The 71,710-nt window shown below is 44.8% G+C and overlaps 1 protein-coding gene and 2 long non-coding RNA genes across 4 annotated transcripts; 1 reads left to right on the top strand and 2 right to left on the bottom strand.

Annotated features, from left to right (window-relative positions):
• Nucleotides 1-39,967: 39,967 nt before the first annotated feature.
• On the bottom strand, nt 39,968-51,006 carry LOC139042100 (putative NBPF family member NBPF5). Its single transcript, XM_070498055.1, has 7 exons — nt 46,656-51,006; nt 46,346-46,555; nt 44,285-44,387; nt 43,266-43,480; nt 42,146-42,197; nt 40,198-40,654; nt 39,968-40,111 (listed from the first exon to the last, which is right to left on the bottom strand). Exons 2-7 carry the CDS (start codon nt 46,521-46,523, stop codon nt 39,968-39,970), a joined length of 1,149 nt encoding a protein of 382 aa, XP_070354156.1. The 5' UTR covers nt 46,524-46,555; nt 46,656-51,006.
• Nucleotides 51,007-55,511: 4,505 nt separating this feature from the next.
• On the bottom strand, nt 55,512-60,343 carry LOC123280656 (uncharacterized). The gene is made up of 7 exons (XR_006519754.2): nt 60,001-60,343; nt 59,774-59,922; nt 58,689-58,879; nt 58,542-58,600; nt 57,607-57,784; nt 56,796-56,932; nt 55,512-55,678 (listed from the first exon to the last, which is right to left on the bottom strand). It is a non-coding gene; the product is annotated as an uncharacterized lncRNA (long non-coding RNA).
• A 1,885-nt stretch (nt 60,344-62,228) lies between these two features.
• On the top strand, nt 62,229-69,070 carry LOC123280661 (uncharacterized). Of its 2 annotated transcripts, XR_011498102.1 has the most exons (5): nt 62,244-62,497; nt 62,716-62,811; nt 64,045-64,212; nt 64,316-64,456; nt 65,541-69,070. It is a non-coding gene; the product is annotated as an uncharacterized lncRNA (long non-coding RNA). The 2 variants fall into 2 exon arrangements; XR_006519771.2 differs by lacking the exon at nt 62,716-62,811 and having other exon boundaries at nt 62,229-62,497.
• Nucleotides 69,071-71,710: the final 2,640 nt, after the last annotated feature.

The following is a 71,710-nucleotide window of genomic DNA, read 5'->3' as shown; positions in this document are numbered from 1 at the left end:
CAGAACCATTTCTGGTACTATTTTTCTTAGCCTGAGTCCTCTACAAATGAAAGCCTGAGACAAAGACTAAAGTGCTAACGCTTGACTTGGAAGGTGGAAATTCAGGGAGGTAAAGATTAGGAAAAATGGAATAGATGCAAGGAAATATGTTAATTTCAGCATTATTCAGAATAGCCAAGGCTTTGAAGCATCCTAAGCACCATCGATGGATGAATGAAGAAGATGTGGTATGTATATACAATAGAATAGGGGCCGGCTCCATGGCCGAGTGGTTAAGCTCGTGTGCTCTGCTGTGGTGGCCCAGGATTCGGGTCCTGGGTGTGGACATGGCACCACTCGTCAGGCCACGTTGAGGTGGTGTCCCACATCCCACAACCAGAAGGACCTGCAACTAAGATATACAACTGCGTACAGGGGGTTTTGGGCAGATAAAGCAGAAAAAAATAAAAAGATTGGCAACAGTTGTTAGCCCAGGTGCCAATCTTTAAAAAAAAAAAAAACAATAGAATACTAGTCAGTGATAAGAAAGATGAAATTGTGCCATTTGCTACAACATGAATGGACCTAGAAGGTATTATGCTAAGTGAGATAAGCTGGACCCAGAAAGATGAATACTGTGTGATTTCACTCACATGAGAAGATGAATGAACAAACTCATAGATACGGAAAATAGATTGGTGGTTACCAGAGGGGAAGTGTGTAGGAAGGGAGAAAGGGGTAAAGGGGCACATTTGTGTGGTGACAGATGCAAACCAGACATCACAATACAGTTTATAAAAAAGCCAAAATATAATGCTTTACATCTGAAATTTACACAATGATGTAAACCAATGTGACTTCTACAAAATAATTTTTATAAAAGATAAGATCAGAAACTACATGATTTGTGATTATCCTGCCTATCACTTTGCAATGATTCCCTAAGTGACCGGGAGGAGGCAGAGACCTGAACAGAAATCTGTCCCGGGTCCCATGGCGCTTTCTGCAGTGTGGGAGGGAGCATGGCTGAAGGACAGCTGTTGCAGTATGAGGAACGTGGAAAAGGGTGGGCAGAGAGAGGGTGGGAGAACAGAGGAACGGGTCAGGAGGCAAAGCAAGTGCAGAGCAAAAGATGAAGGGAGAGGAGGGGGAGAGAAGGCAAACTGGGCGTGCTGAGGGGAGAGGGGTCATTGAGGAAGGAGAGAAGTTAGAAGGGATTGAAGAAGAGAGACGGCATTCAATGTCCCTGCTGACGGCATGTGCAGAGACCAAGCCATCCCCACTAAGCTCTGCTCAAATGGAAGACTCATGAGCAAAGTAAATGATTGTTGTAGTTTTAATCAGTAAGTTTTAGAGTAGTTTGTAATGCCCACAGACAACTGATGCAACCTCTATGATGTGGAGTTTGAGCTTGGTGTTCTAGCTGAAGACACGAACCTTTTCAGTGGGATTATGGGTGGTTTGTGTTTTATCAGGAGCCCTTTGGGCAGCAGTATGGAGAAGGGATTGGAGCAGGCTAGTACTGGACACAGAAGAGGATTAGGAATGGGCAGGAGGCCATTTTTTCTATATTTATTCTGATTCGATCAAGTTCAAATTGTGCTGTTAAAATTCCCTTTTTCTATCAACTGATGATATGGTAGATGTTCAATCAAAAATTTTTTTTGCTTTGCTAGAAATAATGACACAAACAGGGCCCAGCCCCGTGGCCAAGTGGTTCAGTTCGCACGCTCTGCTTCAGCGGCCCAGGGTTTTTGTTTGTTCTGATCCTGGGCAAGGACATGGCAGGGCTCATCAGGCCATGCTGAGGGGGTGTCCCACATGCCACAACCTGAAGGGCCGACAACTAGAATATACAACTATGGACTGGGGGGTGTGGGGAGAAGAAGAAGAAGAAGGAGCGGGAGGGGGGGAAGGGGAGGAGGATGGGTAGGAGGAGGAGAAGAAGGAAAAGAAGGAAAAGAAGAAGAAGGAGAAGAAGAAGAAGAAGGAGAAAGATCGGCAACAGGTGTTAGCTCAGGTGCCAGACTTCAAAAAAAACAAAAAACAAAAAACAAAAACCAACATCAACACATACCAGTCTTGTCCTCAACTATTTTTTTTTTTTGAAAAAAAAAAACGCAGGTCCATGAAATCCCCAAATCCAGAAACAATGCTGGGAAATGGTGTTTCAGATTTGTATTTAGAGCCTGTTAACTCCATGAATTATCCCTGTAGAAAGACCCTGCCCCTAGATACCTGGAGCCCTCACCTCACTGGGCATCCTGCCATGAAAGCCTGCTCTGGGTCCCACTGGTCTTTCTCCATCAATGGCTCAGGGCCCTCAACCCACACCAGGAGCCTCTGCAGAGCAACTTCCCAGCTCCGGCCAGCTGGCAGCTCTCAGCTCCTGGCCCCAGTATGGAGGGAAGGAGGGAGCTCTGTGTGATGGAGGAGAGTGCCGCTGAACTCAGACTGGGTCTGTGAGTGGGGGGAGCCCTGATTCCAGCTCAGAGATGTGTGGGGTTTAGCGCAAGGGGTCCTTGGCCTTTGAGTTTTTGTAGGACTAAACCGGGGTTGAGGGTGTGGCAGGGTTGGAGAGAAAAAGGATGCTAGTGACGTTAACCATCTTGTTTTTCCTCAGGTTACAATGACCCAACTCGGCTTCCTGCTGTTTCACTTTACGACCACCAGAGGGAGCAGTGCAGGGGAGTAACTCCCAGGAGGAGCAGTTCCTCAAGCTCACCTCTAGGGGTCAGTAACAGAACTGGGCTGTGCTGCTCCCAGGGTCTGGTCTCTCCTGGCCAGAGGGGATGTCTTTGAGTTGCACAGAGGCCACATCTTGCTGCAGACTTGAGATGTAGGCTGGATGCTGATTTCTGGCCTCTGCTGGGATCTGGCCTGTAGCAGTTAGGGTGTAGGCTGAGGCGTGTCCTGGGCCCAAGCTCTGTGCCCCTGTGTGGTCCAGAGGAGCCTCTGGTAAGAACTCTGCCCTCTCTGAGCCATGCCCTACTCCTGTAGCCTCGGCCTTGGGAGGTCCAGAGGGAGTTGCATGGTCTGTTTTGTGCCCAGGAATGCTCTCTTCACAGTCTTCCTCTCCACAACAAAAATAACAATGGCATTTTAAAATTTGTATTTGTCTTCTTTGTTATTTATCTATTTTTTTAAAAAAAGAAAGAAAACCATATTCCTAAACACAGTCTCACTTGATCTTGACAAAATCTGTTTCCTAGCATCCTGTTAGGCGTGAGGAAGCCGAGAGAGTCTCAGATATGTGAGGTCTAATTCCAAGGACGCTCAACCAATAAGTGTTGAGCTACTTGTAACTGAAGACATCTGACCTCAAAGCTTGGGATTCTTCATTCTTGTAGACTTTTAGAATTGCCTGCAAACTCTTTAAAGTTTGGACTAGTATACAAGGTTCTTCATTTGATGCCTCGGTTAGCTTCTTGGTCACAGTCTCACCACCCCCTACCTCACACAGTAGGTTTCAGCCACATTAAACTACTTACGTTTCCTCAAGAGGTTGGGCTGGGCTTTGTCTCTCCCTCCATGCCTTTGGGCTGTTCTCCCTAGCCAGTATTGTCTTTTCTTCCTACTGATGAGTAATGTTTACTCTCTTGGAATAAGCCAAGGTGTCTCTAGGACTAGGAGGCCACCTCTGACTATCCACTGACCTCCATTCCTGGGACAACCTCCTGCCCCCAGACTGCCCTCTCCATTCCCCAGTCTCACCTCAGAGTCTCTCTTTTGTTCTCCTGGGCTGGTCTTTCATTTATTCTTATGAATATAACTTTTTTTCATAGTTCAGGGTAGATCAACAGACTTTAACGTGATTGAGTACAAGGAGTTCATTGACAAAGTTTCACATTCTACATTACAACTACCATTTAAAGAAATAGTGCAGGGGGTCGGCCCCATGCCGAGTGGTTAAGTTCACGCACTCCGCTTTGGCGGCCCAGGGTTTTCCAGGTTTAGATCCTGGGCGCAGACATGGCATGCTTATCAGGCCACGTTGAGGCGGTGTCCCACATGCCACAGCTAGGAGGACCCACAAGTAAAATATACAACTAGCTACTTGGGGCATTTGGGAAGAAAAAGCAGAAGGAAAAAAGATTGGCAACAGTTTTTAGCTCAGGCGCCAATCTTAAAAAAAAAAATTACTGCCTTTTGAACTTTCATATAGCATCAAAGAAAAATACCCATGATGATCTGAAAGGCTATTAAAATTTTTACTGTATTTATTATGATTATTTTTTATCATGAAAATTTCCCAACTACATGTCCGAGTTAGGCTGGATTTCCTTCTTTTTTTTTTTTATTCCACCATACAACTTGTATTTCTAGGCAACCAAATAGCTCTAATTGATATGGAAATTTTCTTTTTCTTTTTTTATTATTTCATTACGCTCATAATAGTTTATAACTGTGAAATTTCAGGTGTACATTATTGTTTCTCAGTCATCATATCTATGTGCCCGTTTACCCCTTTTCCCCTTCCCCCAAACCCCTTCCACTCTGGTGACCACTAATCTGTTCTCCTTGTCCGTGTGTTTGTTTATCTTCCACATATGAGTGAAATCATACAGTGTGTGTCTTTCTCAGCTTAGCTTACTTTGCTTAACATAATACACTCGGCGTCCATCCATGTTGTTGAAAATGGCACTATTTTGTCTCTTTTAATGGCTGAGTAGCATTCCTTTGTATATATAAACCACATCTTCTTTATCCATTCATCAGTCAATGGACACTTAGGTTGCTTCCACATGTTGGCTATGGTGAATAATGCTGCAATGAACACACAGATGCATAACTCTCTTTGCATTATTAATTTCAAGTTCTTTAGATAAATACCCAGTAATGGGATAGTTGGGTCATATGGTATTTCTATTCTTAGTTTTTTGAGGAATCTCCATACTATTTTCCATAGTGGCTGCAGGAGAATGCCTTCCCACCAGCAGTGTATGAGGGTTCCCTTTTCTCCACATCCTCTCCAACATTTGTTATTTGTTGTTTTGATAATTATAGCCATGCTAACAGGTGTAAGGTGATATCTCATTGTGGTTTTGATTTGCATTTCCCTAATGATTAGTGATTCTGAACATCTTTTCATGTGTCTCTGGGCCATCTGTATATCTTCTTTAGAAAAATGTCTGTTCATATCCTCTGCCTATTTTTTGATCAGGTTGTTTGGGTTTTTGTTGTTGAGTTGTATGAGTTCTTTATATATTTTGGTGATTAACCCCTTGTTGGATATATGATTTGCAAATATTTTCTTCTGTGTCATGGGTTTTCTTTTCATTTTGTTCCTGGTTTCCTTTGCCTCGCAGAAACTCTTTAGTCTGATGTAGTCTCATTTGTTTATTTTTCCTTTTGTTTCCCTTGCCTGAGTAGACATGGTATTCCAAAAGATCCTTCTAAGACCTATGTCAAAGAATGTACTGCCTATATTTACTTCTGAGAGTTTTATGGTTTCACATCTTACCTTCAAGTCTTTAATCCATTTTGAGTTCATTTTTGTGTATGGTGAAAGATAATGGATTACTTTCATCCTTTTGCATGTGCCCGTCCAGTTTTCCCAACACCATTTATTGAAGACTTTCCTTTCTCCATTCTATGCTCTTGGCTCCTTTATCAAAGATTAGCAGTCCACAGATGTGTGGGTTTATTTTAAGGCTCTCAATTCTGTTCCATTGATCTGTGTGTCTGTTTTTGTGCCAGTACCATGCTGTTTTGGTAGCATAACTTTGTACTATATTTTGAAGTCAGGCATTTTGATGCCTCTAGCTTTGCTCTTTTTTCTCGGGATTGTTTTAGCTATTTAGGTCTTTTGTTGCCCCATATGAGTTTTAGGATTCTTTGTTCTATTTCCATGAAGAATGTCATTGGGATTCTGATTGGGAATGCATTGAATCTGTAAATTGCTTTAGGTAGTATGGATATTTTAACTATGTTTATTCTTTCAATCCACATGCATGGAATATCCTTCTGTTTCTTTATGTCATCATCAATTTCTTTCAATGTCTTATTGTTTTCATTGTATAGGTCTTTCACCTCCCTGATTAAATTTATTCCTAAATATTTTATTTTTTTTGTTGCAATTGTAAATGGCATTGTATTCTTGAGTTCTCTTTCTGCTAGTTCATTATCAGAGTACCCTGAAACTTTGCTGTGGTTGTTGATTATTTCTGATAGTTTTCCAATGAATTCTTTAGAGTTTACTATATATCAAATCACATCGTTTGCATAGGGCAGGAGTTTCACTTCTTCCTCACCTATTTGGATACCTCTTATTTCTTTTTCTTGCCTGCTTGCTCTGGTGAAAACCTCCAGTACTATGTTGAATAAAAAGTGTTGAGAGTGGACACGTTTGTCTTGTTCCTGTCATCAGAGGGATCACTTTCAATTTTTCCCCATTGAGTATGATGTTGGCTGTGGGTTTGCCATATATGGCCTTTATTATGTTGAGGTACTTTCTTTCTGACCCATTTTATTGGGAATTTTTATGATAAATGGATGTTGGATCTTGCCAAATGCTTTCTCTGCACCTACTGAGATAATCATGTGGTTTTTATTCCTCATTTTGTTACTGCTGTATCACATTGATTGATTTGTGGATGTTGAACCATCCCTGTGTCCCTGGTATAAAACTCACTTCATCATGGTCTATGATCCTCTTACGGTATTGCTGTATTCAGTTTGCCATTTTTTTTTTTTTGAGGAAGATTAGCCCTGAGCTAACTGCTGTCAATCCTCCTTTTTGCTGAGCAAAACTTGCCCTGAGCTAACATCCATGCCCATCTTCCTCTACTTTATATATGTGACGCCTACCACAGTATGGCTTTTGCCAAGCAGTGCCATGTCCGCACATGGGATCCGAACCGGTGAACCCTGGGCCGCCGAGAAGAAGAACATGCGAACTTAACTGCTGTGCCACCTGGCTGGCCCCCCATTTGCCAATATGTTATTGAGTATTTTTGCATCTATGTTCATCAGCAACATTGGCCTGTAATTTTCCTTCTTTGTGTTGTCCTTGTCTGGCTTCGTGATCAGGGTGATGTTGGCCTCATAGAAGGTGTTAGGAAGTGCTCCATCTTCTTCTTTTTTGAATAGTTTGAGGAGGATAGGAATTAAATCTTCTTTGAATGTTTGATAAAATTCTGCAGAGAAGCCACCCGGTTCTGGACTTTCTTCTTTGGGAGGTTTTTGATTACTGTTTCGGTCTCTTTACCTATGATTGGTCTGTCCAGATTCTCTATTTCTTCTTGACTCAGTTTTGGGAGGTTGCATGAGTCTAAGAATTTATCCATTTCTTCTAGGTTTGCCAGTTTTTTAGCGTTCACTTTTCCATTGTATTCTCTTATAATCCTTTGTGTTTCTGTGGTATCCATTGTAATTTCTCGTCTTTCATTTTTAGTTTTATTTATTCGAGCCTTGTCTCTTTTTTTCTTCGTGACTCTGGCTAAAGGATTTTCAATTTTATTTATCCGCTCAAAGAACCAGCTCTTAGTTTCATTAATCCTTTCTACTGTTTTCTTGGTTTCTATTTCCTTTATTTCTGCTCTAATTTCTATTATTTCCCTCCTTCTGCTGACTTTGGGCTTTCTTCTTCTTTTTCTAGTTCTATTAGGTGTAATTTAAGATTACTTATTTGAGATTTTTCTTGTTTGTTAAGGTGGGCTTGTATTGTTATGAATTTTTCTCTTAGGACCACTTTTGCTGCAACCCATATGAGTTCGTATGATGTATTTTCATTTTCACTTGTCTTCAGATATTTTTTGATTTCTCCTTCAATTCTTCATTGATCCATTGGTCATTCAGTAGCATGTTGATTAGTCTCCACATATTTGTCACTTTCCCAGCTTTTTCTTGCAGTTGATTTCTAGTTTCACAGCATTATGGTCAGAAAAGATGCTTGATATAATTTCAATCTTCTTAGATTTGGGGGGCTTGCCCTGTTTCCCAACATATGATCTATCTTTGAGAATGTTGCATGTGCACTCGAGAAGAATGTGTGTTCTGCTGTTTTTGGATGGAGTGTTCTATATATATCTATTAAGTCCATCTGGTCTAGTTTTTCATCATTATTCCCTTGTTGACATTCTGTCTCAATGATCCATCCATTAATATAGGCAGGGCATTGAGTTCCCCTACTACTATCTTGTTCCTGTTCATTTCCCCCTATAGGTCTGTTAATAGTTGCTTTATGTACTTTGGTTCTCCTGTGTTAGGTGCATATATATTCATAAGTGTTCTGTCCTCTGGTGGAATGTCCCTTTTATCATTATATACCGTCCCTTTTTGTGTCCCATTGCCTTTTTTTATCTTGAAGTCTACTTTGTCTGATATAAGTATGGCCACATCTGCTTTCTTTTGTTTGCCATTGGCTTGGAGTATCATATTCCATCCCTTCACTCTGAGCCTGTTCGTCTTTAGAGCCGAGATGTGTTTCCTGGAGGCAACATATTGTTGGGTCTTGTGTTTTAATCCATCCAGCCACTCTGTTTTTTGATTGGAGAATTCAATCCGTTTACATTTAGAGTGGTTGTTGATAAATGAAGGCTTAATGCTGCCACTTTATCTCGTGTTTTTCTGGTTGTTCTGTATTTCCCTTGTTTCTTGTCCCAGGGATTTCTCATTGCCATTTCAGTTTGGTGATTTTCTAGGATGGTTTTCTCAGTTTTCTCTTTATTTATCATTTGTGTCTCTGTTCTGATTTTTTGTTTAGTGGTCACCATGAGGTTTGTACAAAAGATCCCGTAGATGAGATAGCGCATTTTCTGATAGCCTCTTATCTCCACCTAAGCAGGTTCCATCCCTTCCTCTTCCCTAAGTTATTGTTGTCACAACTTATTCCATTTTGTGTTGTGAGTTTGTGATTAAAAAGAAGTGATTATAGTTATCTTTGATGCTTCCCTTCCCTTTATCTTTAGTGTTATAATTAACTGTTTGCTAAACTGTTCTGATAGACAGTTACAATTTTCTGATTTTGTCTGTCTATTTATCTCCTTGCTCAAGGTTTTGAAAACATTTTTTTTTCAGGTATGAGGGCCTTCTTGACCATTTCTTGTAGGCGGCAGATCTTGTGGTCATGAGCTCCCTCAGCTTTTGTGTGTCTGGGAAAGTTTTTATTTCTCTGTCGTATCCGAAGGATATTTTCACTACATAGAGTATTCTTAGCTGAAAGTTTTTGTCTTTCAGTATTTTAAATTTATCCTTCCATTATCTCCTGTTCTGTAAGATTTCTGCTGAGAAATCTGCTGAAAGCCTGACTGGGGTTCTTTGTAGGTTATTTTCTTCTGCCTTGCTGCCATCAGGATTCTTTCTTTGTCATTCACTTTTGCCACTTTCACTACTATATGCCTTACACTAGGTCTTTTTACACTGACATATTTAGGAGATCTGATAGCCTCTTCCACATGGATTTCCATCTCCTTCCCTAGGTTTGGGAAGTTCTCTGCTATTATTTCTTTGAACAAGCATTCTGTGTTTGAATACCTTCTCTTCTCCTTTTTGAATACCTATAATTCTTATGTTGCATTTCCTAACTGAATTGGATATTTCTCAGAGACTTTCTTCACTTATTTTTAGTCTTAGTTCTCTCTCCTCCTCTATCTGGAGCATTTCAACATGTCTATCTTCGATTAAGCTGATACACTTTTCTCTGATGTCCACTCGAGCATTCAGGGAACGCATATTTTGTTTTATTTCTTTCACTGTGTCTTTCATCTCTCATATTTCTGATTGATTCCTCTTTACAGTTTTGATCTCTTTTGTGAAGTAGCTCCTAAACTTGTGGAATTGCTTCTCTACATTCTAACTCGTTGAGTTTTTTGATGATGGCTATTTTGAATTCTTTGTCATTTAGATTACATATTTCAGTGTCCTCAGGACTATTTTCTGGGTACTTGTCATTATCTCTCTGGCCTGGAGAGCTAATATAACCTTTGATATTGCTAGAGGGAGTGACTCTGTTTTTTTATATCTTGGTATTATTTGGTTGCAGTTACTGCCTGTCACCACTAGGTGGGGATCAAGAATCATGTATTCTGAGCCTTAGCTCCTGGTAGGTGACCCTGAATATCCTAACTCTTTTTCCTTCCTCAGCCATCAACTTGTCCTTCTCCCACTGAGGGTGAGGGAGTTTTGCTGTCTAGGAGGACCTGGGATCCTATGGGAGAATGATGAGTATGGGGACACTAAACAAGTGGGTCTCTGTGCATTCATTCTCTTTGTGACAACCTGGCTCTCATGGCTCCTTTCAGCCATGGCCCAAAGCATGTGTAATATAATGTGTGCACGTGCCTGCATGCACCTCAACAAAGCACGCAGTGAGCACCTATGCTGTGCTTGTGTGGGAGACATGAAGATGGCATGTTCCTTGCTCAGTGTTTAGCAGGACAGACATTCACACAAACACACAATTGTAGTCTGATGTATCCAAGGTATATAGAAATATTAATGAGGGGCTATAGGAGCACCTGACTCTGCTGGGGTGTGGGGTAGCAACGGCAGGAAAGGTAACTTCTGAGCTGTGTCTTGAGCAATGTCTAGAAGTTTAGGATGTGTCAGTGCAATTTAGGTAGGGGGCAGAGCACATTAAAAATCAGTGTTAGAGAGAGCATGTCATGTTGTGGGAGCAGCAAGCTGTTTTGTAAATTTCGAGCATGGGATGTATGTCGGGTAGAGGCAGGAGCTGATGGACATGTTAACAGGAGCCAGATCATGGAGGGACTTTTTACATCATGACAATGATTCTGGACTTTATGCTGTCGGTGATGGGAGCATTAAATTATTTCAAGGGAAGATTGACCTGGTCATCTGCATATTTTACAAAGACCATGCTGTTTGCACAGTGGTGACATATTCTAGTAGGGACAAGCAGACCAGTGTTGAGTTAGGTTCAATAATCCAGATAAAGGCCTGAAGTAGAGCAGTGTGCTTGGGGATGAATGGTGGGTAATGATGAATTCTAATGATTTTAAATTTGTGACCAGTTGAATACAGAAGATGGGAAGGGAGGAACTTTAGAATAACCCCATCATCTTCATTTGGTTGACAGACTGTCATTTATCAAGTCAGGATATCTGGTTGATGAACTGGTTTTGGGTAAAGAGGGATATAATTAACTCTCCTTTGGTCATGTAGAGCTTGAGGTACTTGTGTGGACATCCAGGTGGCAGCTGGATTTTTAGGTCTTCAGCACAAGAAATATTTGGTTTGGAAGTAGAGATTTGGGGGCCTTGAGTTAATTCTTAGTAACTGAAGGCAAAGGGGTCGCGCAATCCATAAGGGAGAGAGAGATGTGTCCTTTATTGGGGAACAGCACTTAAGGAATTCATGAAGGAAGAACCCAGTCAAGGAACCTGAGGATGAATGTTCAGAGAAGTTGAAGAAAAGTCATGAGATAATGAAATCACTAGAGCTAAAGGAAGAGAGGTTTTTACGTGAGGAATAGATCAACGCTGCCAATGGAAAGTCTGACGAGGACCAGAGATTCCCACTAAGATGTCATTGGCCTCACTGACAGATCTCTCATTACCATGTCTCCCTCTCCTTATTTCCCAGCACTGCATTGGTGGAGAAGGATTCTCCCCAGAGTCGACCCCTTGCAGTTTTGGGGGGATTTCTGTGGTTTTGATTGGCATAGATACAGAACTCATGCTAGTTTTAGCAACAGGCTGGAGATAACTGAGGCAGCTGTGCTTTTTTTCTCCGGGTGAGAGCTTCATGGCATGGGATCCAGACATCTTCTCCCAACCATGGGATCCCAAGGATGGGGAACAACTTAGCTAGTAAGTAGAATGTTAATGGCAGAGGATAGGAAAATAAATCACATTGATTCAAGGTTGGTGTTTTTGTGAATTCTTTTCCTGCAGAGGATGAAGCAGAGTAGGATAGTTCAAAAAAAGTCTGCTGTTCTGGTTGATTCTACTTTAACCACTTCTGTGATTGGTATGTTAGGGCTCAGGAATCTTGCTAAAGGAGCAGGTCACCCCTCACGCCTTTTTCAAGTAGCTGTTAAAATAGCCAGAGGAATTAAGGGCAGGGGGGAAGCATTTTATCCTAACCCTTCCTAAGTCACCCAGATGGACTGATCAATTTGCATCCTTAACCTGAAGATCCTAAAGGAGAAAGAGCTCTTTTTTGGGGGGGGGGGGGGACTACATAGGGAAAGAGATACTCCCAGTAACCATATCTGGTATATTCTAGCTGTAGCTGTAGGGCAATCTCCCTGGGGATGGATGGGACTGGGAGTCCTGTGATGATGGTGACTTTTCCTGGGCTGTGGTTTGATGGCTCCTTGGCTCCTATCATCAGGTGCTTATACAAAAGGAGCCAAGTAGCCAAATCATCTTCAACGTGTTATCAGTACAGATAGGATGTCAATGACATCAGTCCTGACCTATAACTAAATCTTAGACATTTTATTCTGTTTTCCTCTCGGATGCAAATCTGATGATAACAAGCCCCTGCAATCCTCTCCACCCCAAGTGTCAACTATTTCTCACTGGCGAGAACATGAAGTCCACAGTCCTTAGGCCTTGGGGAAATTAGAAGAAGAGGAGGAACAGGAAGGAACAGTAGGAGGAGCAAGAGAAGAAGGGAAAGAAGAAGAAGGACAGAAATGGGAAGAAGGGGGAGGAAGGGGAGCAAGTTTGCTGTGAAAATATCTGGGAGATTTATCTTGGTTTAAACTTGATTGATGTGGCCCTGGGTCAGAAATTGTTAATAGCTCTCTACCACCTTTCTTCCTCCCTTCTTTTTTCTCTTGTCCCCATTCTCTATTCCCAAAAACAGACATCTCTGCCCCTCATTGCTCTCAGCTGCCCTTCCTCCAAGTGGAGAAGATGTCAGGGAACCTGAATAAGTTTTCAGCTCTGGTTGGTGTTCCCCTGTATGTGACTCACCTCCTGTGTGGGAGTGCACAGACCAGTGGTGGGACAGATGAGGGAGCATTTCTTCTTTTTCATGTATTCTTTTTTCTTAAGATTTTTTAATTTTTTTTCCTTTTTCTCCCCAAAGCCCCCCAGTACATAGTTGTGGGTCCTTCCAGTTGTGGCATGTGGGACACCGCCTCAGCATGGCTTGATGAGCAGTGCCATGTCCACGCCCAGGATTCGAACTGACAAAACACTGGGCCACCTGCAGCAGAGCACGTGAACTTAACCACTCGACCACGGGGCCGGCCCCTTTCTTGTATTCTTCGATGCGTTCATTCAAAAATATTTATTGAATGTGTACTAGGTTTTAGGCTAAGGGCTGGGGGTCCAGTGATAGAGGAGACCCATGAGCCCCATTCTACAGCTGCCGGTGGTGGAATCCACAGGCTATTTTGGTGCAAGGTGATAAGTGCTCAGATGAGGACATCTCGAGGAGCAGCCCAAACTCCAGAAAAGAATGTCAGGAAGGACCTTTCTGAGAAGGTGACTTTGCCTTCATTGTTTTCCCTTCTACCCTGGAGTGACCACAGAGATCTCTGAACTGGGAAAGTTTTCACCTGTCATTGTTTTCATTGTGCCCCACACCTGTGGAGTGAAGTGGTTAAAGATCTAAGCTCTGGAATTAGATGAAACTAGTCCACATCATGGCTCCCTAAAATCACCTGACCCTTGGAAAGCTATTCATATATCAGAGTCTCAGTTTCCTTAACTGATACATATAATACAGGTAATAATAAAATACAGATAATAGTAAAGTCCTCACATGTGGCTTCCATAAGAATAAGATGAAATAACATATAGAGCCATTAAAAGAGTGCCTGAATTATACTAACTGCTTGATACCTGTTAGTCTTTATTACATTTTATTCTTCAGGGTTTTAAAAAGTCTACTTCAATTCCATTTCACACACTCATTAAAAAGAAGCTTTGGGGCACTTTTGCTGAAGGATCACTGCATTGTGGTAAACTCTGAAGCAGATGTAAAGAAAACTAAGACATGTTCCTTGACTCACAGAGTGCAGTGGGAGGGAGGGTGAAGTGAGGAGGATGGCAGGGAAATGTATTACTCAACCCCTGTGAATACATTTTGTTTTCTATTTAAGGGATGAATGCATTACAAAAGTATTAGTTTATGGGCTTGGACACATAATGTATAAAGATGTAATTTTGTGACATCAACAACTGAAAGGGATGGAGACAGAGCTGAAAAGGAGTAGAGTTTTTGTATGATATTGAAATTAACTGGTATAAATTCAAGTACAGTGTTGTAACTTTAGGATGTTAGATGTAGTCCCTTTGGTAACTGCAAAGAAAATAGCTATTGAATATACACAAGAGGAAATAAGCAAGAACTTTAAATTTTCACTACAAAAATCAATTAAATACAAAAGAAGACTGTAATGAAGAAAATGAGAGGCAATAAAACTATAAGGCATATAGAAAACAAAACAAAATGACAGAAGCCCTTCCTTATCAGCAATTACTTTAAGTATAAATGGATTAAATTCTCCAATTGGAAGACAGAGATTGGCAGAATGGATTAAAAAAATGATCCAACTATATGCTGTCTATAAGAGACTCAATTTAGATCCAAGACACAAATAAGTTAAAAGTGAAAGGAGGGAAAATGATATTCCATAACAAAAGTAACCAAAAGAGAGTGGGATTTACTATCCTAATATCAGACAAAATAGACTTTAAATAAAAAATTCTGAGAGAGAAAGGGCATTATATATTAATAAAGGATCCAAGACAGCAAGAATATATAACAATTATAAACATTTATGCAGCTAATAACAGACCATTAAACATATGTGAAGCAAAGAATCAACAATTGAAAGGAGAAATAGTTCTACAGTAATAGTCGGAAACCATTATTTAATAATACTCTACTAGTCTACCTTCAATAATGCAAAGAAGAAACAGAGAGAAGATAAGTTAGGAAATAGAGGACTTAAAAACACCATAAATGGACTTTACCAAATAGATATACACAGAGTACTCTACCCAACAAAAACAGAATCCACATTCTTCTCAAGTGCACATGGGTCATTTTCTAGGAAAGCCATATGTTAGGCCACAAATCAATTCTCAATAGATTTAAAAGATAGATATCATACAAGGTATCTTCTCTTACAACAATGGGATGAAGTTAGAAATCAACAGCAGAAAGAAAACTGGAAAATTAAAAAATGTGTGGAAATTGAACAACACACTCTTAAGCAAACAATTGATCAAGAAGAAATCACCAGGGAAATTAAAAATTACATAGAGACCAATGAAAACTAAACCACAACATACCAGAACACATGGGACACAGCAAGGGCAGTGCGAAGGGGAAATCTATAGCTAAAAATGCTTACATTGAAAAAGAAGAAAGGTCCCAAATCAATAACCTACCTTCACAATTTAAGGGATTAGAAGATGAATAAACTAAACTAAACTCTAGCAGAAGGGAGGAAATAAAGATTAGAGCAGAGATAAATGAAATAGAGAATAGAAAAAGAATAGAGAAAGTTAACGAAATGAAAATTTTTTTCCTTGGAAAGATCAACAACATTGTCAATCTTTCAGCAGGTGGACTAAGAAAAAAGACTGAAATTACTAAAACAAGAAATGAAATGGGAAAAATTACTACAGATTCTACAGAAATAAAAAGGGTATAAGAGTAAAATATGAACAATTTTATGCTAGCAAATTGGATAACTTAGATAAAAGGGACAAATTCCTAGAAGAACAAAATCTCCCAAAACTAAATCACTAAGAAATAGAAAATCTGAATAGACCTACAACTACAGGTCTTACTATAGTCTTACTATAACTAGTAAGGAGATTAAATCAGTAGTCAAAATCTCCTGACAAAGAAAAGGCCTTGATCTGATGACTTCAATACTGAATTCTACCAAATACTTAAAGAAGAACACACACAAATCTTTTTCAAACTTACCAAAAAACTGAAGAGGAGGAAACATTCACTCATTCAATGAGGCCAGCAGTATCCTGATACCAAAGTCAGACAGATACCACAAGAAAAGAAAACTACAGACCAATATCCTTTATGAACATTGATGCAAAAATTCTCAACAGAATATTCACAAGTAGAATTCATCAGTATATTAAAAGAATTATACACCATGTCTAAGTGGGATTTCTTCCTGGAATGCAAAGATGGCTCAATATACGACTATTGATCAATGTAATCACCACATTAACAGAATGAAAGATAAAAACCACATGATCATCTCCAGCAATGCTGGAAAAGCATTTGACAAAAATCAACACCCTTTCATGATAAAAACAAAACAGGAACAGAAGGAAAGTCTTTCAACATAATGAAAGCCATATATGAAAAACTCACAGTGAGTATCATACTCAGTGGCGAAAGACTGAAAGCTTTGCCTCCAAGATCAGAAACAAGGCAGGGATGTGTTTCTACTTCTATTCAACATAGTATGGGAAGTTCCAGCCAGAGAAATTTGTCAAGGAAAAGAAATAAAAGGCACTCAAATTGGAAAGGAAGAAGTAAAATTTCTAAAATTTTCTACATGTAAGATGATATGATCTTATACGTAGAAAACGCCAAAGATTCCACAAAAATATTGTTAGAGCTAATTGATTTCTGCAAGGAAGCAGGATATGAAGTCCACACAGGAAAATCTGTTGCATTTCTATACACTAACGATGAACAATTTGAAAAGGAAATTAAGAAAACAATTCCATTTCCAACAGCATCAAAAAGAATATAATGCTTAGGAATTAACTTAGCCAAGGAGGTGAAAGACTTGTACACTGAAAACTATAAAACATTTCTGAAAGGAATTGAGGAAGACATAAAGAAATAGAAGGACATCTTATGCTCACGGATTGGAAGACTTAATATTGTTAAGAGGTCAATACCGCCAAAGGTGATCTGCAGATTTAATGAGTTCCCTACCAAAATCCCAATGATATTTTTGTCAGAAATAGAAAAACCATCCTGAATTCATATGGAATCTCAAAGAACCCTGGTGAGCCAAAAGAACCTTGAAAAAGAACAAAATAGGAGGACTCACACTTCCTGACTTCAAAACTTAACTACAAAGCTACAGTAATCAAAATAGTGGGATTCTAGCATGAAGACAGACATATAGACAAACAGAATAGAACAGTGAGCCTAGAAATAAACTCCTGCACATGTGGTGAAATGATTTTGACAAGGGCACCAAGACTATTCAATGGAAAAAGGACAGTGTTTTCAGTCAATGGTGCTGGGAAAACTGGATATCCACAAGCAAAAGAATGACATTGGACCCTTACATTACACTATATTCAAAAATTAACTAAAAGTAGATCCATGACCTAAATGTAAGGCCTAAACCATAAAACTCTTAGAAGAAAACATAGGGAAAAATCTTCACAATGTTGGAATTGGCAATAATATCTTGGATATGACACCAAAGGCATAGGCAACAAAAGAAAAAATAGACAAATTGTAATTCATGGAAAAGAAAAAAATTTGTTCATCAAAAGACACAATTAGCAGAGAAAAAGGCAACCTATGGAATGGTAGGAAATATTTGCAAATCACATATCTGATATGGGAATAGGATTCAGAATATATAGAGAACTCCTAAAACTCAGCAACAAAAAACAGCCTAATTAAAAAATGGGCAAAGGACTTGAATAGATATTTCTCCAAAGAAGATATACAAAAGGCCAACAAGCACATGAAAAGATGTCCTACACCGCTAATCACTAGATAAATGCAGATACCACTTCAAACTCATTTGGATGGTCATGATCAAAACATAAATACCAAGTGTTGAGGAGGATGTGGAGAAATTGGAACACTTGTGCACTCTTGGTAGGAATGTAAAATGGTACAGCCCCTGTGGGAAACAGTAAGGCAGTTCCTCAAAAAATTAAAAGTAGAATGACCATATGACCCAGAAATTCCACTTTGGGGTATATACCCAAAAGATTTCAAAGCAGGTCTTGAAGAGATATATTTGTACACCTATGTTCAGAGCAGCATTATTCACAATAGCTAAAAAACGGATGCAACCCAATGTCCATTAATAAATGGATAAGCAAAATATGGTATATACATACAATGGAATATTTCTCAGCCTTAAAAAGCAAGGAAACTCTGACACATGCTACAACATGGATGAACCTTGAGGACATTACGCTAAGTGAAGTAAGCCAGTCACAAATAGACAAATACTGTATAATTCCACTAATATGAGGTACTTAGAGTAATGAAATGATAGAGATAGAAAGTAGAATGGTGGTTGCCGGGGCCTGGGGCGGGGGAGAATGGAGATTCACTGTTTAATAGGTATAGAGTTTCAGTGTTGCAAGATGAAAAGAGTTACAGAGATGGATGATGGTGACGGTTGCATAACAGTAAGAACTTAATACCACTGAATGGTACACTTAAAAATGGTTAAGATGGTAAATTTCATGTCATGTGTATTATACCAGAATGAAAAAAAGTTGACAAAGAGCCCCACTGTGAATAAAGTTATGTCTGGTTCAACAGTTTCGGATTCCCATTTTTCAGAGTCCTTCCAGCTGCCCAGGAATAGGCAATTTCTTCAGACCAGTGGTTCTCAAGCTGTACCGTGCATCAGAATAATCTGGAAGGCTTATTAAAACACATTGCTGGAGCCCACTCCCAGAGTTCCCGATTCAGCAGATATAGAGAGGGACCCAGGAGTGTGCACTTCCAGCAAGTTCCTGGGTGATTCTAATGCTGCTGGTCTGGGAACCACAACTGAGAACCACTGTCCTAGAATTTCTATTTTCCACTTAGGATCTTGTACTAGTTTGCTGGAGCTGCTGTAACAAAATACCACACAGTGGGTGGCTTAAACAACAGAAATTGGTGTCACAGTCCTGGAGGCTGGAAATCCGAGATCCAGGTGTCAGAAGGGCTTATTTCTGAGGGGTGTGAGGGGGAGTCTGTCCTCGGCTCGCCCCCAGCTTCTCATTGTTCACTGGCAATCTTTGGCGTTCCTTCGCTTGTCGATGCAGCACCTGATCTCTGCCTTCATCCTCACATGACGGTCTGTCTCTGGGCCCAAATTTCCCCTTTTCATAAGGAGACCAGTTACACTGGATTAGGGCCCACCCTAATGACATCGTCTGAACTTCTCCTCGCCAGAGACCCTGTTTCCAAATAAGGTCATATTCTGAGGTACTGGGGTTGGCAGTTGAACATCTTTTGGGGCACAATTCAACTGATAACAAGTCCCTTAGATATTTTGGTCTCCACTCGGCTGAACAATTCACTAAGCAGCACACTGAGCATTATCACAGGCAATTCTGTCCTTTCCTTCTCTGCAGTCCTGGCCTGGCCTGGGCCACTTGAATTATCAGATGCCTTTGTTCTCCTTTATACCGTAGGCTTGCAGTGGACTTTGGCTTCTGGTTCCACTTTCTTGTAATTTTAGAGAAGAAACCCTTCCATCCTTGTACATCTGTTCCTGCCCCTTTAGCACCAAGAGCAAACCCATCACAGTGGGCCATGAGACACAGCACATACAGAAATCAATAACTTTCTTATATACGTGAATAACAAGCTAGAAAACAGAATGGAAGAAACGATTCCATTTACAATAACAGAAGATGAAATATTAGGAGATAAATTTAACAAGTAATGTGTGAGATCTAGACGACAACCTGCAAACACTGAAAGATTCTGAGGAGGGCAGTGGCGCAGACCTGGAATAACCAAGATGAAGGTGCCCACGAAGCACGCTGACAGACGTTCTAGGGAGCCAGCCTGTCAGACTCCACAGTTAAAGACCCAGGTCTTCTGAGACTGTTTCCTTTGACAACCAACTCGACCGCACAGAACAATGATAATGCCGTGTGGGATTTTTAGGAGTTCTTTATATGTTCTGGAGACAAGCCTTTTGCTATGTGTTACAAAATCTTTTCCCACTCTGTGGCTTGCTTTTTCACTCTCTTTATGTATCTTTGGTGAACAGAGGTTCTTAATTATAATGAATTGCAACTTATTGTTTCTTTTTCCTTTTGTGTCTTATTGAAGCTTTCCTTATTCTTAGGTCATGAAGATATTCAGCTATGTAATATTCTAGAAGCACTATTGTTTTATGTTTCACATATAAATCTACAATCCACCTGTAATTAAGTTTTGTATTTATTATGAGGTAAGAGTTGTTTAATTTTCTTTCCTATATTGATTTCAAATTGTCCCAGCACCCCTGTGATGGAAAACAGTTATTTTCCCCACTTCTCTGTACTTTTCTGCTAGGTGGTTTGGCGCCCTCTTGCTTTTTCCTCTTATTTCCTCTCCACACCCTCATTTCCTCGGAGGGTCCTATCCTTGGACAGTCAGGCTGGGAAGAAGAGGATGTCACATGACTGGGTGTGAGAGGAGAGACCACTTAAAGGAGTAACAGTAAAAGACTCTACCAGAGGCTCAGAAATGATCTCCCCAGGTCTGAAGCCCGCAGCATGCTGAAGGGTTTCTGCAGCTCAGAGACATCCACTGCGACGCAGGGTAGACCCTGCTGCTGGGAATATCTTAGCACAGCTCTGTTACCTCTTCTCCATTGAACCACTAACAGAAAGGAATTGCTGCTCCTAAGAAAGTGACTCATGGGCACTGACCCCTCTCCTGGCTAGGAAGAAAAATAGCAGAGAACACAATCTGGTCATCGTCATTGAAAAGATAAAACCGAGATGCAGAAAGTCATTGTCCTAATGATCACTTTTTATTCCCCTTCGAGCATTAAACCCCAAAGAGAAAGGGATGGGAGACTTAATCATCGACTTGATCACAGCCCCTGAATTCTCCTTCCACAGGGGTATAGGAGCTTTCTCTTACTCCTCCCTTCTTCCTCGACTGCCTGGAATGAAAAATTCACTGCTATGTGGGGATCCTGGGCTTGTTTTTCAAACTCTCTGAGGATTGCTGCTGAGTCCTTTATGAGGAAAGCCCAGCGGTGTCCTCTGTCCACATTCTTTGCCCAAAGGAGATGAGAACTTCAGTTTTCTCAGGGAGAGCCTAGGCTCAACACAGAATCCTAGACTTAGAACTTATCATCAAGTTCATTTCCTTCCGTGGGAAACAACATAAAGTTACAAAATTTTAAAATTAGCCAACTAGAGGTTAAAAAGCAAAAATCAAACATCTATTATCAATATCATTTCACATGAAAGATATTTCAATGACAACAAAATAGAAAGGACACAATCGCAGACTAATTATAGTTCTTTAGCTTGAATATATCTAGTTTCAAGCAAAAGCCACACTTTCATTCTTCTATTTTTTTGTTGTTGCCAACCACAGGAATGTGTCATGACCTGCTGCAACCTTTGGATGGCAATTTGGGAACCTTCCATTCAGTACAAACCCCTCTGATGATTAAAATCTTTGACATCATTCCTACCCTAGAGTTAACGAGTTCTGTAAGAAATATTTACCTCCCTCTCCCAATAATAGAATCAACCCTTTCTTCCTATGTGTTTTCCTATTGTGGGGGAGAGCTTTTATTATGCAACTGATAGCATTGCATTTCAAAGGTCTGTCTTTTTTAGAAAGTCTTAGGAAAAACTGGGTGACTTCCTAAGTTTCCTAAGCTAATATTTTTTATTTTGAGAACGTCAAGGAGATGCCACCCAAACACTAGCGAGACAGGCTAATGCAGAGAATGACAGCTCATTGGGAACAGAGCTGCTGGAGCCAGCAACTGTTAGGGACACTTAAATGGTAACTGACCAATTGCTGGCTGCTGAGTGTGGAATAGTTGAGAGTTTAAAACTCCTGGGGGCCCAGACTTGGGGGTGAGTCCCCACACTTCTGTGAGTTTTATCTGCAGGTGCTTGAGCAGGTTCTTATGATGGAGATCAGAAAAACCCCCAAAGGACTGACACTAGCAACTTCCAGACCTGCTAGAAAGCTACAGTTATCCACACAGTGTGGAACTGGTGAAAACACAGAAAATAGGTCAATGGAACAAAATCAGAAATAGATCTACATAAATGCAGTCAATTAATGTTTGCAAAGGAGCAAAAGCAATTCACTGGAGAAAGTATAATGGTAGTCTCTTCCACAAATGATGCTGGAGCAACTGGACACCTACACTGAAAAAAAAAAGAATCCAGACAGAGACCTTCTTCCTTTCACAAGGTGGATTATAGTCCTAAACGTAAGGTGTAAAACCCACAAAAATTATAGAAGATAACATGGAAGGATATCTAGGTGACTTTGGGTTTGGTGATGACTTTTTTGATATAATGCTAAAAGCACAATCCATGAAAGAAAAAATTGATAAGTTGGACTTCATTAAAATTAAAAACTTCTGCTCTGTGAAAGACACTGTTAAGCTAATTAAAGGCAAGCCACAGACTGGGAGAAAATCTTTGCAAAACACATATCTGATGAAGGACTGGTATCCTAAACATACAAAGAACTCTTAAAACTCAACAATGAGACAGCTAACTTCCCCATTAAAAAATGGACAAAAGATCTAAAAAGACACTTCACCAAAAACGAAATACAGATGGCAAAGAAACCTCAGAAAGATGCATAAAATCATTTGTCATTAGGGAACTGCAAATTAAAACGACAGTGAGATATCTCTCTATACCCATTAGAATGACTCAAATTCAAAGCACTGATAACACCAAATGTCGGCAAGGATGTGGATCAATAGGACTCTCATTCATTAGTGATGGGAACACAAAAATGGCACAGCCACTTTAGAAGACAGTTTGGCAGTTTCTTACAAAACTAAACATACTCTTTCATTTGATCCGACAATCACAGTCCTTGGTATTTCCCCAAATGAGATGAAAAGTTATGTTCCTACAAAAATCTGCAGATGAGTGCTTATAGCAGCTTTCTTCATAATTGTCAAAAAGTGGAAGGGACCGAGATGTCCTTCCTTAGGTGACTGGATAAACAAGCTGGGGTACATCTGTACAATGGAATGGTGTTCAGCAATAAAAAGAAATGAGCCATCAAGCCGTAAATGACGTGGAGGAACCTTGAACACATAGCGTTGAGTGAACAAAGCCAGTCTGAAAAGTCTACACACTGTATGATGCCAACTGTAGGACATTCCGGAAAAGGCAAAATCACAGAGACAGTGGAAAGGTCTGTGGTTGCCGTGGGTTTGTGAGGAGGAGAGGAGGGGTGGACAAGGGAAGCGCCGGGACTGGTGAGCAGTGAGACTATTCTGTATGACACTGTGCTGGTGGATTCGTGACACGATGCATCTGTCAAACCCCATAGAACTGTGTGACACAAAGAATGAACTCTAATGTAAACTATGGGCTTTAGTTAATAATACAGTATCAATATTGGTTCATCAATTGTAACAAGGGTACCACAATAATGCAAGATGCCATCATAGTGGAAATTGTATGAGGGAGAACAGGGGGTATGTGAGAACTCTATACTATCTGCTCAATTTATCTGTCAACACAAAACTGTTCTAAAAAGTAACGTCTATATAGTAAAGCTGCAGGGTAAAGAGCAACAGACAAAAATCAGTTGTGTTTCTATACACTAACAATGAAATAGCAGAAAGAGAAATTAAGAATACAATCCCATTTACAATTGCAACAAAAAGAACAAAATAGCTAGGAATAAATTTAACCAAAAGGGTGAAAGACCTAGACAGTGAAAACTATAATACATTGCTCAAAGAAATCAAAGAAGACATAAAGAAATGCAAAGAAATTCCATGCTCATGGATTGGAAGAATTAACATAGTTATAATATCCATACTTCCTGAAGCAATCCACAGATTCAATGCAATCCCTATCAAAGTCCCAATGACACTTTTTACAGAAATAGAACAAAGAATACCAAAATTTATAGAGAACAATGTAAAACCCTGAATAGCCAAAAGAATCTTGAGAAAAAAGAATGATGCTGAAGGTGTCCCATGCCCCGCTTTCAAAACATACTACAAAGATATAGTAATCAAAACAGCGTGATACTGACGCAAAAGCAGCACACAGATCAATGGGACAGAACTGAGATCCCAGAAATAAACCTGCACATCTATGGACAGCTACTTTTCAATAAGAGAGCCAAGAAAATACAATGGAGAAAGGAAAGTCTCTTCAATGAATGGTGTTGGGAGAACTGAACAGCCACATGCAAAAGAATGAAAGCAGACCATTATCTTACACCATGCACAAAAATTAACACAAAATGGATTAAAGGCTTGAATGTAAGACCTGAAGCCATAAAACTTCTAGAAGAAAACCTAGGCAGTACACTCTTTGACATCAAACTTAGCAGTATCTTTTTGAATAGCGTGTCTGACCAAGCAAGGGAAACAAAAGAAAAAATGAACAAATGGGACCAAACTAAAAAACTTCTGCACAGCAAAGGAAACCATCAACAAAACAAACAGACAAACCACTCACTGGGAGAGGATATTTGCAAATCCTAGATCTGATATGAGGTTACTATCCAAACTATATAAAGAACTCATACAGCTCAAACACAGAAAAACAAACAACGCAATTAAAAAGTGGGCAAAGGATCGGAACAGACATTTTTCTAAAGAAGAAACACAGACAGTCAAAAGGACTTGACAAGATGTTCAACATTGCTAATTATTAAGGAAATGCAAATCAAAACTGCAATGAGATACCACCTCACACCCGTCAGAACGGCTGTAATTAACGACAAGAAATAACAAGTATTGGAGAGGACGTGGAACAAAGGGAACCCTCATGCACTGCTGGTGGGAATGTAAACTGGTGTAGCCACCATGAAAAAGCATGGAGGTTCCTAAAACAATTAAGAATAGAACTACCATATGATCCAGCCACTCCATTTCTTGGTATTTATCCAAAGAACATGAAAACACAAATGCAAAAAGATATTTATACCCCTATATTCATTGCAGCATTATTCACAATAGCCAAGACGTGGAAACAACCTAAGCACCCATCAATGGATGAATGGGTAAAGATGTGGTATATATATACACAATGGAATACTACTCAGCTGTAAAAAATGATGCAATCTTGCCATTTGTGATAACATGGATGGAACCTGAGGGTATTATACTAAGCGAAATAAGTCAGACAAAGTCAAATACTGTATGATTACCAGAGGGGAGGAGGGAGAAAGGAGTAATAGGCCACATGTGTAGGGTGAAAGATGGTAGTTAGTCTTTGGGTGGTGAATATGATGTAGTGTACACTGAAATCGAAACATAATGATGTATATCTTAAATTATGCAATATTATAAACAGTTACCTCAATAAAAAATGCCTATTAATTAAAAAACAAAAGTAAGGATGCCACACCCACAAATCTACGTGTGGGTGGCATCCTGTAATGGTGTGGTTAATACTAGTGTTGAGTGGCACCAACCTGGAGTCTGAAGAGCTGGTGATTCGATGCTTGTGCCTTCAGCCACTGGCCCTGGTAGTTCCCCTGGAATCCAGATGTTTGCATCAGGCAGGTCAAGTTGGCTTCGGTGCCCCAAATGTTGCAGAGAGACCAATGGCATCTGATAAGGACCAGGAGAAAACACCGCGCAGAGCAGAACTCGGTGACTATTCAGGGCTGAGATCCGGCCGCTGCCCCACCTGCGCCCACGGAGCAAGGGAGAGCGAGGGCAGAAAGTGAGAGACAAAGGATGAGGTTGCTGCCTGAAAGGTCAAAGCACCACCTCTGAAGCCGCCTCGCTTCAGGTGAGACCACAGCCTCTTGCGCCGAAGTCATCCATTTGCCATTCTTCCCTGCACTTCACCTGTCACGCTCACCTGGATTCCCCCCAGGCCCGGGGAAGGGGAAGACACACGTGGGAAGGACACCAGCGGGCTGTGCCGCCAAAGCGCTGTCGCCCTCTCCTGGCCTCCAGAGGACAGCTCCACGGGGCAGGGACTGGAGTTTGCTCACCATGCAGACCCTCGCCTGGAGGAGGGCCTGGTACCCAATACATGCTCAGTTAAGGAAGGCATTCGCCACAGGGTGCCGGGAGGGACCAAACATTTCACTGTGGACTACGTGTTTTTAGTCTTAGAGGAACCCCGGGACAGGAGGATGGGAAAGGCTTTCCAAAGTGGCCGTTGTTTAAAACTTTAATGCTGGCAGCTGAATCATAGAAATGTTCCGATTGCAGAAACATCTAGAGGGCACCACCTGCAACCGCACTGAGCTCCCACCCAGGACCCTGCAGGGCCTCAGTCTGGGGGATGCGGTGGGCGCGAGTGGGGGTGAACCCGGAAATTGAAGAGGAGAAAGAAGGTGAGGGAGGGAAAGTGACGGGGGAGAGAGAGAAACAGAGACAGTGTTGCAGATACAGCCACTACGGAAAGAGCCCAGAAGAAAACGCTGTCACCTGGGTACACCCAACCACACCGCCGCAGGTCGTGGGTGGCGCTGTGCTCACGGCGCGAGGTGTAGGGGCTCTGGCAGCTTCCGTTCGAATCCCGAATCCCATTCACAGTAGAGGAGGCCTGTCTGTCTCAGATAGAAGCCGGCAATTCCGTGTGATTTTGCCCTTTGGACTGGGAGCTCTCCCTTGGGCAAGGCGGCTCTTGGCGCGCCACAGGAGGACGATTCAGCAGTCAGAGGCACTGAGACTCCGCCGGAGGTTCTCGTACCCGGGAGTCGGCAGCGCCCCCGGTCTGGAGACCAAGCTCCCAACACCGCCAGCAGGGCAGTTGGAGACAGTCTCTTGGTGAGCCCCTCTGTCCAAGCGGACCTTCTCCGTCTAAATGGGGCGCTAGGATGGGTTTTCTTTGGACCAGCCCTTGCAGCATCCTGGGCGAGGCGAATCCCAGCACGCCGTCCCTGCGGAGGCCACAAGGAGGCGCCGTGGGCTTTCCACCGGAAAGGCTGGCCGAGGACAAGGTCTCCCACTGGTTTCAATGTCCCTCAGAGGCTGCCTATTTAAATAGGGGTCACCCCAGGCACGGGGTCACCTTGGATCAGCCCGTCCTCCCCAGGCCTCGAGGACTGGCTGTGGACGCTCCGCCACTCAGCTGGGGCCACCTCACTCTGTCTTCCAGCAAGAATCCCCAGAGGGCTCTCACCAAGGAGACATGTATCCCTCATCGCCCTCTCAGTCTGTGGTGGTCTGTGGTGGCCCCTTCCTACCTTGGTTTGGACAGCGTGTGCGGTGGGGGCGCAGGGGCGGTGGATCAGGGAGGAGAGGGAAGAGGAGCAGAGGGAGGAGAGGAGAGGATGGAGAGAGTGAGGGAAAAATGGGTGGTGAGGAAGACAGCAAGGAAGGGCGGGCGAGGAATAGAAAGGGATGAGAAGGACGAGGAGGAGACGGAGGGGGAGGGGGAGGGGGAGGAGAGGTACCATGGAGGAAGGAGAGGAGATGGAGGGAGCTGGAGAAAAGGGGTGGTGAGGGAGACAGCAAGGAAGACGCGGGGGGTGCGCGGGCGCCAAGAGGAGGAGGGAGAGGCACTTCTAGGAAGTCCCAGGTCCTGTTCTGGGGATCATCAGAGCTCCCAGGGCAGTGGGAAGAGGGCAACTGCAAAGAAAAGGAAAGGAACTTTTTCTTTCCTGCCAGATAATTTACCGCAGAGCAGGAAACTCTAGTGATCCAGGCAGAGCAGGTGGATTTCGGGGAAGCCTAAAAGCCCTTCCCTGTCGCTATGATGGATTTTATCTCGTTCCCCGACGTGCGAACCCAGAGAGACGGCAGAGAGCACGGGAGTCAGGGCGACCCCTTCCGTCGCGGAGGAACCGCACTGGGGCCGGGGGGAGGGCGGCGCCCGGCGGCGCGGGTCCCGGCCGCGGGGACTGGAAAGGCCGTGCGCTCCCCGGGCGTCCGCTCGGTGCCTTCGCCGCGCGCACTCAGGACTCGGCCTCCAGCGACCCGAGGGCACATCTCAGCGGGACTGTCCCATCAGGCCGAGCCCCCGCCACTTTTCCTCCAGCGGCCCGCAGACAGAGGGTCCCCTGGAAAGCAAACTCGCGCCTTAGACGCGGAGGGAGGGGGACGCGGTGTCCCGCCCTGTGTCCCCCTCCCTCCTGCTTTCGGGAGAGGAAGGTTCCGTCTTGGGAAGGGAGCTCCGCGTGCCGCCGGCCGCTCTGGGTCCCCGCATCCCTTCTGCTTCTGCCGCCCTTTGCGCCTCCCAGCCATGTCCCGGCGCTCTTCCGCCTCTTCCTCAGGCGGCGGGGACGCAGGAGGCGGGTTCTCTCAGTGGCGCCGTCCACAGGGACAATGCTGGCATATCAGGGTGACCGGAGCCTGGGGTGCCCCTGCGGGCCTCGTGGGGCTCTGCCCAGCCGCTCAGCATCGGAGGCCTCTGCATCGCCATCAAGGGACCCAGCGACCGAGCCAGTGCCACCCCGTCGTCAGGGTTACCCCGGGGCTTCAGGGTAAAAGGCAGAAGCTGCGTCCACTACATCCTGGACCACGAGGAGTGTTCACAGGACTGATGGTCCGTTCGTGAGGACATTGTAGGTACAAGAACCTGTGATCGCGCTAACTGGGTCATTACTGACTGTGTCTTAGTTTTGGGGTGGACAGGTCGAGACCTGAATTGGAAGTACTGTAGTTTATTCAAATAGTCTATTTTATTCAGAATTTTAACATATTCTAGTCTAACTTGTTCAGATCTTATGCAGAATTTCTAGCTCCTGAGTCTCCATTGGACACTAGGACTGCTGTTAGGCTGAGCTTTGAAACTGACTCTGGGAAATCTCATCCTTTCCTCCCAAACTCAGCCAGAGAGAGGAATCCTGGCTACAGACTCCAGCCTCTGTGGAGACCAGGAGTCCCTACTTCACCTCCACCCGGGCCGTGGAGGAGTTTGCAGATCTGAGTGTCAAGGCTAGACTATTTGGAATATACTTTGTTTGGTTAGGTATGAGTTGCAAACCATATAAAACCGAATTAAAGTTTTAACATTTGGCCTTTAGACATTGAAAACACAATGTAACAAATGAACCTAATTGTGCAAAAATGTTATAGAACAACCAAATGGATTAGAACTATTCCACGAGACTTTAAAACAATAATTTATCTATACCCCAGGACAGTAAGAAAACCAAAAGCTACTTTTCTCAATCGTGTTGCTAGTGGTGTTGCTGCTATCATCTTTATTCGTGTGTCTGTATAATGTGGGAAAAGCAAACGTTGTGGGATATTCTAATTCTACTACTCCCTGTGTCCTTAACGCACAATGCTTGGTGTTAGAGGAGGAGATTTAGATGAAAAACAAACGTTCAGTAAAAGCCCTGTGGTTCTCAATTCGAATTGGCAGTGTTTGCGAATCTATTTGAAGCAACTGGTATGAATTAAAGGTCCTCCTGGAAGAAAATAGGACCTCAGAATCAGAACACGCCACGCCTATCCCCTCAGACCTTATGTCCGTTAGAATCGCCCCAAAGAGAGAGACCCAGACCTGAGAAATCAACTTAGCCACTCAAAGCACCCAACCTTCCTACATAGAACTTTGGTTTCTCGTTCAGGGAAACTTAGGCATGTTGACATGCAAATCACACAGCAGACATGTGTTCCAAGGTGACAGAAGAGAAGAACAGAAATAGAGAGTCGAAAATTTCAGCTCATGAAAGGATTTCTCTCCAGATCAATCACACAGCATAGGAAAACTCTAAAATGACATACAATGAATCTGAGTTAAACGTGCCCAACAAAGCATTTGTACACACGAACAAAACAAAACCACATAAGAAATACACAACTCCAAAGAGAAGTGGACAAGAAACAGAAAATGAGAAATTAGACTTGGCAGAAATTAGGGAAAAATGGGAGAAAAAGAAAATTCTCTGAAAAATAGGCTAAATGACAAGGTTCATAAGGGCAACATATCTGTCTAAAAATACTATAAGGGACACAGAATAAAGAAATGGAAGCATCAAACAGAAGAGAAATGAAGAAAAGATGCTGCAAAAGGATCAGAGAGAAAGTCTAGATCCCGGGGAGAAACAGAACTGGGGTGGTCAACGCTAAGACCTCGCCTCCTGGAACTGACAGATTTAAAGGAAAGGAAACAACTTCCTGCGAAGCTCCAGACCCCTCTCTGCTCCTCAAAGAAGCCAATTCACATACAATAGAGAGAAAATCAATCTACGTCTACACCTCAACAGAACAACAATGCGGGACAATACCCTATAAAAACTCAGTGACAGTCATCGTGGGCAAGTACTTCATAGTCACCCAGCTGTCCCTGTGTCAAGGCAGCAGAAAAGAGTGTGGCACATACAACGCTCAGGGAGTCCTGCTTCCATCTTGAGGAGTCTTTTCAGGATGAACTCCACCCAACAAGAGAGGACTGAGGAAATTGGGACTTTTGAACAGCTGGTCGTCATTGAATGTATTTAACTGTAGATCTAAAGCAGAAATCTGGAAGGGGCCAAGGGGAGAAAAACAGTGTGTCAATGGTATTCCTTTAACTGGGTTGAAATAATTCTATGAGAAGTGGCCAGGAAGGATGGAAGAAACGAGAAAAACAGAACAAATGTCCTGGATGGTCACAGTGGTAAAAGTTTGCAGTTGAAAGATGTCATTTCAAACTCATAAAGCAATTATTAGAAGTTTGACAAGCTAGTAAGGGACTAAGATATCAAAAACACTTAGTGAAATATACAGCACTAGCTACACAGTTCTTAAATATCAAATGAAACACACACACAGAAACATGGAAACAGAAAATAGTAAATACCATCTACTACAGGTGGGTAATACAGCCTAAAACGTATGGGAGACTGTAGGACGTAACTATGAAGAAGAGAGAGAAGAATGTTTATCTTAATTTATGTTTATATCCACCCAGTCAGTCACGATGATGCTGATTATAACACTGAATTTAAAAAATTCATGAGTCCACAGTGACAGTCAAAACAAAAATTTTAATAGCATAGAAGGGGAAGGAATGTTCTTTTTCATGGCACAATGCCAACAAATACAAGGCTATAGGTATGAACGGATTAGAAAACTTCCAATGTATAAATGCAAATATGTTAATCGACATACATCAGGGATCATTAAGGATGGTAAAATATTTAGAGAAAGATCTTTAGAAAAGAGGATGTTCACACACTCTCAAAGTACCACTCACCAAATTACTTACTCATTATAGAAAGGAAAAAATGTGCCCTTACAATGAACAGATCTCGTAGGCCCCTCCATAACAACGTGACCCATGCTAGTACGGCAGTCACAGTGATGGACACACCAGACATTCTTAGTCTCCAGGTGGGCTCCACTAGGAAGCACCCAGCACTAACTACGTAGGGCTCTTGGCAAGAGGGTCGGCCTGAGTTAGTCATGAGGAAGTGGTCAGACCAGTACACAATGTAGACCATTGAACCAGACAACTGTCCTGACCTCTACAAACAAGGCAATGTCACCACCACCAAAAACAACAAAAGGTGAGGAGAGGTTTTTGGATCCAAAGGACTAAAGAAATCTTTTTAGTCGTTTAGCAGCCCAAAAGTCTCTTCTCCTTTTTGTTATCTTACTTGTGGTGACGTTGCCTTGTTTGTAGAGGTGAGGCCAGTTGTCTTGTGCAGTGGTCTAGATTCTGCACTTGTCTCAGGACTACCTCATGACTGAATTCAGGCTAAACGTTGTCACCATAGCACTGCATAGTTAGTGCTGTCTGTTCCTCGCACAGCCCAGCTGGTGGCACAGAACGCCCGGTCTGTCATGTTGTCTTTTGCCAGTTGCTCCTGATTCCGCTGATGTGCAGGACGGGAACTGAGAGCAGCAAGGGTTAAGGTCTCTCATAACCGTGTGTAGGTCTGGGCGGTGGTCTCCTCAGTGACTTAGCGCAGTTGGAGGCTGAAGGGCTGGGATTTTTCCCATCAAAGCAGGCTTTGCAGTAAAAACCTTGGAGAGTGCTTTGTGGTTGTGATGTTGATCTTCAGCATAGGATCCCTTCACTGTTCTGTTTGGGTTTTAAATTGATTTGCTGTTTCAGATTTTTTTCATCAAGTGAAAATGGTACTTTTTGTGATGCGGTTTCTTTCAAATCAGTAATATCTTTCCTTAGTTCCAGAGATCTTGGTATCTGAGAGACAGAAAGAGAAAATAAAAATGAAATGTGAGTCTTTGCAGGTCCCAATGATAGCTGAGCCTGGAGGGATGGCTATGTGGCGACAGAGGCCAGCAGGACGCTGAGCTCCTGTTGAGGGGAGGAGCTGAAGGAGGAGCACAGGCCGCTGAAGGGGAAAGTGAGAGCCACAAGGTAGAAGAAACACCTCCCTGCACTTCCATCCAGGCTGTGGTGCAGCATCGAGGGACACCCTGTCCTCACCCCACCAGGAGCCTGGTGACATCCCAGCTCAGAGTGGCTGCAGAGCCTTAGCCAGAGCCCTACCAGCCTTTCCTCAGCAGCCACTTCACTCCTGAAGCCCCTCAGTCTGGAGCAAAGTGATGGCTTTCCCACCCCTCCCAGGGAGGGATGTGCTTAGCATCCACCCCCCACATTCAGAAACAGACTGCTGTCGGAACGGAACGAGAGGACCCTGGGCAGAAAAGCACACCCTCTTTAACTCCACGTCCCAGTGCTCTGAGGAGGAGGGGCACAACGCTTGAACTGGAACCCAGGCCTCAGGCCCTTTCCATAATTTGTGGAAGGTGAGAGGAAGGGCTCCGATCTGGAGGTGTCCACAGACACTGTTGCATCACTTTGGCTCAACGGGAAAAAAGGTTTTACAGAGAAATTCTTCTCCAAAGAGACTGAGGAAAGAACCAAAAAAGGAGAAACTCAAAATGGAATTAACAAAAAGAGAGCAGGGACGGTAACCATGGCCCCATGCATTTTCCTTCATTCTTTAGCGTTGATTCCACACAGGATGCACCTTAGGGCATTTCTAGGAATATTCTCAAGATCTAGACCAAAAACTCCGAAGGGGAAGCATGAGGCACCTGGTTTGACTATGTTCTCTCCCACCCCACCCCTTTATTCCCCACAAAGCACTGCATAGGGCAAGATTCTCCTTTAGTCTTTTATGCCAGTGGAAAGAATGGCATAAGAAGCATAAACATGCAATCTTTTCCTGACTTTCAGCTGTTACTTACTATTACGTTCTCTTTACGGGAATGAGCATAAAGATTCTCTTTGGGGCTTTTACTTAACGACAAAAATTGATCAATACTAAAATTCTCAAACTGTAGTGCTGAACGCATGGGACTTGAAATCAATTGGATGGAATAGGAACTTCTAGTTTTATATGAAAAATATTAAAGAAAATACTAAATTTTATTATGTGTAATAAGGGAGGTATTGTTTTCTGTGCACTGGGTTTCAATGAAATGCTCGTTTCCTGTTTTATCTTATCTTCAGAAAAGTTGGAGAAACTCTCCTCAAAGAAGGGAGGTCAGAAGTCTAATCCATTCATCTACCTCTTTTATCTTCTCACTTTTTTCCACGTTGTACAAATAGTGTTGTTGAGAGAGGCATACAAATCCCCTCAATGGCTGATGGATATTCAGGCTTTTTAATGAAGCAGCCACACATTCTGGGCATTTCTATTCTGAACCTGAGATCATCGTAGAGGAATGGTCCTTGTCACGTCTAGCTGCATGTTAGAATCCCTGGGGAGCGTTTGAAATCTACTGAAGCCCAAGCCCCACTCCTGACAATTTAAATGAGAATCGCCAGGTGGGAGGTCAAGGCACTGATCTTAATTAAATTTTCACCAGGTGCTTATTACAGGGCAGTGTTAATGCCAGCTCCAATGAGGCCCTGACGTGAGGATGCTGAGTCCCTGGAAGCCCCATGCACATTAGCACAGGCCTGCACATGTGGGCCGAGGAGAAAGCTGGCTCCAGGCCAGTCCAGCACTCCCACCTGTGACCCAGGTTCTCATTTGGTTTTTGTCATCTGGGCTCTTTGTCCTCAGTTTTAACACTTCTTCTTCTTCTTCACATGGAGAGGTCCACGGTTAAGGGTTGTCCTAGGTCAGATTCCCAAAATGACTCAGGAGGAAGATCCATGTGTGAGTGATTCATTGAGAAGAAAGAGGCAGTGGAGTTGGGGAAGCTGGGAAGGGAAGGCAAAGAAATGAAGAAAGTGTGTGATTTCAGGCAAAGTGCCTTGTGTTCAGCGGCATCAGTGATGCTCTTGTGATGAGGAGGACCATGGGCTCAGGCTTCCCCGTGGCTAAGATGAAAGCAGAGAGGGAATATCAGGACAGCAGCGGCAGGAACACAGCAGAGTTCAGAGGGCAAACGAGATGGAGCTGGAAGGGCCTGGCAGGGTGGCAGCCCCCATGGAAAACAGAGGGAAGGCCAGACAGAGGTCGCATCAGCTGTTGGAGTGAACAAATGAGGAAGAGAAGAGACAGCGGGAGATTGAGCTAGAATCTTAGCTAGAGAGCCATGAGGCATAAGTGCATCTAAGAGCCACCGATGTGATTACCTCAGTACCCTCAGCTGAAGGCTGGGGAAATTGCATGTTATCCTCCACTTGTTGAAGAGCAGTTTTCTTTTGATAATCTTCTGTTTCTGGGCACTTAAGGCCGCTGAGCCCTCAAGAGCATCACCCTCCAGCTTGGGAGGTTTCTTTCCTCTGAGGGAAGCATCGAAACCCAGTCCTGAAAAATAAAACCACAGCCAACAGGATCCATTGTTATTCCTGATCGTACTGGGACTTAATCCTCCACCCAGGAGGGACATCAAATAAGCAGAGTGGCCAGAACAAGAAAGGCCACTGAAAGTCCATGGGTGAGGTGAGGCCAATGGCAACACTTTCATATTTTCTCTTTCTTTGATTTTACTCACACTACCCAGTAGTGATGAGATTGCCAGGAGGTGTGGGAGAGGCCCATCACCTCCCCGCTCCCACCCTCTGACGACTAACAATGGACCAGAGCTTCGTATTCCCCTTTTCTCTCTCACCTTGGAAGAGCGGCCACTGATTTCTGAAGGGATCGTGGGCTCTAAAGCTCCAGGTGGTGGAGCAAAGGCCAAGCCTGGCTTTGCCATCACCACAGTCCAACTGGTCCAGCTGCAGCAGCAGATAACTGGTCACCTGGGTGCCTGGCTGCAGCTGTGTCTGTGAAGCTTGCAGCTCTGGCCTTTGGAAACTCCAGTTTGTCCTCAAAGGCCCTCGGTGACTGGCCTCCAGGGTGGGAGCTGAAAGGAGAAGAGGGCTCAGTGGGACCAATCCCAGCTTTCCTTTCCTCAGCCCTGGGAGCCCACCCATTTCTAATGTCCATGCCTGTCAGTGAGACCACCCAGCAACCCAAAGCAAAAAGGCAGACCTCATGTACATGAAGGAGCTGTCAGCTTCACGTGTGTCCCTGGGGATGCTGAGATGGCAGGTGACAGGATGCAGTGTCCCAGAAGTGAGAAACCCACTGAGTCCAGAGGATTTTGGATGGAAGGATGAAGTCATGCCTGTGAATCTGTTCTCATTAACTTAGTCCTATAGCTTAGAGAGAAGGTTCTAGAGAGGCCTTAGGACATGGGGGAGAAAGCGATGTTGACGTGTACCCACAGTATAAAAGAACAGGGAGAGAAGTACGGCCACAAGTCTTCAGGTCCGGTAGAAGACACATTTGGGAAAACGTAGAACAGGGACCGAGTTATCCGAAGTTTTGTAAAGTTCTGCGGCCTTTTGAGCAGCTTTGTCTGTAATTTTTGACTGCCCTCCACCCACCCACACATGTAAATATCTATAGCCACGCAGGGCACCGGCAGCTACAGGACATGTAGTAGAGGTCTGAGTCCCCGATTGGAAACTTAGGGACAGAGAAGTGCCACAGAGTCAGACTTTGTGGTTCTTCAGGGAGGTAAGAGAGCGCTCAATCCTGTGTCCCACACCCCTCGGTGGGGGCTGGGCAGTTCTCCCTAATAAACGTGTATATTTTGACTGTGCAATGAACACATACTCTCAGAAAGGGGGCTAACAAAGACTTCAAATAGCCTCAGGCCAGTCCAGGTCAGACTCAGGCGGGCTCCTGGCCCACAGGGCCTGCTCTGCACTGCGAGGGCTCCCCTCTCTCCTGTCCTCTAGCCATCCTCATTCTCACCAAGGGTTCACTGTTCCATAGAAATGTCTCTGTGTGTCTGTTGCCATTTCGTCTTCCAGATCACAGACTCTCCTGACTCCTGTCCGTGCTCCATCCAGCCTCCCTCAAGGTGCGTTCCCTGGTTCCATGCTCTCTCACCAGCAAATGTCTCACCCGCCTTCTTACCCCAGATCCTGCCCCATCCTGTGCCTGCTCTGCTGGGGGAACTTCCTCTCCCCTCTCTGCTACACACTCTCAACTCTGCACCTCCTTTGCACTCCCTCCTTCTCTCTTCTGGCCCCTCTTTCTTCTACAGCATCGCTTCCCACACCTCCCTTAGATAAATCCTCTGGAATCAGCCTGCCCTCCAGCCCCCACCCCAGCCCTGCACCACATGCCTCTTCTGGCTTCCAGGTCTTTTTCCACAAGGACTTCTCTCGGGCTGTACCCTGTACTGCCTGTAGCCCCTCTGCTGCCATACACAGTGTTTACATGTTGTCATCAGCGAACCCCAACACAGGACGGGTCCGTGTAGAATTTAGGTGATCTCTTCACTTATCTCAGCCCATCTGCATGGGGCAATTTGTCCTTTCCTGCTGCATTTTGAACGATGGCCTGGCAAGGCCGTGCCCCATCACACACATCTCACTTCTGACGTGTGTCTGAGCATTTCTCATCCTCCTCATGGGGACCGAGACCTGGCTGTCAGGGTAACCGAGACAGAGATGTGCAGCTTTACAACGGCGGCAGGACAACTCTAAGTGAGAGCAGAAAAGCCCCGAGGGCAGGGGCTGGTGAGACAGATCTCTCAGCCCTGGCTGATTTTCCATGGAGAGAGCGCCTCTTGGAGCTGCAGCTCCCCTGGGAGGGCCTGGGTGAGCCGCTGGCTCTGCTCACAGGACGGAGTGCTCTGAGAGGGTAGGAGCTGGCAGATCGGCATGAGTGGAAACAGGAGTTCTTTGGATGACTCTCCCAACTTTTCTGTTTAACTTTAAAATTGTTTGACATAGTTTGGAACAAAGCACAAGGAAGAGGGTGAGCACCATCCCCGCTTAGTCCCTGATGTTCCGATTGCTGAGAGCAGGAGACAGAGCCTGAGCAGGGGAGTCAGGCCAAACGGGGGCCACAGTCACACTGTGCACTGACTGGGGGTCTGGGGCTAGCAAAGTGACCTTGCTGAGCCTCAGTGCCCTCGGCTCCAACGTGAGATACCTCACCTATTGAGAGTGGCTCTGTGAGGACCGAATGGGTTATAGTGTCCACGGAGCTCACTTGCTGAGGGGTGTGGCACACAACAGACACAAAAGACCTGTGTGACATTTTCAGTCATGAATTGTTGTGATCCTCAGAAAGCCTTCGATTCTCTGCACCTCAGGAAGAACGGGAAACAGGAAAGAGGATGGTCCAGTGTGAAAAGGCACTTACTGACCCGAAAAGGTTGAAGGACAAATTGTTCATGGTCGATTTCACTATAAAATAGTCAGAGAGAGTCAGGAACACCACAGAGTTTCTGGCTCTTCCTACAAGATGATTTCATGAGTAAAGGCTCCTAACAATCCAACCGCCTCGGCCAGAAGAGAAGTCCAGAAGATCGCCTCCGGGAGAGGAGATGAAAACTGTGTTTGAATCTCCCTGCTTGAGGAAATGGCGGCCCCAGTGGGATCTTGCTCACCAGGGAGGACTTTTCTGGAGATAATGGATAGGGAAGCTTGTGTGCTTTGCTCATAAATTAGGCCAATACCCCCATCAGGTACACAGGCTGTTGATAGTTTACATGAGATGATACCGCCGAGACTAGACACGTGATTGAAACTACAACCTCCACACGGAATAAATCAATGGTGTTGCACAAAGGACGAAACCCATGGCCATTGGTGGAGGATGAAAAATCAGAATGAGAGCTTTGGCTTCATTGAAAACACAGAAACAGGCAGGATTTGGTGTTCAGGATCTCATATCCAAATGCTTCAGAAGCGGGTTGGCACCCCAGGGGAAAAACTTTGAGCTTGGGAACCATGTAATACATGTTGCAAATATTGAGCAGACTGCAAACCTGTGTGGAAAGCCAGAGAGTTTGTACAAAACTACTGAGGAAATACAAGCAGCAACATCATTCCATGAGTATGAGAATTCTTAGGATGAAAAAGAGATGTTTTTCACAAATTCCTCCAGGTAACAATATGATGGCTGAGACTTTTCCATTATCCCTCTATTTCCCCTCTTGAACCTGACTTGATAGGAACAGTCTGCAGTTGTGAGAAATGCCAGGTGACAGGAGTTGAGACTAGAAGAAGAAAATTATCTGACCACAGGATGCTTCTTAAAATTAACTTCAGGAGCACAACTCAAACTAGAAGGAGTCTACAGAACCCATTGGCAGGGATGCACCTCTCAGCCAATGCAGGGTGCTGGATTCAATGAACATAGACATTACCAGAAAACCTCAAGGAATTTCTGCCATTTACAGTGGGAGTACTCACCCTCTGCATCCAGGGTTTGGAAGATTTCGTGTCTGTCAAATGACAATGAAGAATCACTGTAAGGTCTGTAGGAGGAGGACACGTCATGTTCAGTGGAACAACAAACAAAATATTTATTCACAGCGTCCTTGGGGAATCCATTATCTTTCATATAGAGCAGATTGCTGCTGAGGGTGTTGGGGTACAGATGAGTGAAGATAAAAAAAAAGGCATTAGGAAAGACAAAAACCAAGGGACGGTTTGGATGGGAAGGATGAGAGTGGGATCACCTAAAACAGAATTAAGGCACCTATGAAGAGAGAAAAAGGAAACTTGCCCTGTCTAGGAAGAGAGTGTGGTTGGAAAGTGAACAGGAGAGAGAGGGAGATCATTAGAGAGAAAAAGAGAAAGAGGGAAAGACAAGTGGAACAAGGACCCAGCAGACATAGCTTAGAGGATGGAGGAAAAGAAAAGATTATGAGAAAGAGGGAAAAAATGTGATGAGAAAGAGGATTGAGTATACCAGGAGACGAGAGACATGAAAAACGTAAACCCAGAAAAGAAGAAGGGTGGCATGAACAGTATTGCATAAAGTGGGCAGGACATAAACGAAGCAGCCAAGGGTAAACTGACTCTGGCATGAGGGTAAACGAAGAGAAAGCTGGAATTTCGGATGTATTTTAGCACCAATTGGGGCATGATGCGGACTATGGTCACGAATGACCGTCTTGGCCGGGAAATAGCCGCCACCGTGGGAACGGCAACCGGGCAGAGGCAGACATGCGTCCTCCGCTGGGTGACAGAAAAAAGAGAGAACGGGAGAGTGCACGCCATCCGCTGACAGATGAGCACACCTCCAGCATCTGACTGCACGTGACCACACTGGAGAGAGATCACGGAATTGGCCCATCAGAGGACCACGGTGAGAAACACAGAGCACTCTGGGAAAGGGACACTTGGCGGTTGCGTGCATGGGGGAAACGGGGATAGTCAGCGCTCGCTGAATTCCCTCGATCGGAGATGCCCAGATGGCCCCTTCCAATGGAGTCCCGGGATTCTTCCGAGTTACCTGCAACACAGGCCGTCTTGGACGCCCCCGTCGTCCTCCGGATCGGTGTGTTGGCCTGGAAAGAAATTCGCACGGGGCCAGTCACACTAAGCAGATCCCCACTCGACCCTTGGGAATCCAGTGTCCAGTCCCAGCCCAGGGACCTCCACATCCTCAGCGTGACAACGGCAGACGGGAAGAGCAATCTGCCAGGAGACCTCAGGCGGTGTCTCGTGAAAGCGCCGGCCTGGCTTTCCTGAGCCAGCGGGCCGCGTCTCCCCGATCGGGGAGGCCCTCAGCCCAGGAGGCTCTCCCGAGTCTGGGAAAACAGCCAAAGAGGCGTGGGGCTCACACCTTCTGGGGCACCAGCCTAAGTGCCTGCTCGCACAAGTGCCGCGCTACTCAGCCTTCTCTGCGCGGGGACACTAGTTGTGGAGGCTCGAGTCGAACTCATCGCCTGAGGGGAGAAGGCCGGCTGCACTCTACAAACCCTGGCATCCAGAGGCATCGTCGCCCCCTGCTCCGCAGAAACACTGGCCACCCTGTGGGCTGGGAGAAGGCCAAGGCCTAGGCTCGCACGCGGGAAACACGGGAGCACGGGAAACGGGACAGGTGGCTAGGGGCGTTCTTCCGAGGACTGCTTCGGAAGAGAGGCCAACGTGACGGAGACGGAGAGTGGGGCCCGGAAGAGTGAAGCCCGGGAGGCGTCTCGGAGGCAGATGTCCACAAGGAGGCCAGGCGCACGGGGTGGGCCTAGAATCTGGAGGGACACGCCTCAGGCGTGAAAGTTAGAGCACTGAAGGTGCGAGGAGACATTTCACGCCAGTGGGGACGTTTGACAGACACCTGCCCTGGCGCTACGTACGGCACAGGGGAGCTGAGTTTGTCCTGCCGGCTTTGGGTCCCGTGATGTGTCACTGGGGCCAGGGGCACCTGGGCGTATCCTGGCAAGAAGGAAGGGAGCGCAGCTCCCTCAAGCGTCTCCCGTCTGTGCTTCCAACTCCGTCCTCCAGCCTGATTCCCTTCAATGTGTCTGTCTGCACAGCCCGAGGGCTGGCATGCCAAGGACACGGACCGCCCAGGGAGTCCAGCTGGAGCCTTATCCCCTGCACAGCGGCAATACTCACTGGGGGTGTCTGCCAGGGAGGAGACGGCCAGGCCCTGGAAGCAGAAGACGGCACTGCTCGACTGAGTCCAGCAGGACTCGGACTGGCCGACATCCGTGGCACATGTCCAGGAGTATTCCTCCAGGCACGCTCTCGGGAGCGGAGGCTCGACCGTGGGCGGCACATCCCCGCCGAGCCTGTGGGGGGAGGGAGGGCTCAAGTGGAGACAAGCGGCTTTGGGAAACACACATTCCTAGAGCTGCTTTCCCTGGAAGGTGGAAGGGTCTGCTCACAGAAGAGCAATAGGAAGGGCTCAGCCAGGGAGATCACACAATCCTCCTCTGGCTGGGGCCAGGCCGCAGTTGAAGTGGGAACAGGAGAGAGAGCTGGAAAAAGACAGAGACAGAGACAGAGAGGGCCGGGGGGTGGGGCGCGCAGGGAGAGAGACAGAGAGCGCGAGAGAGCGAGCGATCCAGCGTGAGCCGACGAGAGACAGACAGACACAGACACAGACACAGAGACAGAGAGACAGACAGAGAGAGACACAGAGAGAGAGAGAGGGAGAGAGACAGACACACAGACAGAGACAGAGGAGGAGAGAGCGAGCAGAGCTTGCTCAGAGCACCGAGCAGAAAATGAGCTCTTGAGCAAGGAGAACGAGCGCCTCCACTCCACAAGAGTCATCACACACCCACCCACTCAGAGGACCCTAAAGGCGGCATCAACACTCTTGCATCCAGTTGGTGGAAATGCACAGACAGCTGCCAAGTGAACCCTGCCTGGGCTCTGGCACCACTGTCGACTCCTAGAAATCTGGAAGCTGCAAGGTCTGCCTCTCTCCCTACTGGGGCATGATGCGGACTTTGGTCACGAATGACTCTCTTTGCCAGGAAATAGCCGCCACCGTGGGAATGGCAACTGGGCAGAGGCAGACATGCGTCCTCCGCTGGGTGACGGAAAAAAGAGAGAACGGGAGAGCGCATGCCATCCGCTGACAGATGAGCACACCTCCGGCATCTGACTGCACGTGACCACACTGGAGAGAGATCACGGAATTGGCCCATCTGAGGACCACGGTGAGAAACACAGAGCACTCTGGGAAAGGGACACTTGGTGGTTGTCTGCATGGGGAAACGGGGATAGCGAGCACTTCCTGATGTCCCTATACCTGAGATCATCACATTTCCCCTTCAAATGAAGTCCCTTCTTGTTTCATTGTATAATCCCTATGATGGTCTCCATTCTATGCTTCTTTCTCTGACTGTTTACAGAACAGGTACATTTTTCTCATCTCACTCCATTTTTGTTGTTTAATGCGGTTAATCATCCCTTTAGTTTTTGCACTGCTAGTTTACTTCCTTCCAGAGACCATCATTAATGTGTAGCAGTTAGATATGCGTCTCACCCTGATTTTTCTTGCAGGAGAGAATAGAGCTTTTCTCTATGTGCATGATTTCCTAAGGGTGTTGCGTTCTCTTGTGTCAGACTTACAGGTCCATAGAGATGAGTAACATTGAAGTTAACAGAGCCTTTTCCTTGTTGGTTGAGTGAATTAAATCATTACAACCTCCACGTTTCCTTCTCTTGCCTCTGGCATTTGTGACTTTGTTCCCCTCACTTACTGTTCTTTCTGATACCGTCTCCACATTTTCCCCACCCATTACCGGCACCAGATTATTCATTGTCACCTGTGAGTCAGTGTGCCTTGTGTCTTTTCATCTTCCTTGTCTTCGTTATTCCCTGCAAATAAATTCAGAAATGTCCAGTTAGCTCTTTCCCACTTTAACCTCTATAAACGCAGTGACCTCAACAGCCATAGAGACATAAATATCTATGCAGGAGTCCGTATGGTCTTGAAGTCCTAGTGCATTGTCTTGAAAGCATTGCCCCAGCATGGATTTCTGATTTACCAGGCGGTGTGTCTGTGATCCGCTGGATCACCATCATTGCAGACTCTGCCTGAAATTGGGCAAAAGTTTAAGCTGTCTTTTGTTCCTCATATCACTGGGTACTTGTCCAGCTTCCATCTTGAATTCTGCGACTGCGTGCTCCATTCTGCCACAAATCCTGCCAAAGGCACAGGCCCTATATCCCTTCCCAGCTCTCACAGAGAACCTCGTCCTTTCTCTAAGGAGACAAGAAAGAACCCAAGCCAACATCCCTCATCTGGGGACTTTAAGGGCCCTCCAAGTTGGCTTCTGTGTGTTGTGGAGGGAAATTCTCTCTACGGAAAGGTCTCCAGTCTAAACTCTCTACCACCAAGTTCTACCACATCCAGTACCTTGCCCAACCCCACAGAGCGAGGGGCTTGCTTTGTTCTCAAGTGCATTCATAGACATTCCTACGTTTGATGACTACAGCTACCGTGAACAGATTATTGGATCCATTTTACTGCTGAGGAGATTGATACAGATGAAGTAAAAATCAATCTCTCACCCAGTGTTAGTACCGTCAGCTCTCAGGCTGGAGCCTGGGAATGGCCACCCTTAGTCCAAGGCTCTTTTCACTCAAACAAGCTGCCTCCTGTCACATCCTCTTTTGTGTCCTCTGACAGTAGGTAGGTGTGGCCTCCTGCCCTAAAGGTCACAGTCCATCAGGAAGGAAGCCGACACTTGCACCACTATGACCTCCACCCTGGGCATATCTGCTCTCTGCGCCCACCTAGCCAGTCCTGGTCCTACCATGGTCCCAAGTGCAACACGCAAACTGGGACAGCTAGTCAAAACATTACGAGGGGAGGTGTAGAGGGTCTTGTGAGCCAGGCACCTTGGAGAAGTTCAGTGCAGTGAGGGCCTGTGGCCACCTTACCTGGGCCGAGTATGTGGGCAAGGTGCTTGGCCAGCCTATATCCCTCAGCCAGTTGCTGGCGGAAGGCCTGCCCTTGGTGGTCATCAGAGCCGTTGTGTGTCAGCAGGTCATTGAGGTGCTGACTCAGCAGGGCCCACACTTCTCGCCCTTCCTGTAACTTGTGCCGCAGATAGGCCAGTTGCTGCTCCTGCTCTTGAATTAGGAGATTGGATTCCCTAAGGTGGGACAGAAGAGAAAACTTGAGAGTCCAAAGGGATGAGTGACAGATTCTAAAGATTTTCAAGATTTCTGTGAGAACTGCCCCCAAGGAGTCCTCAGAGAATTCTGGCCGATGTGTGGCGACTTGCCTGTGGCAAAGAGAAAGAGGAAGGTAAATCACAGGTTTCCTCTGTATCAGAGAGAGCTCCTGTCAGATTCCTGGACATCCTACTCATTGTTCCTGCTGTCAACAAAACCAGGTGTCTTCCTAAACCTGTTTTAAAAACGTGTCTCTTCAGTTACCCCCTTCAGCCATGCCCGCTTCTATGTTGAAATACACATGGTGCATTCTGCAGTGAATGGACACAAAGCCACACACAGAAATGTGCACGAGCACAGCTGGGTTAGCTGGAAAGAACACGAGAATGACAGGGTCAAGGAGACAGAATTCTTTAGAAAGAAAACACAACAAGCCCTCGTGAGACAGGCGGTGATTGTGATTAAAGGGAAATGAGCGGGTGATGGCACAACACTGTCAACGTATTAAATGCCACTGAATTGTTCACCTCAATTTGTGCAAATTCGTGTTTGGTGAATTTCAGTTCAAAAATTTATAGTTTTGAAAAAAAAGAGTAAGTGAGCCTCTGGATAACTGGAGTCCATAATTTTCCAATTACTTTTCCCTAGTTGCTTTATAAACATTTGAACACAAGTGCCTGCCGTGTACATTTCTGCCTTCTCTTGGCCCAAAGTTGCTCCCTGCCCCACTTCAGCTTTTCCCACAGCTACCCACCAGCCTACCCCCACACAGCCCTCCTTACCTGAGCTTCTTGGCTAGCGTTGACTCCTCTGCCAGCTTCCCCTCCTCAAAAGGCAGCTTGTCCCCAAGCACGGATTCAATGATGTCTTTGCACTCTCCACACTCTGAAAAAGGACAGAGAGCCCTGCCTCAGTGGAAAGCTGGCCATGCTGCTGTGGTCACTGCCTTCAAGGGAGGAAGCAGGGTCCATGCCCAGTACCAGGCTCCACACTGGGATTTCCGCATCTTATTCTTCGGCCTCCAAACTACTACACAGCATTGGGTTACTCCCCATTTTAGAGCTGAGGAAAGAGAAGCTCCAAGGCACAGAAAGTAACTAGATACATTAACTTCTATTTGACAAAGGCAGAATTCCCATCCCCTGAGACTGACCCTGAATCGTGGGCCTTAGTCACGTTACCAAGCCTCGCAGCCTCTTAAGTGAAACACCAAGCAGGCGCTGTGCTTGGGAAGGCCCGGTGGACTCTACTGACTGTTGGTTCCCTTGAGCTCAGAATTTCAAGGTCAAGTACATCCAAGATAAAGACATTTATATGGATTCAACCCTGTAAAATATTATGCATTTGCCCATAAATTTCTGAAGGAAACGTGCACAGATACTAAGAAAGTTTGTGTTAAATTAAAAGCAATAGAAGGAAGAACTAACAAATAGTGTTGGCCCTGTGACAGGGACTTACAGAAATCATCCATGTGATGCATTGCAACAACTCAAACAAGTAGGTACCATGACAGCACCGTACTAACAGAGGAGGAAACTGAGGCACAGAAAGACACACAGCTTGGATTGGAGCCCAGAAAGACTGGCCCAGAGTCCATGCTCTTCACCACTGCACCGTGTTACATTGACACCCAGGTCTTAAGTGATATCTTTCTTCTTCATCAGCTTCAAAATGTGTTTCCTACAGTTACGCTGTGATTCTAAGGCAGGATGTAAATAAAACTTCGTTTGTCCTTTCCTGAAAGCTCATCTCTTCAGTTTTTAAATGGCAGGCTTTGATTTTCTCTGTGTCAGTCATTTTAGTTACTCCCCCCTCAATGGCTTATTGAAAAGCAATTGTAGGAAACGACCCCAATTCAGGCTCCGAGTTGTCAAGATCCTTCTAAACACTCTGCTGTGCACATGCCCTGGTTGTCACGGTTCTTGTCGTCACTACAGCCCAGTCTCACTGAGCAGGCAATCGAGCTTCCAGTTTTGAGGCTGACTGGGGCAGGGAAGGGCCTGCCTCACACACTGGCTTGAGTTTTCCTGGGGCTGGTGGTCTCCCCCACCTACCTCACTTTGTGGCCTCAATTTGGCCACAGGTCTCATAGCCCAGACTCTCAAGGTCACCTGGACCTGTTGGTTGCCTTGCATCCCTGAGGGTTCACCAGCTGAGAGGGAGATACAGGTGGCGGGACAGATTCTCTGGTTTCCATAGAAACAGCCCCAACCTTACCACAGGGTGTCAAACGTCTTCCTCAGACTCAGGAAGAAGAGCCCGTGCCCTGGAAGAGAGGGCTTCCCTCTCACCAGGGCATTCCCTGTCTTGATGGTGTCACTCCTGGATAGCACAGTTTCGGTGAGGAGCATATTCATCTTTAAGCTCCTATAAAGCAGCTACTATCATCTGTTTTCCCACTGTAAGTAGCACAGTGCTTTGCCCATGGGACCTCAGAGAAGCTTGAACTGAGGGAGTTCACTTGTCCCAGACATTTAGGCCAAGAGCGATGCAGGATGTGGTAAAGGACAGAGAGGATGCTGAGAGAAACAGTGCAGCCCTTTCCTGAGAGGAAGACGCAATTGTGTGGCTGCACCAGCAATCGATGTCTGGGACTCGAATTCTAAAGCCGCCCTATGCCACACTGCAAATCTGAAAAAGTTGCTAAACTCTTTGTGCATCAGTTTCTCCATCCCCAGCAAAATGAGGGCAAAATACCTACCTCTGACTTTCCTGGATTGTGGTCAGAATGAAAGTTATTTTGACAAAGGGACCAGAGGATAAAGTCTGGAGAAATTTTAGCGTCTTAGAGGGCAGACAGGGATCACTCACCCATCTGGGGAGCACGGCCCTGGGAGACTTACTGTGCTTCTGCAGCTCGGTGGCCAGGGAGTAGGCAGCAGCTTCGGATACAAGGAATTCCTCCATGAGGGCTTGGAAGTCCTGCTTGCTTTGTGCCAGCTGTGAACGCAATTCCTGGTTGGACTCCTGGAGGGTCACCTCTGCCCTCGGATCAGACAAAGCGTGAGGACACACGGCCATGGTGATGTTGGCAGAAGAGGTAGAGCCAGAGACTGGGCAGAGAATCCCAAACACATAACGAGTTAAAAACAAGCAAAAACAAAAAGGTTTCATCAGGCCAGAGGGGTGTTTACACAAGAATCCTTAACTTACCGTTGGGGACAACTAGATCAACACTCCACAACAGCTGAGGGTCCGGAACTGCCAAAACAAGGTTCAAGATGACAGAGCTCAGAGCCACAGGCACCGCCTGCAGCTCAGAGTCAGACAGGAGTGATGGAGAGAGGCCCCAGCGCGCCGGTTAACGGTCTGGCGTTGCAATAACAGAATTGGAAGGTGGAGGTGTCATGGAATCTTAGGAGGCCCTGCCTTCCAGTTGCCTAGGCCCTGCTGCTACCCCAGGCTGCCCGGCCTTTTCTGAAGGCCACTGCTGATGGGCATCACCCCAAAGCAGCTGTCTACTCTCGTGGTGACACTACCGACCTGTCTCTTTCCAGAAAATATCTAAGCTTGGTTCTCAGTGCCCATTCCTGTGTGCATCTCAAAACAGAAAGAGAAACCAGTGTCCCAACAAAGTTTGTCTTCTGAAGCACCGTCACGAAGTCACCCCACTTTCTCTCTAAATGTAAACCGATCTTAAGGTTTTCCCAGACGTGAAAGATGGCAAACTTTTAGACTCTCATGCTGCTATTCGCTGGGCTTTCTCCAGTTTTTTCTACATCCATTAAAAGGGACAAAAGCAGAGTGTAATACTAAGTGAATGAATACTTCGTTAAGAAATTATTCTCTGTCCTGACTCACAATACTCCTCTTGCTGCATCCCTGTGTTGTGTCGACTTCTTGCCCCTCACTAGGGCAGCATGTTGGCTTATCTTCAAACTTAAGTCAGTGTGACATCTCTACCTCCTAAAATCCTTCTCTACGTGTGGGCCGCTTTTGTGGTTGTTACTTTTTAAATGTCCGTAAACACTATCTTTCCTACTTGTTGCTTCCGGATATCCACATATTATGCCTTCTAGTCAAACAAGAGCTCTTTTCCAGCTCTGAAAATGATTACAGTGGTTTATGAGTATATCCTGAATACACGTAGTGGCCCTTTCTTTTGCAAACACTTGTCAACCTGATGCTATTTCTTGTCGTCATTCAGTTCACTCACGTTTGGAACAGATCAGGGATGCGGAGCAGTGTTGATGGATTGTTGCTGGACAGATCCCTTCGAGCTGTCGTCATGCTACTGACCTGCGGTTATATTCCTCTACCAGAATGTGGAATTTCAAGGTCACGGTTCAGGGATGGTGGATGACCCACAGTGTTATGTGTGTGATGGGGTTCAGTGACAGAGAAGGTGAGGTTGACAAGAGAGGCACAGGCAGGCAGGGGAAAGTGGTGCCCTGAATGCCCTGCTCACTTTCTTGTCATCTGTTCCCACCCGGATCTTGTGAAGAGGAGACTTGGGAGACCCCCTGTGGCATTGGTCTCTTCAGTTTAGCTGCTGGACTTGCCCGAGCTGAGGGCGCGATGGGTCTGGCCATGTACCACCGAGCTTTCATGTCAAGGTAAAGCACAGAGGACCGCATCAACCGCTTTTGAGGCTCATCTCCTCCCCACGCCACGCCATCCTCCAACGACACTGTGGAATGCTATTGGTGTGTCAGAGCCATGAAAAGCTTTAAAGAAATCTCTCTTTTGGTGTCAGTTGGATGTGACATTCTTTTCTTTATGTCTGAAAGTCTGTGGTCTAGTGGGCCCAACTGTCCTGAACTGGAATGGACTTGCCAACTTTCTGGTGTTTTGTTAGGTGGCTAGAATATTTATAAGATTTTCTGACTTCAAACCTCACTGTTGAAGTTTGAATGAATAATGACAGGACTTACTTTGTAAAGTGAGAGACTCAGAGAAGATTGGTCTCATCGATGAGCAGAAAGAGTAAATTTCACTTCTACTCAAAGCACGCTAGAATTTGAAATTATGGCTCTCACTGTTGTCAAGGTGGAGTGCCGGGTGCCTGAGGCGTATGTCCCTAAGGCCTCATGTCTATGCTATAAAATGGATGAAGTTAAAATGCAGTCAGATGGGCCAGGTCCCCTTCCATTCTAGAGTCCTCCAACAGTTTCTCCCCTGCTTTAGCGACTTGATTGAAAGTATCCTTGTTGTTCTGCTCTGTCCTGCTTTTGTCTTTTGCATAAAAGTTATACAGCTCCATGTTTCCTACCCCCAGGTCAATCATTATAATAGGCACCTGCATCCAAAGCAGTCCTGAGACAAAAGAAACAAAGCTGGAGGTATGGTACTCCCTGATTTCAAAATATACTACAAGCTCTATTAATCAAAACATTACGGGGCCAGCCCGTTGGCAGGCAGAGTGCTTTGAGCTCACATGTGCCACTTCAGCGGCCCAGGGTTCGCCAGTTCGGATAGTGGGTGTGGACCTACTCACTGCTTAACAAGTCATGCTGTGGCACCGGTCCTACAGAAAAGAAAATAGAGGAAGATGTGCATGGATGTCAGCTCAGGCCCAATCTTCCACAGCAAAAAGGTGAAGATTGGTGGCAGATGTTAGAAGAGGACTAAACTTCCTCAAAAAAAAAAATCATGATACTGGAAAGAAAACAGACACAAAGATCAATGGAACTGAATGGAGAGCACAGAAATAAACCCTCACATCTATGGACAGTTAATCTTTGACAAAAGAGCCTAGAACGTACAGTGGGGAAGGAACATCTCTTCAATAAATGTTAATGGGAAATTAGACAGCCACATGCAAAAGAATGAAAGTAGACCATTATCTTACACGACACAGAAAATTAACTCAAAATGCATTAAGGACTGGAATGTAAGACCTGAAACCAGAAAATTAGAAGAAAACATAGGCAGTGCACTCTTTGACATTGGTCTTCACAGTATCCTTTGGATTATCATGTCTCCTCAGGCAAGGGAAACAGAAGCAAGAAGAAACAAATGGGACTACGTCAAACGAGACTTCTTAACTCACGGTTGAGAACGACTTGATCAGCACTCCACAACAGCTGAGGGTCTGGAACTGCCAAACGAGGTTCAAGATGCCAGAGCTCAGAGCCACAGGCACCGCCTGTAACTCAGAGTCAGACGGGAGTGATGGAGAGAGGACTCAGTGCGCCAGTTAACGGTCTGGTGTTAGAATAACAGAATTGGAAGGTGGGGGTGTCATGGAATCTTAGGAGCCCCTGCCTTCCAGTTGCCTGGGCTGTGCTGATACCCAAGGCTGCCTGGTCTCTTCCAAAGGCCACCACTGTTGGGGACCACCTTTCAGCCACCACTCCCAATAGCTGTCTGCCCTTCTGCTGATAGCGACCTGTTTCCTAAAAATATCGAAGCATAATTCTCACCGTTCTTTCTTATGTGTGTGTCTAAAAACACCGAGACAAAACTGTCCTCCTTTTATTTCTTGGGATATTAAGCATGGCAAGGGATACCATCAACACAATGAAAAGACCATTACCAACTGGGAGAAGATATTTGCCAATCATAAATCAGATAAGGGGCTAATATGCAAAGTATAGAAAGAACTTATACAACTCAACAACAACAAAACAAACAGGAAAAACCCAATTAAAACATGTGCGGAGGATCTTAGATAGTTTTCCAAACAAGGTATTCAGGTGGCCAATAGGCACCTGAGAAGACGTTCTACATCACTAATTCCTAGGGAAACGCAAATCCAAACCATAATGAGATATCACCTCATGCTTGTCAGAATGGCTATCACGAAAAAGAAAATAAGTGTTGGAGAGGATGTAGAGAAAAGGGAACCCTCATATGTTACTGGTGGGAATGTAAACTGGGGCAGCCACTATAGAAAACAGCATGGAGATCTCTCAGAAAATGAAAAACAGAACTACCATATAAGCCAGGTAGTCCACTTCTGTGTATTTATCCAAAGAACACAAACTCACTGATTCCAAAAGATTTATGCACCCCTATTTTCATGGGAGCATTATTCATAACAGCCGAGACTTGCAAGCAACCTAAGTGACCATCAACAGATGAATGGATAAAGACGATGTGACACACACACACACACACACCATGGAGTACTACTCAGCCATAAAAAGAGGGAATCTTGCCATTTTTGACAACGTGGAGGGAACTTGAGAGTATTATGCTAAGCGAAATAAGTCTGACGGAGAAAGTCAAATGCCATAGGATTTCACTCATACATGGAAGATAAAACAACAACAACAACAACAAATAAACATATAAACACAGAGAATAAATTGCTGTTTCCCAGAGGCGAAGGGGGGAGGGGAGAGGGCAAAGGGGTAAAGGGGCACATATGCTGGGTGACTGATGACAACTAGACTTCTGGTAGTGAATCTGATGGAGTCGATACAGAAGTTGAAATATAATGATGTACACTAACATTGATATAATGTTATAAACCAGTATTACTGCAATAAAAATTAATTTAACAGAAAAAGGAAATATATGTCAAGCAGAGATGGAATACCTGTTGCGAGAAATTATAGGTCCTCTGCCGAGGCACACCCTTGCAGCGTCTAAATTTCTGCCATTAAAAATTCACCTCTTCGGATCAAAACATCCCACAGGAATACCCTGTTAAAATGTTAAGCTTACCTGGAATATTAATTCTGTCAGCATCATAGGCTCACAACAAGTGGTAAGAAGATCACTGAAAAACCAAGAAGAATGGATTTGACCGAAGACTTATAACAATATTACAAAGATGAATGTTCTTGGCTGTACTCCTACCAATTTCTTAAGAACCCCAACTCTCTTCAAATTCCTTTGAAATAGCTCTGGGAATCCCCCAAGGGGACTGAAATCTGCATTCCAGAAACTTCTCTGGTCACCAAGGTGCACCTGCCATTTGGTCATCTGGTAGCTGCAGATAACCAAAGGGGCAACTATGCTCTGAGGCCACCAAGGACTCTATGATGAAGATCTCTGCCATCTCCGGTGCCAGCTCTCCTGCCAGTGCCTTCCACTCTGTGGCTGCTGAGGCCCGACGTGGAAGGAATTCCTGTCTCTCCCAGGAAGCCATCTTTCCTCTCAGCCCAAACTCTAGCCCACCATTGCTTCTTATGTCTGGAGCCTTCCTGAATCGACATTTTACCACTTTCCTCACTATTTCATTAGAACTCCTGTGTATCAGAGTTCTGAGTTGAAACATTTGATTTTCATAGATGACTCCATGGTCAAATGTAAAAACTTCAACAACCTTGCATTTAGTTTTATTGGGTTTGGGGAATTAAACCTATTTAAATTAAAAAAAAAAAACAAAAGCATCACCTGGGAGAGTTAGTACAAATACAAGTCCAGAGTCTTCATCTGTAGTGACTCTGATTCAGTGGGCTGAGGGGGCCTTGAATCTATTGTTAAAGTTGCTCAGATGTACAGTCAGGTTGAGGACCTACTGATAGCATCGACCTTCCTCACAGTTTTGGGGACGAGCATTTCACATACATACTACTTCTAATCCTCACGATCGATCTGTGAGGAGAGCGTGGCCTTTCCCTGGTTTGCGGATGAAGAAACCAAGACACAGAGAGGGTCTGAGACTAGCCCAAAGTGCCCTCGCTCTAAGTGCTGGAGCCAGGTGTCAGGTAGAGTGCCCCTCCACCCCAAACCCCCTCCCACATTTTCCAATTCACTCTGTGTCAGGTCTTTCCACGTACATGCTTCCTGCCTATACCACATTTCTACCAAAAACTTCCTGATTTTAATGTTTCCATCCGATATATTTCCATCTGACATATTTCACAACAGGCTAACAGCATCCTATCCTGGCCACTGACTATTAACTTGGGACACGTTGCTAATGAAAATACAGGACGTGGGAATGTGCAAAGACACATTGCTTTACGATGATGATGTAATTTTCAGGCTATAAAATTCTCCGTTTTGTGTACAATTCAGTGACTTTTGGTCTATTTACAAGGTTGTGACACCATCACCACCATCTCATTCTGGAGTATTTTCTTTACCTCACAAAAGAAACCCCGTCCCTATTGGCAGTCACTCCCTATTCCTCACCTTCTTCCAGCCCTTGGCAATTGCTAATCTACTTTCTCCCCGTATGGATTTGCCTACTCTGGACATCTATTCTCAATGGAATCATAAAACACGTTGCCTTTGGTGTCTGGCTTCTTCACTTGCCATAATGTTGCCAAGGTTCATCCAGATTTTGGCAGGTATCTGTACTTTATTCTTTCTATCCTTGAATAAGACTTCATTTTACGACTATACTCCATTTTGTGCATTCTTCAGCTGAGGGCATTTGGGTTGTTTCCACTTTTACTACTATGAGTAATGCTGCTGTGAATATTCATGTGCAAGTTTGTTTGTGACCGTGGGTTTTCAATTCTCTTGCTATGTACCCAGGAGTAGAATTGCTACATCTATGTCAACGCTGTATGTAACTTTGAGGAACTGACATGCCGTTTTCCAAAGCGTTTGCGCCTTTTTACATTTCCACTAGCAATGCATGAGGATTTCAATTTCTCCACATCCTCCTCCACACTTGTGGTTGCCCATCTTTTAATTACAGCCACACTAGTGGGTGTGAAGTGGTATCTCATTGTGGATTTCAGTTCTGTTTTCTTAATGATCAATGAGGTTAAACATCTTTTCATGAGCTTCTTGGCCATTTGTACATCGTCTATGGAGAAATGTCCATTCAAATCCTTTTCCCATTGATAAATTGAATTGTCTTTTTATTATTGACTTGTAAGAGTCAATACTAGACATGTCAGATATCTGTTTTGCAACTGTTTTTTCTGATTCTGTGCGTTGTCTTTTCACTTCCTTATTAGCATCCTTTGAAGCACAAAAGATTTCAGTTTTGATGAAATCCAATTTATCTATTTATTCATTGACTGTTCGTGCTTTAGCTGTCACATCTAAGATATCCTTATCTAATCAAAGACTACAAAGATTTACACCTATGCTTTCTTCACCACATTGCTTTGAATAAGAACTTTCCTGGGTTAGGGTACAGGGATATTTTTGAATTTTGAGTCCCATAAATTGATATGGATCCCTCCTGACCGATATTCACAGGTCTGCCAGTCACTTCAAAGGAACATCCCTGTGCCGTTGCAGAGATCTGGGAAATCGTATTTATGACTATCCTGGCTTTGACTCAGGTGAGAGTCCTGATCATGTGCTTCAGTTTCTCCTTGACCTCTCCTGGTTTCAGAATTTGTTCAATATCTTTGGAGTTGAAGAACTGATTGAGTGTCTTTCTGAGGAACACTCAAGGGTCCAGGTTATTCTGAACCTAGTGGACTTCCTCATTCCGCTCCAGACAGAGAAGACTGTGGGGGTTGGATAGGGTGTAGACTTCCATCTCTGGTCTTAGAGAGAAACTAGCCTTGCTGCTGGGTTTGCGGATGGCTGTTCAAAAGACTCTTGCCCCCCTCTAATTCTTTGTAGTATATACATGACTTCTTTCTAGAAATGGTGGGAAAATACTTATTTTAGAACATCTTGTCTGTTCTCTGCCAATTGCTTTCTGTCTACACATTTAAAGTGGGTAAAGGAGGACTCAGAGACAAATTTGTTCTTAGCGTCTATTATTGTTCAAGTGACCGTATTTAATCCTATGCACTATCTTATTAGCCAGGTTTTATCCTTTTCCTTTTGAGGAAAAAAGCTCAAAAAGGTTAAAAAATACTCCAAGGTCACAGTCTAGGGAGGAGAGGAGTAAGCGTTAGAAACCAGTTTCGTTTGACCTCAAATTTTCATCCACGGTGAGTGTCTTGGTGTTATGTCTAAGATTTCTTTGCTTATTCCTTGTTCATGAGAATATTTCCATTTTTCCTTCAAAACCTTTATAATTTTAACTTTCACATCTCCAATTAACTCAATGTGTGGTAGAAGGTGGTTGTGAATATTAATTTATTTCTAAATAATTACTCACTCATTCTAGAGCTTTTTACTAAAAACATCTTTCATTATCCCAGTGAAGTGTCTTGGTGACTTTATTTTAAAAAATCAAATAATTGTATGTGTGGGAGTCAATTTCTTACACTCCGCTCTTTCACATGATACATTTGTGTGGCGTCTACTTCCACCCATACTATAGTGTGTTAATTACTGTAGCTTTAAAGTGAGTTTTGAAATCCAGTATAGTGTGTCCTCTAATTCTTTTGAAATCTAGTAAGTGTGTCTCCAGTTAATTCTTCTTCAAGGCTGTCTTGGCTATTACAGGTACTTTGATTTCCATATACATTTTAGAAATAGCTGGTAAATCCCCTCCCAATGCCTGCTACAATATTAACTGGAACAATCTTGATTTGACATTCTTACAATATGGAATCTTCCAATCTATGAAATTGATATATATTTTTCTCTTTATCTAGTGTTCTTTAATTTCTCTCAAAAACAGTTTTCAGGGATCTTCACTATATGTGTTCTTAGGCATTTAATGACTGTGAATTTGTGAATGTTAATCTCTATTGTGTTTTATTGAATTTCATTTTCTAAATACTCAGTGCTAATGTGGAGAAATACAGTACATTGCTATATGAATGCCACTGAGGTACAACTTAGGTACAATAGACCGCACCACTTTAAAGTACACAATTCGGGGCATTTCAGCAGCCGTAAACACTAATGAAACTACTGCCCCAATCGAGGTGCAGGGCATTTCGATTATCTCACAGCATTCCTTTGTCCCTTTGCAGTCCGTCACCCCCTCAACCCTCAGCTCCAGGCAACCACTGTCCTTACAGATGGCTTGGCCCTTTAACAACTTTATGCAAATGGAACCATACCTGTATTCTTTCATGTCTGCGTTCCTTCATGTAGCATAATGACTTTAAAATCCATCCATTTGTATGGTAGCGAATGGAAACCTTTTGGTGGTGAACACGATGTAGTATATACAGAAGTCAAGTTATAATGATGTATACCTGAAATCTATAAAATGTGACAAAACCAAAGTTACGTCAAGAAAAAATGAAAAATAAGAAATAATAAGAAAAGGACAGATTAACTTGCCTTTTTATTTCTGCAGCTGGCCAGGACACAGTCAGTAGCTGTGACATCAGCTGTTTCCTCTGGAGACTTTGGCAGTGTTGAGGGCTTGGAGCCAACATGGAGTCCAAGCACTGGTTCTGAGAGGCCGCAATCTGGCTGAGGTTCAGGGTCGTGGGTCAGGACAGGTCATCCAGCTGTCAGAAAAAGCAGAAGGGGGTCCAGGAAAACCACTGAGGTCATCTCTGGGTAGCACTGGCCACTTCCTCCAAGGAATCCACCACCACTACACTTCTCAAGACTTCCTGGTACTAGACCGAGAGCTCCGGGAAGTTGGGATAATTTTGATTCATCTCTGCGTTCATGACCCCTAGCACCGACTCAAGCACTCGAGGAGGCTCTCAGCAACATTTGTGCAACGGACTGAACAAAAGCGGCTGCAAGTCGTCAGTCATCTCAACAACACTCCTGTCCCCAATGTCCTGTCAGGGATGCTCTGCTTTCTCCCAAGATGTAGCAAATCACCTTGCTTAGGATGGGGTCTGCCCTACACTCTCCATGTCTGAGGACACTCACCTGTGGTGAGCTCTGATGAAGAACGGACTGTCCTGAGGGATTCCTGACAATGGTTCACTCTGTCATTAGGAAGAGATGGCCTTGGCCTACCCTCCCATCATCTGGGCTGCCGCAACTCCCCAGTTGAGACCACCTATCATTTTGTTGAAACCATCTGTTCGTGTTCTTCCTCTCACTGCTTTGATTTCCTTAGGGAAATATTACCAATAGGCGAACTCCCAGTCCTTATCACAGCATAAGGAAAATGAAGCACTCAACAAATATTTAAGAGATATTGTGGCTAAAGCTTTATTCAACTATAAATGCAAAAGAATATTACTATCACTGCTTCAGATGCAAGGGTCCCATTACCCTGGCCCCTCCTGACTCGAGGGCACAACTGCTTAAGGTAAGAATGGACATCTCCAACCCTTCTCCAAACACCATTTATCCCTCTAAGCCCACATTTACTTGGAGGGCGTCCACTGTGAGGGCAGCACTGAGGTCAAGGCTGGGGGGTCTGGCGAAGAGCCTTGGGGGTGCCTCCCTCCTCCTCTTGGAATTGGTGCTCCCCAGCAGGAGAAACCAAACCTGATCCATCCTTGGGTCTCCCTGGCTGTTGCACAGGTTCCCTGTGGAGTAAGTTACTCTCCCAGTCCTCACTGCTCAGCTTAGGTTGCTCCTTGAGGAGTGGAGGATGCTGTACTCATTCCTCAGTGTCCCTTGATTTCTCTGAACTCAACTTGTCCTTATTCTCACCTCCTTTGCCAACGCACCTCCTCCACCAGCACCTTAATCTTCTTTGGGTTATCATCATCCTCCAAGCCTGCTGACTTTCTTTCTTCCACCTGCTCCCTCAATTCCGTGTTTTCAAGATGTGGTCTCAGCTCAGGCTCCTACAGGAGACACACAGAGAAGGGACCAAGGCCAGGTCTCACCCGCAGTTCCCAGGGCACATTCCACACACATCTCAGTCTCCCACGCACTCAGAGAAAACTGAACAGGAAGGGACATTGGAGAATTTGACTAACAACCTTATCTTACCGATGGGGAAAGTGAGGCCCAGAGGGAATAGGAGATTTTCCCACACTCCCTCAACGCTTGACAACAGCAGAGCCCCCACATAAGCCTTGGTCACAAGCTTCCCATCCAGAGTGCCTGCCACACCCTCCAGGAACCCACGGCTGAATTTCAGGAGCCAATGGCTCAAACATGAGGATTTCCACTCTTCAAACAAAAACGGCTGAAGAACCTTTCCAGGGACAAATCTTTTACCACAGTTCTTTAGTCCTATTATTAATATTCAGTCAGTTTTCACACCTGGCTGACACCATGGGACCAAGGAACACAGAAATATTAAATAAAATTTATCACAGCCAAAATTAAAATCTATTTATATGATTATCTGTAAAACGTCTGGCTCTCGTGACAGAAGCTCATCTTCCAGAGAGCGGGCACTCTGTCCACCCGTTCGCCCCATCTCCCCAGTGCCTGCACAAGGGCCTGACAGAGAAGCCATTCAGTAAATATTTATCAAATGGGTAAATAACAGTTTCCAAGAATAACTAACCCTCCCTGATGCCTTCTACTCCAATCACATTTCCACACAAATCCTATTCCAGGTGTGAGCGGAAGCAATAAAGACACAGCCTGAGGAAAGGCAGCGGAAGATTCAAACACCAGCTCCACCGTGGACCACACATGCTTCAGTGGATGATTTCATTGCCTGCTTTGAGCACGTCTATCCCCTGTACAAGAGAGAAGAATGTAGAATGTAAAGTCCAGAAGCTGGATTGACCACTACAGTTTTGGATGATTGAACGTGATATCAAGCAGCAGACAGGGCTCTAACCCCTGGGCACCAGCTGCAGAGCTAAAGAACCCCTACGTCAGAGTCAACGCGGTGCTTGTTCAAAACTTATGGGGACAAGGCCCAAGAAACTACATTTCAGACAAAAATTCCAAGGAGATTCTCATACAAGGAAAAAGCCTCATCATTTAAAAATTTTAAAAAGCCTAGGATGGAGACTCTGAGACTCCCATTGGTAAGAAGAATGACTCAGCTTTGAGCACAGCAAGTCCCTTGTCCAAGGTCACCTTTCAACGGGAAACGTCCTCGTGTCCAGGAAGAGTTCCTAAGTGATGTGGGACGCAAAGAGGACTCTGCTTCCCAGTCTGGACTTTTAGCGTCTCCCTTGTCCTTTGATTTTCTCCTCTGCTCTGATCACTGGGGGATGTCAGCCCTCATAGGGGTCATTTCTTGATGAAGACCTCTGTTATTTTAGCCTCCTCTTGGAGAAACATATGGCAGAGGTCAATTCTGGGGCTCCACAGAGCTAGGCTTTCTCCTAAGCCACCTTGGTGAGCTGAAAGATGCCGTGACTGCTAGAAATCATATTAATAAAGAGGGACAGGGATAAACAGCGGATCATTTGGGCAGCCTCTCAGGTGACATAGAACCACAACATGATCAATATCAGACCTACTCAGGTGGGGAGGACATACCGACCAATTCTGTCAGCAGAGAGCGCAGCCACATCATTCTAGAATTCTGATCCACAGAACTGTGAGACAACAAATGTGTGATGTTTCACACCACTGTTTTTGTAATCTGTTAATATGCATCAATAAGGAACTAATTCAGATACTTACCTCTACTCTCCTGACTTTTCAATTTTCAGAAACATGTATGCTAATCCCTATAAAGTAAAAAATTCAAAGACCACAGTAGAAATGGTGTGCTCACTTCAGGTGACTATTCCCAAGCCCTTGTAATGGGAACACACTATGAAGGGTATTTCAGGTACTGGACGAACGTCTCTTTCACGTTACCAAGCAGACCTCTAAAAGAATAAAGAGGATACAACACTTAACTCCACGTAACATTGTCTACGAATCCATCAGCTGTCTCTGTTTCCTACTGCAGATTATGTTTAGCTCCTTGTTCTCCTGAACTCACCAGACAAGGTGTTATAGCAAGTGCCAGTTACCAGCATGGGCGAACCAATTCAAGGAGAGCAAGAGAGCCGCCGCTAGAGTAAGTTCCCCAAAGTCCTTTGAATGCAATCTCCCCACTTATTTGGACTGGGAATACAGAAAAGATCTATTTTTTAAAGTCTCATTCTAATGAAAATTCAAACGTCTCTGTTTACCAATTTGTATTTTTCTCAAGCCCCATCGTGGAAACCTCACTTTTCAGAATGACTGAGTTCCCAATTGCTCGAGCCTGGCCTGTCTGTCAAGGGAAGTTAGGTAAGCCCAACCTCAAACCTCTCCTGTGAACCAGCCCCTCACCCTCAAAATCCAGAACAGCGTGTGAACCCACAGGCAGTAGCATCCAACAAGTAAGAGGGATATGTTTGCACTGCTCTTGGCCCAGATCATCTGAGAGAACACAGCAGTCAGAAAACAGAAGAGCATAGAGAAAAATCATATTGATTTCAGCTTTTCCAGGATGTCAGATAAGTTATGCCAATGAGAGTACTTACTGGTTAAATCTCTAAATAAGGGGTTAATTGTTGGCAAAAATAAGTGATAGGTGTTGGCAAAAATAAATGCTATCCAGTGTTGGCAAGAGGGTGGAGACAAGAATATTCTCCTAAATGATTCGGAATACGAATTGGTAAAGCTTCGCTGCAAGGCCATAGGGCAGGAATAAACAAAAATTAGGTATGTACAAACATATTTCTAAACTGAGCAATTCTCTTTCCAGGAGTATATACTAGAGAAACACTTACACAGGCGGTGATGGAGATGTATAAATACAGATCTACACAGGTCCACTGCAGCACTGTTTGTAAAAATAGACACTGGAACCAATTTCATGTTCCTCAGTTGGAGAACCTTGACTCGTCACACTCCATCCACACCCTGAAAGGGCCCGCAGCTGTTCAAAAGAACAAGGCAGATCAAAGAAATGCTGATAGGGATGGAAGGCAAGAGCTACTATGTGCTGAGTACTCACTATGTGCCAGGCTCTGGGCTCCATGCTTCACCTGCACGTCTCCTGTAAACCTGGGACAAACCAGGCAGGAAGAACTCCTATCCGACACATGTTCAAAGGAGAAATCGAGCCACAGACAAGTCAAGAAACTTCGTCAAAGTCACACTGTTACCCAGCCAGGTTTGCCCCTACAGCTTGTGAGACTGGAGTGTTCTGCCTTCTTCTCTATTTTAGGGATTTCCAGTGAGATAGAAAATACCAGCTTCCGCTGCTCAGCTGCACTGCTCTGACACACAGCCTGACTGTTTAGTTCTCCTGTCGGAAATCACCTCAGACGTAGAACATCAGCCTCACACAAGATTACTCCGAAATCTAGATAAAAATGAGACAAAACAATGCTACCTCATAATTCTGTCCAGGCACAGACAAAGGCAAGGTCACTGTGCAATCTACAAAATCCCAAATATCCTCCTCTTTCCATAGGAAATGACTGTTACCTCTTTACTCCAATCATAGAACTGCCCGTGCGGACCACACTATTCACTAGGGGGCACACTCTGCTTCCTCCCATCCTCCCCAAATCACCCAACTGAAGCCCAAGTCCTTTCATAGGTTAGACCACGGGGTGTGTTTTTTCTGGCTGCAAGGAATAAAAAATGCAACTTGTCCAATAAGACATGTCTTCCTGATGGTTTAACTTAAGGGTATTGACATCAGGTTTCCAGAAACGAGCAGCTGTAAAAACCCAGCCTTGGGAAGAAAGATTATTCACACAGTCTGTAAGAAACGTAGGCTCTGGAACTCCAAAACTTGCTGTTACCCCTAAAACAAAATTCTTTCTACCAAAACCCTTCAGTAACTAACATGAACCTTGCAAGTTCAAGCAGGATTTTTCCACGTCTGATTTAAAGTACGGAGATTGAGGATAAGGTTGAGAGACAAGCTAGTTAAGAGAGAATGTGCAGCCCAAGCATATCTGAAAAGAACCTGGAATCGGTCAAAACCCAGTATGACCAACTGGGCTTGAACCACCAACGCTTCAGTTAAGAGATGAAGGAGCTCATGGATTACCCAGCTGAAGGCAGGCACTGATCCTCTAGACAACGTCTCTCTAGCCCCAAGCTTCCTTAGCCAGGGCTCTTCTGCCTTGGCACATTTGGCCAGCTCCAGAGAAAGAGCCCAAGAATCCTGTGGACATATTGTAGCTACCATAACGTGATATCATAAGAATTGGAATTTTTTGTTGGTGACAAAGTTACAGTACTCTCATGTACCCACATTCAAAAGGAAGTGATTTCACTCATATGTGGGAGATAAACTAACAAACTCATGGATACAGAGAACAGACTCTTGGTTACCAGAGGGGAAGAGGATGGAGAGAGGGCGAAAAGGGTAAAGGGGCACGTGTGTATGGTAACGGACGGCGACTAGGCTTCCTGTGGTGAACACGATGTAGTCTATACAGAAGTCAAAATATAATGATGTACACCGGGAATTTACATGATGTTATAAACTAATGTTACCAGAATAAAACAATTAATTAAATTAAGTGTTAATTTCTTAAAGAGATTAATCAAAATAAAGATATTATCCCACCCAATTTAAATAGTGTTTTAGAATGTTTTTCTCTGGATCCTGTAGCAAAGGCCTTTACCTGGTTTTGGTGCCCAGCAGCCGAGGCCAAAGGCATGGAGGACTTCGCATGCTCTGTGGGGTCTCCTGCCACAAAGGTGTGTGGCCCTTCCCTCCCTGCCTCTTCCCACTAAACTGTGGGATGCTGCTCCCAATTCCTTCTCCGTGGTGAGCTTGTGACTGTGGTAACAGCTCTTTGTTCCTGGAAATCCTGTTCCTCAAACCTGGACTTACCAGACCCGCCTTTTGCGAGTAGCTTTCTTCCCCTTTTAGTCCCTTAAAATTTTTGCTCTGATCTCTAGCATACGTCCTCGGCATGATCCTGCAAATCTTTGTTGTTGTTGTTCTTACGCTACTATTGTGCTTTTCATTTTCAAGAGCTCGAGCCCGTTTTCAAAGTTTATCTCTGGATGAAGAGAAAACAACGGACACGAGGCCTTACCTTCCACAGGCAGCCTAAACCTGGAGGGTGATGGACGTCACTTCCTGTTATGTCTGCTGACCGCCATTGGCTGGGAGGGTAGAGTGGGCGGGGAAGTTGTGCGCAGGGGGCGGGGCATGGGCCGGAAGGAAAGTAACGCCGGCGCTGTCCTGCGTGGGGCGTGTCTCATGTGGATGACGCGGCTCCGGGGCCAGCTGTTTAGACGTCCGTTACTCCTGCTCTAGGAGACTTCCTGAGCCACTGGGACCGAGTCAAGGACTGTTGCATGAATTTGAGTGCAAGTTCTGTGTAGAGGAGCTCTGGGGGGCTACAGGGGGCAGGGCGGTGGGGGTGGTTCTAGAGAAGGTGAGTGGACGGCGTAAGGAATGTAAGGGTATGCCAGGGCGGCAGAAAGCAAGTTTTCAAATTCCCCAGATATCCCCCAAATGGCTGTGCTTCCTCAGGGTAAGCTGGTTCGATTATCCCTCATATTTTCTTCTCTCTGCCATTTTCCTGACTCTACCACATTGACTTTGTAATATGTGGTGGGGAGTTACGGTGTATGGGTTTTATTCTATTTGGGAGTCCAGGAGAGCTGCCTTGATCCCGAGCTTCTAGCTCCGTTTTCTACTTTTTGGTTCTTCCCCATCTGTTCTTCCTTCCTTTCAAATTTACCACTCTAGCTCTTCCGCTGACTCCCTGCTGTGGACAGTGAGGTTCTCTCCTGTATGTCGCGCGAAGCCTACCACAGACTTTAAAGGAGGAACAGCCTTGGCCAGGTCCATTGTCTCCACTGTCTGCTGCTTTGCTACTGTTGGTGTCAGCTGTTGTTTTTCCCTTTGTTGTCTCTCCGGGAGGGAGTGTGTGTGTGTTTCTCCCATGTGCTTCCACGGAGGGTGAGCTTTTGGGGACACCTGAGAAAGTGGCTGCTGGGAACCTCAGGCCATCTTCTGTAGGTTCTGCCTCTTTTCTGGCTGTATGTTCTTTCCCAGGTTGTTGACTTCTGTTGGAGGCCACCATCCCCTCACCTCTGCATTTGGGCATTGCTTGTCTAAGGGCTCTGAGATATTTGGAATGTTCTGGCAATCCTGCCCTTGAGGAGCTCTGCCCAACGGGCCCACATAATCCCTGGGGGTAACTGGGAAGTTCCCTTCTCTGCCATGGTTATCACACACACTTCCTGCTTTGAAAGCCTCCTCGAGTTAGGAAAATTCTCTATTCCTACCTCTACCCCAAAAAGCTTGGCACTTCATTCCATGGCTCTAGAATGCACTGGGTTCCAAGCTCCTCAGAGATACCACTGTTGGTCCAGGGACAATAGGTCAGGGCTGTGGTTGCCAGCATTGTCTCTGTCAGACGTGGCCTCCTCCAGTCCTGGTGCCACCACTGGTCTGGTTGGGACAAGGGGCTACATCCTATGATTTCCTCGTGGGTCACGTGGCTGTAATGGTGCCCCACACCTCACAGTGTTGTGCAGATGAAGATAACCCAACTGCTCACTTAGCATAGTTTGTGCTTCCTGGCATGATGTACATTGACAGAATGATATTTTTTCTTTAATTGTGTAACACAATATGCAGAAGGCTGCATAAAACATAAATGTATGGCTATAAGTTAACATAGCCCCCAACTAGATCAATACCTAGAACATACGAGGCTTCCAGAAGCTTCCCAAATGCCTCTTCCTGGTCACATCTCCCTCCTTGGCCTTAGCAGTAACCTCAATCTTATTTTCGTGATGTTTCATTCTTTGTTCACGTATTTTGTAATTTTGTTTATTACACACTCCTCACAGGTCTGGATTTTAACCTGTAATCATATAGCATATATTCTCTCATGCCTGGCTTTGTTCACTAAGAATTATGGATTTAACAATCATCAGTGATTCTTCCATTGTGGTTGCTAATGAAATAGACCACAATTTAGTTATCCATTCTATTGATGGTGGACATTTTGGTTGTTTACAGTCTGTGGATCTTTCACACAACAAGGCTATGGTCCTTCTTGTGCAGGTGTCCTGGGCACGGTAGACTACACAACAAAGAGTGGAATTCTGGGGTCCTGTGTTATGCCTACCCAAGACTTCTGAGGAAAAAAAGAAAAAAGAAAAGAAAATGTATAAAGCAAAGCATGCTGATTATCCAATTCATATGAATGGAATAAAACAAAACTGAATGCAGGTGATGTATTGGATATATAGATGGAAGCTTACATGTTAAAGTACTCATCAGTGTGTTTTCTGTGTCCCTTCTCCCCGCTCATTCAAGGTTGATGTCTTCACAGATCCAACTGGAATGAACTGGGATGGCTGGATTCAGTTCAGCAGGGGGACCCATGACTCCATGAGGAGACCTGGCCCACACTTCCTCTTCTCCTGGGAGGTGTTTATGCTTTGGACTCTCCAGAACTACAAGACAAGGCTTGGCAAGTAAAGGCCTGGAGAGCCGGTGGTTGGGAGGGGACAGTCCTGCTCTGGGTGAAGGACTTGGGCCTAAGCTTGGGGAGACTGAGTGGAAAAGGAAAGAATCCTCAGGATCAGGGCGTGGGAGGAGGAATGAGAGGCTGCTCCTGTGGGTAGAAGGGAGGCTGGAGGAGGAGAGACCAGAGTCGGGGGGCGGGGGTGTGTGTGTGCAGAATCTGGTAAGGGGGAGTTCCAGAGAGACAGGGGCTGCCATTCTGGGGCCAGGGAATTGCATCTTCTTGGCATTGAGCTTTCCATCCTCTTCTGCTTCCTCTTCCTTTTGCCCCTCTTCCTCCTCCTCTGCCCCTCCTACTCTTCCCACATCCTCCCTCTCCACCCCCTCCCCTTCCTCCTCCATCTCATGATGGCACACAGGGGGCCATAGGGATCCACACCAGAGGCACAGGAAAATGTTTGAATTTATTTTAAAATCAGATGAAAAGCAGTGTTCTTTTAGGTCAAAGACAATGTTTTAACATATAATAGTAATAATACATTTTTTTATACCAACAGTGGTAGAATATACTTTTTAATGGTTTATGCATGAAGGGACCCATGAAGACAAAGTGCCCAGGGCCCTCAAAAGTTATAATGTGAATTATGTACTTGGTGTGCATGTATAGTGAATTTTACCTGAAAGTAAAGACCTATACAGCAAACCAAACAAGGGAGAAGGACTCAGCAGTTGTAGTGCAAGTCCTTTGTCCCTGGTGGCTTCTGGCAGGAAGCTTCGCTCCTTCAGAGAAGGGATCCTACCGGGAGGGCCCAGAGTAGATTCCTCCATCTGAACCTTTAGCTCCTTCTGTCCAGCTCTGGTTTATCTCTTCTCATCTTACTGCTGGAGGTTCTCAGCACTCAGGGGAGGATTTCTGTTGTTGTTGTTGTTGAGGAAGATTGGCCCTGAGGTTACCTCCATTACCAATCTTCCTCATATTGCTTAAGGGAAGATTCAGCGTGAGCTTAACATCTGTGCCAATCTTCCTCTCTTTTGTCTGTGGGGTGCTTCCATAGCATGGCCTGATGAGTGATGTGTATGTCTGCACCCAGGATCCGAACCTGTGAACCCCGGGCAGATGAAACAGAGCATGCGAACTTAGCCACTACGCCACCGGGCTGGCTGCCAGAATATTTTCTTGGAAGAGCATAGTTACTGCCTCTTCTATGGAAAGAGATGACGAAGAGACGCATGAGGCATCTTATCAATGACCCAGTTTTCTCCAGATCCATGTGGATGAGCTGAATGGAAAGAATGGTTTAAAGATGTCAGGTCGCTAAAGAGGCCCCATCTGAACATGGTCCCACAAAGGCAGCTCCCAAGAGAAGAGCCAGCTCTACTGCATGGCGTCTGGTTAACCACTTCCTTAGTCATATGGGCCCTGGAGATGACTGTAGGTGGGAGGCAAGGAGAGATACAGCCTTGAGGAGGAAGAGGAGGGTCCCAAAGTGGGTGGGAGGAGAAATAAGTGAACAACAAACCGATCTATTGAAAACAAAGTTGTTCTTAATAACGCTGGAGGTGAGGAGGCTGCGATTCTTCTCTTCTGGTGGAAATAAGGTCCCCTAAAATGAGGTCATCTGGAAGTCAGGAAGCTTTATCAGACCCCACACCACCGTAGAGTCGCTGACCACAAAGCACAAGGCTCTCTATGCTGGAGCTCCAAGGCTGCCCTGATCCTCTGTGAAGGTCTCTAAGGAAGGAGACCATCCTTCTCAGCCCCTTTCAGCTTTTGGCTTCCCTGTGCTGATCCTTCCAAACAGTTTCTCAAATCTGAGAATTTCTCCTTGTTCAGGCTTGGAGGTGCAGAGAAAAACATTGAGGCAGCCACATTTCTCAGCATCTTTCTTTTACTGAGGCATCTATTGAGGTCATGCATCCATTGAATTGTCCTCGATGCTTCTCCTCAAAGAATTATGTAAAACTTTACTCATTTTTCTTTTACTCTCTACCAATTTTTCATTCCCTTTGAAGAGTGTGGAGTCAATTTGAGAATATACTCTACTTAGCTTGTGATAAGTTAATTCAACCAAAGATATCTATCCCAACCACCTGTTAGTATTATTCTTAACATATCCCATATAATGTTGACTCCATTTCCCCCCACAGCAACATTTTGGGTTTCATATAACTTGAAGTGAATTTTGGCATCTCCATCTACTTACTTCAACTTCCGTTGATATGTGTAGTTTGTTTTGATTTTTACTTTCTATAAAAATTGAATTCTGTGTATGTAACTTACGAGTTTCATTACAGTTCCATAGGATCTCTTCTACTTGTCAAAGGCATATAAAAATTTCACATATATCTGCATGAATACATGTAGTAAATCAGATGATGTAATTGTATCTGCCTTTGGACAAGCAATATATTCAACAGGAGTGGATGGAAGGGCAGTTTCTGTGCAACAGTGTTGCCGGGTCTGCCTGTGTAGGCACACACCAGTGACCTATGTTTGTGTTTGTCTGAAGTATGTGGGAAAATACAGGCCCTGACCAGGCGCAGAAAGAATATACGCCACACATGTACAGTGGTGTTTAGTGGCACAGCAGCTGGGGTCAGGAAGAGAGGTGTGGCACGAGACAGAGTCATCTCCTAACGTACATCCTACCCACAGTTGGTGAGACTGAAATGTGGGACGTCCTCCTGATATGTGTGTCTCTGTAACTCTGCTGGGATTGTCTAGGCTGGTGGTTTCACAAGGGTGACGATGGCCACAACCTCCACGTGTTCCATTAAGCTTTCATGACTGAGTGAAGGAAGGACCGGGCAGATGACTTTTCAAAGTTGGGACCCCACCTCCATCACACCCCCATACAAACTGCAGGATGATGTTGCTGTGTGAGGGAGCTCAAAAGCATATTCTGTCGCAGGAAAAAAAGTTATCCAGATGCTTCTTAAACTGAGGTCATTGAAACCTAATAAAAGTTAAGAGACTAGCCTAAAGTCATATTGCAATGATTTCAAGTGCTATTAAAAATATCCTTAATACCAATGTCATACATTGAGTAATTATGTATCAAGCTTATTAAAAATCTCTGAGGTCCTAGCCAGGACTTCCTCAGTGGCGAAAAGCTAGTTTGCAGACTGATGATTTATTTTTGAGTTGCTTGTACAATGGGAACCATTTTCTCAATACAAATCAATTAAGATAGTCTATATTCTGTATAAAAACGTTACAATGAATCGAGAAATCACATGTTCTCTAGAAAAAAAAGGTAGAGAAAGAAATATAGTAAATACAATGTACTGTGCATGGTTAATATGGGCCAAAAGATATGGGTGAGTTTAGGATATAAATATGAAGAAGAGAAAGAATATTTATATTAATTTATATTTATATTCACCCAACGATTCATGATGATAATGATTTATAACACTGAATTTAAAAAATACACGAGTCCACAGTGATAGTCAAAACAAAAGTTTAATGCTATGGAAGGGGGAGGTAATGTGCTTTTTCAGGGCACAATGCCAGCAAATACAAGTTTATAGGAAAGACCGAATTAGAAAATTTTCAATGTACAAATATGATTATGATAATTGACACACAGGAGGGGTCATTAATGGATGGTAAAATTTTTAGAGAAAGATCTTTAGAAAAGAGGATATTCACACACTCTCAAAGTACCACTCACCAAATTACTTACTCATTATAGAAAGGAAAAAATGTGCCCTTACAATGAACAGATCTCGTAGGCCCCTCCATAACAACGTGTCCCATACTAGTACGGCAGTCACAGAGGTGGACACACCGGACATTCTTAGTCTCCATGTGGGCTCCACTAGGAAGCACCCAGCACTAACTATGTAGGGCTCTTGGCAAGAGGGTCAGCCTGAGCTTAGTCATGAGGAAGTGGTCAGACCAGTACACAATGTAGACCATTGAACCAGACAACTGTCCTGACCTCTACAAACAAGGCAATGTCACCGCCACCAAAAACAACAAAAGGTGAGGAGAGGTTTTTGGATCCAAAGGACTAAAGAAATCTTTTTAGTTGTTTAGCACCCCAAAAGTCTCTTCTCCTTTTTGTTATCTCATTTGTGGTGACGTTGCCTTGTTTGTAGAGGTGAGGCCAGTTGTCTTGTGCAGTGGTCTAAATTCTGCATTTGTCTCAGGACTACCTCATGACTGAATTCAGGCTAAACGTTGTCAGCAAGAGCACTGCATAGTTAGTGCTGTCTGCTCCTCGCACAGCCCAGCTGGTGGCACAGAACGCCTGGTCTGTCATGTTGTCTTCCGCCAGTTGCTCCTGATTCCGCTGATGTGCAGGATGGGAACTGAGAGCAGCAAGGGTTAAGGTCTCTCATAACCGTGTGTGGGTCTCCTCAGTGACTTAGTGCAGTTGGAGGCCGAAGGGCTGGGATTTTTCCTGTCAAACCAGCCTTTGCAGTAAAAACCTTGGGGAGTGCTTTGTGGTTGTGATGTTGATCTTCAGCATAGGATCCCATCACTGTTCTGTTTGGGTTTTAAATTGATTTGCTGTTTTAGAATTTTTTCATCAAGTGAAAATGGTACTTTTTGTGATGTGGTTTCTTTCAAATCAGTAATATCTTTCCTTAGTTCCAGAGATCTTGGTATCTGAGAGAGAGAAAGAGAAAATAAAAATGAAATGTGAAAATGGACAGACAGCTGCCAAGTGAACCCTGCCTGGCTCTGGCACCACTGTCGACTCCTAGAAATCTGGAAGCTGCAAGGTCTGCTTCTCTCCCTACTGGGGCATGATGCGGACTTTGGTCATGAATGACTGTCTTGGCCAGGAAATAGCTGCCACCGTGGGAACAGCAACCGGGCAGAGGCAGACATGCGTCCTCCGCTGGGTGACAGAAAAAAGAGAGAACGGGAGAGTGCACGCCATCCGCTGACAGATGAGCACACCTCTGGCATCTGACTGCACGTGACCACACAGGAGAGAGACCACAGAATTGGCCCGTCTGAGGACCACGGTGAGAAACACAGAGCACTCTGGGAAAGGGACGCTTGGCGGTTGCGTGCATGGGGGAAACGGGGATAGTCAGCGCTCGCTGAATTCCCTCGATCGGAGATGCCCAGATGGCCCCTTCCAATGGAGTCCCGGGATTCTTCCGAGTTACCTGCAACACAGGCCGTCTTGGATGCCCCCGTCGTCCTCCGGATCGGTGTGTTGGCCTGGAAGGAAATTCGCACGGGGCCAGTCACACTAAGCAGATCCCCACTCGACCCTTGGGAATCCAGTGTCCAGTCCCAGCCCAGGGACCTCCACATCCTCAGTGTGACAACGGCAGACGGGAAGAGCAATCTGCCAGGAGACCTCAGGCGGTGTCTCGTGAAAGCGCCGGCCTGGCTTTCCTGAGCCAGCGGGCCGCGTCTCCCCGATCGGGGAGGCCCTCAGCCCAGGATGCTCTCCCGAGTCTGGGAAAACAGCCAAAGAGGCGTGGGGCTCACGCCTTCTGGGGCACCAGCCTAAGTGCCTGCTCGCACAAGTGCCGCGCTACTCAGCCAACTCTGCGCAGGGACACTAGTTGTGGAGGCTCGAGTCAAACTCATCACCTGAGGGGAGAAGGCCGGCTGCACTCTACAAACCCTGGCATCCAGAGGCATCGTCGCCCCCTGCTCCGCAGAAACACTGGCCACCCTGTGGGCCGGGAGAAGGCCAAGGCATGGTACTGGTACAAAAACAGCTGCACAGATCAATGGAACAAATTTGAAAGCCCAGAAATAAAACCACACATCTATGGACAGCTTATCTTTTACAAAGGAGCTGAGGGCATACAATGGAGAAAAGAAAGTCTTTTCAACAAATGGTGCTGGGAATACTGGAAAGCCACATGTAAAAGAATGAAAATTGACCATTCTTTTTCACCATTCACCAAAATAAACTCAAAATGGATTAAAGACCTAAAGGTGAGACCTGAAACCATAAGGCTTCTGGAAGAAAACGTAGGCAGTACACTCTTTGACGTCAGTATTAAAAGGATCTTTTCGGACACCATGCCTTCTCAGAGAAGGGAAACAATAGAAAGAATAAACAAATGGGACTTCATCAGATTAAAGAGCTTCTTCAAGGCAAATGAAAACAGGATTGAAACAAAAAAACAACCCACTAACTGGGAAAAAATATTTGCAAGTCATATATCTGACAAAGGCTTAATATGCTTAATATATAAAGAACTCTCGCAACTCAACCACAAAACATCAAACAACCCAATCAAAAAATGGGCTGGAGACATGAACAGACATTTCTCCAAAGAAGATATACTGATGGCCAATAGGCACATGAAAAGATGCTCATCATCGCTGATCATCAGGGAAATGCAAATCAAAACTACACTAAGATATCACCTTACACCCGTTAGAATGACAAAAATATCTAAAACTAATAGCAACAAATGGAGAGGTTGCGGAGAAAAAGGAACCCTCATACACTGCTGGTGGGAATGCAAACTGGTACAGCCACTATGGAAAACAGTATGGAGATTCCTCAAAAAACTAAAAATAGAACTACCATACGATCCAGCCATCCCACTACTGGGTATTTATCCAAAGAGCCTGAAGTCAGCAATCCCAAAAGTCCTGTGCACCCCAATGTTTATTGCAGCACTGTTTACAATAGCCAAGACGTGGAAGCAACCTAAGTGCCCATCAACAGACGAATGGATAAAGAAGATGTGGTACATATATACAATGGAATACTACTCAGCTGCAAAACAGAACAAAATCATTCCATTTGCAATAACATGGATGGACCTTGAGAGGATTATGTTAAGTGAAATAAGCCAGCAAGAGAAAGATAATCTGTGTATGACTCCACTCATAGGAGGAATTTAAAACTATGGACCAAGAACAGTTTAGTGGATACCAGGGGAAAGGTGGGGTGGGGTGTGGGCACAAAGGGTGAAGTGGTGCACCTACAACATGATTGACAAACATTAATGTACAATTGAAATTTCACAAGATTGTAACCTATCAATAACTCAATAAAAAAGAAATTAAAGCTGAGAAAGGTGAAATGACTTGCCCAAAATCTTAGCAAACAGTTCACGTCAAGGCTGGTACTAAAAAAGGTCTCCAAACACCAGGGTCCTCCATCTTGCTGTGGCACAAATAACCAAACTCTCAGGAGCCCTGTTTACAGGTGGGTTAATGGTCTAAAAAGGTCCCTACAGAACTTGACACACAGGACAAAAGATGATTTAACCTTCTTTCTCTGTCTCCCAACTTTATCTTCTAATGCCATGTAGT

This window comes from Equus asinus, chromosome 25, assembly GCF_041296235.1.
Source record: "Equus asinus isolate D_3611 breed Donkey chromosome 25, EquAss-T2T_v2, whole genome shotgun sequence".
NCBI lineage: Eukaryota > Metazoa > Chordata > Mammalia > Perissodactyla > Equidae > Equus > Equus asinus.
The sequence above is the reverse complement of the archived record's forward strand: the minus strand, read 5'-3'. Positions and strand labels throughout refer to the sequence as shown.

Excerpts from the sequence above, each read along its gene's own strand:
- LOC139042100 (XM_070498055.1), bottom strand. The coding sequence starts at position 46,523 with ATGGCCGTGTGTCCTCACGCTTTGTCTGATCCGAGGGCAGAGGTGACC. Across the intron at positions 44,388-46,345 it reads CACCGAGCTGCAGAAGCACA|AGTGTGGAGAGTGCAAAGAC; the intron begins GTAAGTCTCCCA and ends GTCCTTTTTCAG. Across the intron at positions 42,198-43,265 it reads TGCCCACATACTCGGCCCAG|GGAATAACGAAGACAAGGAA; the intron begins GTAAGGTGGCCA and ends ATTTATTTGCAG.